This window comes from Cherax quadricarinatus, unplaced genomic scaffold (genome assembly GCF_038502225.1).
Source record: "Cherax quadricarinatus isolate ZL_2023a unplaced genomic scaffold, ASM3850222v1 Contig37, whole genome shotgun sequence".
Classification (NCBI taxonomy): domain Eukaryota; kingdom Metazoa; phylum Arthropoda; class Malacostraca; order Decapoda; family Parastacidae; genus Cherax; species Cherax quadricarinatus.
Genome location: NW_027195063.1, coordinates 353,442 through 414,389, shown reverse-complemented (window position 1 = coordinate 414,389; position 60,948 = coordinate 353,442). Strand labels below are relative to the sequence as shown.

Here is a 60,948-nt window from a genome sequence, read left to right as displayed (position 1 = left end):
CATTCAATGCTGCAAACACACCGTTCGCCATGACGTTGCCACTGTTAATGCCACGTCAAGTGTTTCTCTGAGTCTGTGTTGTCTCTGCTAAGTGTTCTCACGTGTTTACAGAGTTTTGTAATATCCTGTATATTTTACCTTGTACAGTTGTTGTTGCATCTTTAAAAAACTAAAAATTAAAATATAATGTGTTTTTAACTTTCCTCAGCATCATTAATTATTATTACTACTGTTACTACTACTACTGATAACAATAACAGTAAGTAAACATAACATGTGGCTGTGCATGTACTCACCTAATTGAGGTTGCAGGGGTCAAGTCCGAGCTCCTGTGTAGGTATGTGTATGCTCGCTCATTTGCATACCCTAATTTCTTAATGATTCATGTCCTTGTAATGCTGCCTTTCATCTCCATGGGGAAAGTGGGCTCAAATTCTTCCTCCATAAGCATGTGTGTTGTAAAAGATGAACAAGGGGGCTTTAGGAAGGATTAGGGATGTGTAGACCAACTGTTGATATTGAAACATTAAGTAAACAGTATTTATGTAAGATAAGGAACCTTTTGTTGCATTTATGCCTTTAGAAAAGGCATATGACAGGGTAGATGGGGGAGCAATGTTGCAAATGTATAGAATAGGCAGTAGGTTATTCTTCTTTTAACACACCGGCCGTATCCCACCGAGGCGGGGTGGCCCAAAAGGAAAAACAAAAGTTTCTCCTTTTACATTTAGTAATATATACAGAAGAGGTAGTAGGTTGGTAGACAGCAACCACCCAGGGAAGTACTACCGTCCTGCCAGATGACTGTGAAACAAAAACCTGTAATTGTTTTGCATGATGGTAGGATTGCTGGTTTCTTTTTCTGTCTCATAAACACGCTAAGATAACAGGGATATCTTGCTACTCCTACTAACACTTTGGTCACACTTCACAGACACGCACATGCATATATATATATACATACATCTAGGTTTTTCTCCTTTTTCTAAATAGCTCTTGTTCTTTTTTATTTCTTCTATTGTCCATGGGGAAGTGGAAAAGAATCTTTCCTCCGTAAGCCATGCGTGTCGTATGAGGCGACTAAAATGCCGGGAGCAATGGGCTAGTAACCCCTTCTCCTGTATACAATTACTAAAAAAGAGAAGAAGAAAAACTTTATAAAACTGGGTTGCTTAAATGTGCGTGGATGTAGTGCGGATGACAAGAAACAGATGATTGCTGATGTTATGAATGAAAAGAAGTTGGATGTCCTGGCCCTAAGCGAAACAAAGCTGAAGGGGGTAGGAGAGTTTCAGTGGGGGGAAATAAATGGGATTAAATCTGGAGTATCTGAGAGAGTTAGAGCAAAGGAAGGGGTAGCAGTAATGTTAAATGATCAGTTATGGAAGGAGAAAAGAGAATATGAATGTGTAAATTCAAGAACTATGTGGATTAAAGTAAAGGTTGGATGCGAGAAGTGGGTCATAATAAGCGTGTATGCACCTGGAGAAGAGAGGAATGCAGAGGAGAGAGAGAGATTTTGGGAGATGTTAAGTGAATGTATAGGAGGCTTTGAACCAAGTGAGAGAGTAATTGTGGTAGGGGACCTGAATGCTAAAGTAGGAGAAACTTTTAGAGAGGGTGTGGTAGGTAAGTTTGGGGTGCCAGGTGTAAATGATAATGGGAGCCCTTTGATTGAACTTTGTATAGAAAGGGGTTTAGTTATAGGTAATACATATTTTAAGAAAAAGAGGATAAATAAGTATACACGATATGATGTAGGGCGAAATGACAGTAGTTTGTTGGATTATGTATTGGTAGATAAAAGACTGTTGAGTAGACTTCAGGATGTACATGTTTATAGAGGGGCCACAGATATATCAGATCACTTTCTAGTTGTAGCTACACTGAGAGTAAAAGGTAGATGGGATACAAGGAGAATAGAAGCATCAGGGAAGAGAGAGGTGAAGGTTTATAAACTAAAAGAGGAGGCAGTTAGGGTAAGATATAAACAGCTATTGGAGGATAGATGGGCTAATGAGAGCATAGGCAATGGGGTCGAAGAGGTATGGGGTAGGTTTAAAAATGTAGTGTTAGAGTCTTCAGCAGAAGTTTGTGGTTACAGGAAAGTGGGTGCAGGAGGGAAGAGGAGCGATTGGTGGAATGATGATGTAAAGAGAGTAGTAAGGGAGAAAAAGTTAGCATATGAGAAGTTTTTACAAAGTAGAAGTGATGCAAGGAGGGAAGAGTATATGGAGAAAAAGAGAGAGGTTAAGAGAGTGGTGAAGCAATGTAAAAAGAGAGCAAATGAGAGAGTGGGTGAGATGTTATCAACAAATTTTGTTGAAAATAAGAAAAAGTTTTGGAGTGAGATTAACAAGTTAAGAAAGCCTAGAGAACAAATGGATTTGTCAGTTAAAAATAGGAGAGGAGAGTTATTAAATGGAGAGTTAGAGGTATTGGGAAGATGGAAGGAATATTTTGAGGAATTGTTAAATGTTGATGAAGATAGGGAAGCTGTGATTTCGTGTATAGGGCAAGGAGGAATAACATCTTGTAGGAGTGAGGAAGAGCCAGTTGTGAGTGTGGGGGAAGTTCGTGAGGCAGTAGGTAAAATGAAAGGGGGTAAGGCAGCCGGGATTGATGGGATAAAGATAGAAATGTTAAAAGCAGGTGGGGATATAGTTTTGGAGTGGTTGGTGCAATTGTTTAATAAATGTATGGAAGAGGGTAAGGTACCTAGGGATTGGCAGAGAGCATGCATAGTTCCTTTGTATAAAGGCAAAGGGGATAAAAGAGAGTGCAAAAATTATAGGGGGATAAGTCTGTTGAGTGTACCTGGTAAAGTGTATGGTAGAGTTATAATTGAAAGAATTAAGAGTAAGACGGAGAATAGGATAGCAGATGAACAAGGAGGCTTTAGGAAAGGTAGGGGGTGTGTGGACCAGGTGTTTACAGTGAAACATATAAGTGAACAGTATTTAGATAAGGCTAAAGAGGTCTTTGTGGCATTTATGGATTTGGAAAAGGCGTATGACAGGGTGGATAGGGGGGCAATGTGGCAGATGTTGCAAGTGTATGGTGTAGGAGGTAGGTTACTGAAAGCAGTGAAGAGTTTTTACGAGGATAGTGAGGCTCAAGTTAGAGTATGTAGGAAAGAGGGAAATTTTTTCCCAGTAAAAGTAGGCCTTAGACAAGGATGTGTGATGTCACCGTGGTTGTTTAATATATTTATAGATGGGGTTGTAAGAGAAGTAAATGCGAGGGTCTTGGCAAGAGGCGTGGAGTTAAAAGATAAAGAATCACACACAAAGTGGGAGTTGTCACAGCTGCTCTTTGCTGATGACACTGTGCTCTTGGGAGATTCTGAAGAGAAGTTGCAGAGATTGGTGGATGAATTTGGTAGGGTGTGCAAAAGAAGAAAATTAAAGGTGAATACAGGAAAGAGTAAGGTTATGAGGATAACAAAAAGATTAGGTGATGAAAGATTGAATATCAGATTGGAGGGAGAGAGTATGGAGGAGGTGAACGTATTCAGATATTTGGGAGTGGACGTGTCAGCGGATGGGTCTATGAAAGATGAGGTGAATCATAGAATTGATGAGGGAAAAAGAGTGAGTGGTGCACTTAGGAGTCTGTGGAGACAAAGAACTTTGTCCTTGGAGGCAAAGAGGGGAATGTATGAGAGTATAGTTTTACCAACGCTCTTATATGGGTGTGAAGCGTGGGTGATGAATGTTGCAGCGAGGAGAAGGCTGGAGGCAGTGGAGATGTCATGTCTGAGGGCAATGTGTGGTGTGAATATAATGCAGAGAATTCGTAGTTTGGAAGTTAGGAGGAGGTGCGGGATTACCAAAACTGTTGTCCAGAGGGCTGAGGAAGGGTTGTTGAGGTGGTTCGGACATGTAGAGAGAATGGAGCGAAACAGAATGACTTCAAGAGTGTATCAGTCTGTAGTGGAAGGAAGGCGGGGTAGGGGTCGGCCAAGGAAGGGTTGGAGGGAGGGGGTAAAGGAGGTTTTGTGTGCGAGGGGCTTGGACTTCCAGCAGGCATGCTTGAGCGTGTTTGATAGGAGTGAATGGAGACAAATGGTTTTTAATACTTGACGTGCTGTTGGAGTGTGAGCAAAGTAACATTTATGAAGGGGTTCAGGGAAACCGGCAGGCCGGACTTGAGTCCTGGAGATGGGAAGTACAGTGCCTGCACTCTGAAGGAGGGGTGTTAATGTTGCAGTTTAAAAACTGTAGTGTAAAGCACCCTTCTGGCAAGACAGTGATGGAGTGAATGATGGTGAAAGTTTTTCTTTTTCGGGCCACCCTGCCTTGGTGGGAATCGGCCGGTGTGATAAAAAAAAAAAAAAAATACAGAAGAGGTTACTAGCCCCTTGCTACCGGCATTTTAGTCGCCTCTTACAACACGCATGGCTTACGGAGGAAGAATTATGTTCCACTTCCCCATGGACGTAAGAGGAAATAAACAAGAACAAGAACTAGTAAGAAAATAGAAGAAAACCCAGAGGGGTGTGTATATATATGCTTGTACATGTATGTGTAGTGTGACCTAAGTGTGAGTAGAAGTAGCAAGATATACCTGAAATCTTGGATGTTTATGAGACAGACAAAAGGACACCAGCAATCCTACCATCATGTAAAACAATTATAGGCTTTTGTTTTACACTCACTTGGCAGGACGGTAGTACCTTCCTGGGTGGTTGCTGTCTACCAACCTACTAAAGTAAGTTATTATAAGCAGTAAAGTTTTTATAAGGATAGTGAAGCTTAGGTTAGGGTGTGGAGGAGTGATGGAGATTATGTTCCAGCAATAGCAGGCCTTAGTAATATGTGATATCACCATGGTTCTTTAATATATTCATAGATGGAGTTGGGTGTTGGGGGAGGTGTGGGATTAAAATATAAAGAATCTAACACAAAGTGGAAGTTGTCACAGTTGCTATTTTGCCAATGACAATACTTTTGGGAGATTCTGAAGAGAAGTTACAGAGCTTGAGAGAATATGTAAAAGAAGGAAATTAAAAGTGAATATAAGAAAGAGAAAGATGATGAGAGGAACAAAAAATATTGGTAGTGAAAGACTGGATATCATATTAGAGGGAGGGAGTATGAAGCAGGTGAATGTTTTCAGATATTTGAGAGTGGACGTGTCAGCGGATGAAATAAATCATAGAACTGATGACGGGAAAAAAGGTAAGTAATGCGTTGAGGAGTCAGTGGACACTAAGAACCTCATCAATGGAGACAAAAAAAAGGAATGTACCATGGTATAGTGGTACTAACACTCATGTATGGGTGTGAATCATGAGTTTTAATCTAAGGTGGAGGGAAAGAAGGGTAGGGGTCATCCCAGGAAGGGTTGGAGGGAGGGGATAAAAGAGGTTTGATTCATATAAGCATGTTACACCTAGGTAGTAGGTTGGTAGACAGCAACCACCCAGGGAGGTACTACCGTCCTGCCAAGTGAGTGTAAAACGAAAACCTGTGATTGTTTTACATGATGGTAGGATTGCTGGTGTCTTTTGTTTGTCTCATAATCATGCAAGATTTCAGGTACATCTTGCTACTTCTACTTACACTTAGGTCACACTACACATACATGTACAAGCATATATATACACACCCCTCTGGGTATTCTTCTATTTTCTTCCTAGTTCTTGTTCTTGTTTATTTCCTCTTATCTCCATGGGGAAGTGGAACAGAATTCTTCCTCCGTAAGCCATGCGTGTTGTAAGAGGCGACTAAAATGCTGGGAGCAAGGAGCTAGTAACCCCTTCTCCTGTATAAATTACTAAATTTAAAAGAAAAACTTTCGTTTTTCTTTTTGGGCCACCCTGCCTTGGTGGGATACGGCCGGTGTGTTGAAAGAAAGAAGAACCATGTTACATGGGCATGACTGAGGCAAGTGGTTTTTATGACTTGATGTGCTGTTGGAGTGTGAGCAATGTAACATTTATGAAGGAACTCAGGGAAACCTGCTAGCTGGACTTGAGTCCTGGAGGTGGGAAATACAGTGGCAGTACTCTGAAGAAAGGGCAAGGATACTACAATTTGTAAGGTTATCTGAAGTGTGATGTTTATGCACTCGTGGCAAGAAAGCTATTGAAAGAGAGATGGTAAATGTATTTCATTTTCCAAGTCACCCTTCCTCTGAGGGAGATTGTCGGTGTGTTTAAAAACAAAGAAAGTGAATCCGTCCACTCTGCTGCTGGAGGATGGAGTGATAACGGAATGGAGGATGGAGTGAAAATGGAAAATAACAAATGAATGACAGTTAAATCTGTACATTTTACAAAACCAAGGAGGAAAAAAAAACAGCCAATCTAGAGAAACTAGGAAACAGTACATAAACAAGATCAACTAAATATGTGAAGCAAACATGCTGCCTCCCCTCCCCCCCACACACCGACCTTCCTCAACCACTGACCCGACACGGTTTTCCCTCAAGTTACCACATATCTCTGAGAATTTCTGATGGATATAGTACAAAACTGTGGTATAAACCTTGGTAATAGATAGCGATACCTCTCTGCGTTTTCTTCTATTTTCTTACTAGTTCTTGTTCTTGTTTATTTCCTCTTATCACCATGGGGAAATGGAACAAATTCTTTCTCCGTAAGCCATGCGTGAGGTGACTAAAATGCCGGGAGCAAGGGGCTAGTGACCCCCTTCTCCTGGATACATTACTAAACTTAAAAAGAAACTTTTGTTTTTCTTTTTGGGCCACCCCGCCTTGGTGGGATACTGCCGGTTTGTTGAAAGAAGAAGTACTGAACTATAAAATAATGCAAACTTTAGTCACAAGATAGACACCAGCCAAGGCATAACTGTGATAATTCCTGCATACATGGCAATAGCTGACAGATGCCACAAAATCAACACAGCTAAAAAAACTATAACTCTGCTCCTAGACTTTCAATATACAACATGTACACATGTACATATATAGGACAATATAGTCTACATAGGAAAGAGTGTCAAATTAAATGATAAAGAAATATGTCTAGAAGACAGCAACATTGATAACTCCTCGAACAGGGACTGGGTCCTGTACTTTGCATTTGTTAAAAGACAAATCCATTATAACAGTAGTACAGTGGAACCTGGGTTTTCGTATGCCCTAGTCTGTATATAAAACTATACTTATTGCTTATAAAATGTATTTTTAGGTAATATTTCCCATAAGAAATAATGTAAATCCAATTAATCCATTCCAGACACCCAAAAATATAAACAAAAAATGCATTTTATAGAGAATAAGTATAGTTTTACATACAAACTAGGGTATACAAAAACCCAGGTTCCACTGTATATACAAAGAGACCAAGTAGGTTTATTTAGCCACAGGTACACTTAAATACAATTATCGTACTGCAAATTACCTAGAATAACCCAAAAAAGTTTGACAAAGTGACTGTGGAAATTGCACATGGGTATTTAGAGGTGCCACTGAAGTTGCAAATGAGATATACAAAAACTATGCCATCCTTCTGTTTATTCACCGAGTGCCATATTACAAGATGGTGCAGTGCCAGACGTACAAACAAAACCCACTAACACAAAAATTCCAAATGGTAAATCCTCCCTTGTTTTTTGCTAACATTCTGGGTTTAAAAAGAAATTAAAATAACAAAGGGAACTAGCATGTACTCTACAGGGAGGTAGAAAAGAATCCTTCCTCCATAAGTCATGCGTGTCATAAGAGGAGACTAAAATGCCGGCAACAAGCGGCTAGTAACACCCGTATAAATTACTAAATGCTGACAGCAAGGTGCTAGTAACACCTTCTGTAAAAATTGCTAAATGTAAAAAGAAAAACTTTCGTTCTTGTTTTTAGGTCACCCAGCCTTGGTGGGAGATGGCCAGTGTGTTAAGAAAAAATTAGTACAGTGGACCCCCGCTTAACGATCACCTCCAAATGCGACCAATTATGTAAGTGTATTTATGTAAGTGCGTTTGTACGTGTATGTTTGGGGGTCTGAAATGGACTAATCTACTTCACAATATTCCTTATGGGAAAAAATTCGGTCAGTACTGGCACCTGAACATACTTCTGGAATGAAAAAAGTTCGTTAACCGGGGGTCCACTGTATATACAAGTGTGGTTCTCAGAGAAGCAAATGCTGTGTTTGGAGGACACAGGAACACATACAGGATACAAGGGATGTTTCTGTCAGTGAGATATGAGTACAAAGCTACAATTTATTAAAATGTGAGAGAGTAAATACATCACAGGGAGAAACAGAGTATATATAAACACAATTAATGAAACATAGGTGACCTGAAACCTTTCCTAATGTACAGGGTGTTCACGTTTCATGTGATATCCGCATCTGAAGCGTCTAACTGTGAAAGATTATTACAATCAAGTTTCATATTATACCTGTTTGAAATCAGGGAGTGTTTTTGTGGCCACCTTGTGCAATAAATAAAAATGTCTGATGACTCACTGGTCTCATGTGAACATAAGAATTTATTTTTTCATCACGTTGGCCGTTACCCACCGAGGCACGGTGACTCTAAAAGGAAGAAAAACCCAAAAAGAAATAACTTTCATCATCATTCAACACTTTCACCATCACTCATACATAATCACTGTCTTTGCAGAGGCGTTCAGATACAATAGCTTAGACGTCCCTCCAAACTGCCAATATACCAAACCCCTCCTTTAAAGTGCAGGCACTGTACTTCCCATTTCTAGGACTCAAGTCCGGCTAACCAGCTTCCCTGAATCCCTTCACAAAATATTACCCTGCTTACACTCCAACAGCTCGTCAGGTCTCAAAAATCGTTTGTCTCCATTCACTGCTAACACGCTCATGCACACTTGCTGGAAGAATATAAGAAGGAATTAGTATTGCAGCAGGCCTACTGGCCCATGCTAGGCAGGTCCAGATTACACCTATCCACACCCACTCATGTACAGTGGTAACTCGAATTTTGGCCTTAATTCGTTCCAAAAGGCTGTTCCAGTGCCGTTACTGTACAAATTTGTTCCCATAAGGAATAACGTAAATTAGATTAGTCCATTTCAGACCCCCAAAAATACACTTACAAAAGCACTTACAAAAATACACTTACATAATTGTTTGAGTTGGGAGCTGTGCAAAATTTGAGGTACCACTGTACTTGTCTAACCTATTTTTAAAGCTACACAAGGTTTGAGCTTCAATGACACTACTCGGGAGTTTGTTCCACTCATCCACAACTCTATTACTAAACCAGTGCTTTCCTATATCCTTTCTAAATCTAAATTTATCCAACTTGAACTCATTACCGAGTCTCAGAGATTTTTCTGGTCAGTACATCTGGAATTGGATATAAAAATCATTATAAAATCAAAATTTTCTTTTATTATTAACATCAATAAAAAAAAATCTACATCATAATACACTATATTTTATATCTGAGACTTTTTACATGCAGCAAACTCTCGTAAAACCATTCTATACAGTGATATTTTGTGTAAATATAATTGGAAGAAATGGTTCCAAAAATGAATAGAATATAGTACATACTATGAAGGCCTTTTAACATGCAATTAAATTCTGATTGTATTTTTAATTGCATTTACAAAAAAATTCATTACTGTATATAGAGGGGCTTTATAAGGGAGGTGACTCACATTTACAGAAAGCCATTATTTAACCCTTAACTGTCCAAACATAGATCTACATTTGTGCGTGTAGTGCTCCGAACGTAGATCTACGTTTTTTTTTTACATAAGAATGTAAAATCGAACGTGGATCTACATTCGGAGCGCTACACACGCGATCACAGATGTACATTTGGACAATTTAAGAGTTAAGAAAGATAAAGAACCAGCAATGTTGCACTCACGTTGCATAACCTCTGCACCTCGAGCACAAATTTTCTTAATATTTCACATATTTAAAAAAAATATATATGAAGAGTGTAATAAAATCTAATAGATTAGGAATTTTGCCTCTATTATGATGGATTTTAGTCAAAACATTTTAATTTTAGAGGTAAGCAGGAAATAGTCCAAAAAATCGTCACTGTGCAACCGAGCCTCGCTTGACTCTGCTAAATTGTCTAGTGAAGTTCTTTAAGTAGGTGTTTTGGTGCTTCCTCTAAACTTATAGCTATTTTAGGTTAGGCTTGTACAGAGACTCCCCTACATACAAACATTCGTGTTGCGAACTCTTGATAATGCGAACAATTTGTGGGAAGCACCGAGATGTAAACAGTACACAGTAGGTTACTCTAGCAGCATCGTTCATATGTATGCCTGCGCTCTCTCCACAAATTCAGTGTTATTTGTGATGATTATATCCCCAATATGTCTGGTGTTAAGCACAAAGGCAGTGGTGATACAGGTGGTGGTGCTAAGAAGCACCAGGCCATCACAAGAGAAATACCAAGGCAAGATACTGGTTCTCTTTGCACTACAAATCATTGTAAACCCTCAATGTAAACTACCTATGTAAATATAGTTCCTAAAATATGTCAACCACATTGTAAACCTGCAAGGAAATAAAGGAATTTGAATCTGAATTTGAAACAAGAATAGACATGATAATATATTTTTGTATTTTTATTTTTCCTGTGTTCATGTATATGTTTAAACTATGTATACTTCTAGGTTACTCACTATTCATACATACATGTACATACACTACACTACTGTACAATACTGTATACGTACATATGTTGGACTGATGAACAAATGGGTTTACGAACGACTGCTCGGAACCAAACCTGTTCATAAGTAGAGAGTATCTGTATAACAATGGCGCTCAATACCAAGATGAAGATGAATTTAACACATGTACAATACCTGGGTATCTTTACACTGTAGATGTTTGGCTACACAAATACATACATGTATATGAAAAACATGTGCTGCGGTAAGTTGTTTTATAAAGCCAGAATATACAGCGCAATTTTTTTTTTTTTGTAAATACGACTGAAAGGTACATCGAAAATTGAATAGCACGTGGAAAGGCCATCGTAGTCAGGGCCTATGGGGGAGGGAGGGGGGGTTCAGTTGGTACACTGGCCCGGGGCCCAACTGTGAATCTCTAACGGGGCCCCACAGCCACAGATGTTTTATTTTGATGTTTTCATTTGATATTTTTGGGTAATTTCAACTATTTTTAGTTTATTTAGAAAAATAATTATGTAAAATGCACTTAGATTGGGGCCCTCAGCCTGCTCCCAGGAGCCCCGACGCAGTGTTGCTCCACCTTGCAAAATTCTCTTGGAGACCCTGATTATAGTACACATTATTTAATTTAGGTTGCACTTTTTTCAATCAGATTAAAACATCACACTACACAAAGGAGCCTTTGTGTGGGTCCCTAATATTTCCTTTTTACAATATTGTGAAACCGGAAAAAAAACACAATTTTACTTATGTAAAGAGACTAAACACGACTGAAGGAGGCTTCCGACTTACAAACGAATTGCATTCCAATTTTTTCAATGTAAAAACAATTATTCTCCACGGGGAAGTGGAACAGAATTCTTCCTCCGTAAGCCATGCGTGTCGTAAGAGGCGACTAAAATGCCGGGAGCAAGGGGCTAGTAACCTCTTCTCCTGTATATATTACTAAATGTAAAAGGAGAAACTTTTGTTTTTCCTTTTGGGCCACCCCGCCTCGGTGGGATACGGCCGGTGTGTTGAAAGAAAGAAAAACAATTATACACAATAACCCTTGCATAGGAGAATGCGCTTATGAAGGCATTTGAGTCCAACCTGGACCTTTAATGAGTCAATGGGCCAAGTCAAACCAAAACATCGTTGTAAGTTTATCTCCTATGTGTAGCTTATTTGTGTATTGTTCCAAGAGGCAACCAAAATGCTGGCAGCAAGGGGCTAGTAACCCCTTTTCCTGTATAAATTACCAAATGTAAAAGGAAAAATTTTTGTTTTTCGTTTTAGGTGTTAATGTTGCAGTTTAAAAACTGTAGTGTAAAGCACCCTTCTGGCAAGACAGTGATGGAGTGAACGATGGTAAAAGTTTTTCTTTTTTGGGCCACCCTGCCTTGGTGGGAATTGGCCAGTATGATAATAATAAAAAATGTAGTACAAACAATGGGTGTTTGATGTGTTCAAACTGTGAGTTGACAGGTGCAAAACATTAACTGGTTTAAAAAAAGACATGTGAACCAATGCTAGGGCACTTTTTTCTTTTTACTCAACAAACAGACCATATCCCACAAAGGCAGGATGACCTATAAACAAAAATAACTCTTTCCTTTAACACTTAATATTTTGTGCAAGAATGGTATATAATACCGACAAGATGAAATTAAGACACATGTGCAACATCTGGGTATCTTCATTGTAGACGTTTCGCCATCCAGTGGCTTTATCAATACAAATTCCAGGACAGTATATAGTCCTACTGTCTTCAAGTTATGTCCTGGAATTTGTATTGATAAAGCCACTGGATGGGAAAACGTCTATAATAAAGATACCCAGATGTTGCACATGTGTCTTAATTTTACTTAATATTTTATACTAGAAAAGAGGTTACTAGCTCCTTGCTCCCGGCATTTTAGTCGCCTCTTATGACACACATGCCTTACGGAGGAAGGATTTTGTTCCACTTCCCCGTGGAGATTCTAGGACATATTAATTAAAATGTTTCACTCCTAAGACCTAATTAAGGTCCCAGGACCGAACCTTTTTCTAATAAATATGTCCTGGTACTTGCTCAAGGCTACTTTTAAACCACTTGACAGTATTAATTACTAAGGTTTGCACCAAAACCTTTAAACTGGTTCCACAGTTCATAATTTGGATGAACTTGTGGTTTTTGTAAGTTGGAGACCTGGACATATATAATACATTAGGGTACACTACTGCTTGGCTGATTCGGTTTTCTTTGGCGGATGAATCAAACCCAGGAGTGTTGCATCTGCCTCGAGTAACGTCATGTCTGTAGACGACCCCAGGAAACGGGTGGAGAGCTCCAGTTCATGGAGACGTAGCCGGACCCGAGCACCTCTCACATAACTCCTAAATAAAAGGAGTAAGGTTAGATTTCTTCCACTTAAATTATGTTCATAGGGAAAGAGTTAAGCCAGTAGGGGTCATAGAGCACCTGCAGAAGACAAGACCAGACAAGACCAGACCAAACAAGATTTTTTTCAGCATGATACAACATTTGTACAAAGATCGGTTACTTTTAGGTGTGCATGCAGAAAGCCCATGGTTATGAAAATCATTTCTGGCAAACTCAACACTTTCAGCGTCGGGACCCATGATCCTAACTCTGTCAAAAAATTTAAAAAAAAAAAAAAAAAAAAAGTTCTTATGAAATGATAGAGGATCTTTTCCCGATGGTAATGACACCAAAAGTATGAAATTTGATGGAAAACTTACAAAATTACACACTCGTGAAGTTAGCGATCACTGCGATATTTACACATTGGCGATTTCGCCCAATTTTTGGCCAATTCCATTGTTGCAGTCGACTAAAATCATAGCTATTTCACTAGAACTCCATATGTTCTATTGACTGAGTACAAGAAACCCCCATTTACTGATTTCAACTACTCAATAAAGTGGTCAGAAATTAGCAATTTGGCCAATTTCACACAAATTTCAAAAGATGCCAGTTTCAAAATAGGGCCCAGAATAAACAAGGCAGACATTCCTGGCACTAAAATAAAATTTTCTCTGTTCATTAGTCATGTCTCCAGGCCCTCTTATATCACTCTTGCTTTCCATTGTGAATTTTTATCTCACAAAAAATAGAAGATTTACTGTTATGCAGACTACTGCATTATTATAATAATTGTATAAATACTGTTAACCTGTTCGTAACTGCGTATTAGACTGGCCAGTTGGACACGTAACGGTTGGTGACGTCATTCGTTTACTCGAACATCGGCAAAAATCGAACATTTCTGCTAATTTGAGCTCAATTTCAATTTCATCATAAAACCAATCAAAATTATCTCAATTTCTGTAATATATCTTCCATTCTATCAAATGAGACCAAGAAAACGAGAATACAACCATATATACCATACGAAAATACGCTGCAAAGTCGCTGTTTTAAACCAAAAACACGGTCATTTTTTTTCTCATTATGCACTGCGTGCTGCTGGATTTTTTTATGCTGCGCACACTAACCATGCAGCCCCATTCTTTCATATGTAGGTCGACCAGCTTTCTTCCACCAGATTTGAAGGAGCTAGAATTTTGGCGTAGTATTACGGGACCGGCACTGGCTCTCAAGCTGTAAAATTATGGGACTGACACTGAAAGGGTTAAACCTAAGACTACAATGGCAATAATTATTATCTGCTAAATATATAAATACACAAAATTATTTTATGATACACTGTTTACACAGAAATGAGCGACACTTTACATCAGGGGTCCCCAACCTGTGGCTCTTCTATGAAATGAATGCGGCCCAGGCATGATATTATGAATTCACTTTTATGTAGGTTCCACACTGCACAATACAGTGGACCCCTGGTTAACGATATTTTTTCATTCCAGCAGTATGTTCGGGTGCCAGTACTGACCGAATTTGTTCCCATAAGGAATATTGTGAAGTAGATTAGTCCATTTCAGACCCCCAAACATACACGTACAAACGCACTTACATAAATACGCTTACATAATTGGTCACATTGGGAGGTGATCGTTAAGCAGGGGTCCACTGTATTAAGAAAAGTGTATGGCTCTCATCACACACATGACCATAAAATGTAGCTCACTTGTGAAGGCAGGTTAAGGAAGACTGATTTTGAGCATGCTAAAAGCACATTGTTACTCAGAGCATTTAGACTAAGGTTAAGCCTAACTTAAGACTGCAATGGCAGAGTAATTATATATAATGATATTGAAGGTATATAAATATAAATTTAGGGGGGGACAGTGTAATTTGATTTGACTTCAAGGAAGGGAAAGGTCAGCTCAAATTCCTTAAATCAAAAGCCTTTCTCATGCATCAAAGTAACTCTTCCTTGCAGAATGTGAATTATAGTCCATTATTTACGTAGTAGTTTAAACAGATACAGTGAAAAATCATTCCTCTGAGAGCCATGTGTGTCACATGAGGCGACTAAAATGCCGGCAGCAAGGGGCTAGAAACCCCTTCTCCTGTATACATTACTAAATGTAAAAAACATTTTTCTTTTTTACGTTACCTTGTCTGGGTGGGATGTGCCCAGTGCTCAAAAAAAAAAAAAAATACAGTGAAGCTTCTATATTTGCTAACTTTGCTCTTTTACCGAGTCATCCCACAATACACACACTACACCCATAACCTGTATGTAGGAGAGAGAAGCTTACGATGATGCTTCACTCTGACAGATATGATTTTGTTCGGATTTTTAACCCCGGAGGGTTAGCCACCCAGGATAACCCAAGAAAGTCAGCGCGTCATCGAGGACTGCATAACTTATTTCCAATGGGGTCCTCAATCTTGTCCCCCAGGATGCGACCCACACCAGTCGACTAACACCCAGGTACTTATTTGCTGCTAGGTGAACAGGACAACAGGTGTAAGGAAACGTGTCGAAATGTTTCCACCCGCCAGGAATTAAACCCGGGCCCTCCGTGTGTGAAGCGGGAGCTTTAGCCACCAGGCCACTGGGCCACCTGACTTAGACCATTTACAAAGTCACACTAACACACGAGAGGGAGCCAGTATATACAGCCTCTCCTCACTTAACGACAGAGTTCCGTTCCTAAGACCACGTCGGTAAACAAATTTATCGCCAAGTGAGGAACATACTATAATTATAGTGAATTTGTCCCCCCATCTTTGATATTGTTTTAATGTCACCTCTGCGGCATTTATAACATTTCTAGTATATTTTTAAATGTTTATACAGGAGTGTACTGTATATTGTAATAAACAGAATAGAGGAAATCAGCTCTAATATACATTATTTAGGTATGAATACTGGTCAGAGAGCCCGTCATAAGTCCGAGTCGACAATAAACAAGTACAGTGGACCCCCAGTTAACGATATTTTTTCATTCCAGAAGTATGTTCAGGTGCCAGTACTGACCGAATTTGTTCCCATAAGGAATATTGTGAAGTAGATTAGTCCATTTCAGACCCCCAAACATACACGTACAAACGCACTTACATAAATACACTTACATAATTGGTCGCATTGGGAGGTGATCGTTATGTGGGGGTCCACTGTACATTGCTAAGTGAGGAGAAGCTGTATAGGCGAGCTGGACAAGGCCAGAGGATGACAACTTCCTGGACCTGCCCTCACTCTGCTAAACATTACATCATCAACCTCGTGCATAGAATTAACACAACATTACACAGACAATTCAGATGTGTGAAGTGTTAGAGATAAATGTAACATAATTCCTAAATTTATCTTTATACACTTTCAATATTCTTATATATAAACAAATAACTATTGCCATTACAGTTCTAACTTAGGCTTAAGACTGCCTGAAATACTCTTCATAACAATAGGCTTTCTACATGCTCTGAAACGTTACCCATTTCTGTATAATTAATGTGCAGTCTTTCCCCTACTTACGAACATGTTCAGTTCGCAACGGTCGTTCATAAGTCCAACATATGTACATATACAATACAGTGGACCCCCGCTTAACGATCACCTCCAAATGCGACCAATTATGTAAGTGTATTTATGTAAGTGCGTTTGTACGTGTATGTTTGGTGGTCTGAAATAGACTAATCTATTTCACAATATTCCTTATGGGAACAAATTCGGTCAGTACTGGCACCTGAACATACTTCTGGAATGAAAAAAGATCGTTAATCGGGGGTCCACTGTATATGTGAGTAAACATGTTATAAGTGAAATCAGTTTATAATGTTTATAATAAAGTTTGTAAATTTTTTTTTTTTTTTTTTTTTTCAACAAGTCGGCCGTCTCCCACCGGGGCAGGGTGACCCAAAAAAGAAAGAAAATCCCCAAAAAGAAAATACTTTCATCATCATTCAACACTTTCACCACACTCGCACATTATCACTGTTTTTGCAGAGGTGCCCAGAATACAACAGTCTAGAAGCATAAACATATAAAGATACACAACATATCCCTCCAAACTGCCAATATCCCAAACCCCTCCTTTAAAGTGCAGGCATTGTACTTCCCATTTCCAGGACTCAAGTCCGACTATATGAAAATAACCGGTTTCCCTGAATCCCTTCACTAAATATTACCCTGCTCACACTCCAACAGATCGTCAGGTCCCAAGTACCATTCGTCTCCATTCACTCCTATCTAACACGCTCACGCACGCTTGCTGGAAGTCCAAGCCCCTTACCCACAAAACCTCCTTTACCCCCTCTCTCCAACCCTTTCGAGGACGACCCCTACCCCGCCTTCCTTCCCCTATAGATTTATATGCTTTCCATGTCATTCTACTGTGATCCATTCTCTCTAAATGACCAAACCACCTCAACAACCCCTCTTCTGCCCTCTGACTAATACTTTTATTAACTCCACACCTTCTCCTAATTTCCACACTCCGAATTTTCTGCATAATATTTACACCACACATTGCCCTTAAACAGGACATCTCCGCTGCCTCCAACCGTCTCCTCGCTGCTGCATTTACCACCCAAGCTTCACACCCATATAAGAGTGTTGGTACTACTATACTTTCATACATTCCCTTCTTTGCCTCCATAGATAACGTTTTTTGACTCCACATATACCTCAACGCACCACTCACCTTTTTTCCCTCATCAATTCTATGATTAACCTCATCCTTCATAAATCCATCCGCCGACACGTCAACTCCCAAGTATCTGAAAACATTCACTTCTTCCATACTCCTCCTCCCCAATTTGATATCCAATTTTTCTTTATCTAAATCATTTGACACCCTCATCACCTTACTCTTTTCTATGTTCACTTTCAACTTTCTACCTTTACACACATTCCCAAACTCATCCACTAACCTTTGCAATTTTTCTTTAGAATCTCCCATAAGCACAGTATCATCAGCAAAAAGTAACTGTGTCAATTCCCATTTTGAATTTGATTCCCCATAATTTAATCCCACCCCTCTCCCAAACACCCTAGCATTTACTTCCTTTACAACCCCATCTATAAATATATTAAACAACCATGGTGACATTACACATCCCTGTCTAAGACCTACTTTTACCGGGAAGTAGTCTCCCTCTCTTCTACACACCCTAACCTGAGCCTCACTATCCTCATAAAAACTCTTTACAGCATTTAATAACTTACCACCTATTCCATATACTTGCAACATCTGCCACATTGCTCCTCTATCCACTCTATCATATGCCTTTTCTAAATCCATAAATGCAATAAAAACTTCCCTATCTTTATCTAAATACTGTTCACATATATGCTTCAATGTAAACACCTGATCTACACATCCCCTACCCACTCTAAAACCTCCTTGCTCATCCGCAATCCTACATTCTGTCTTACCTCTAATTCTTTCAATTATAACCCTACCGTACACTTTTCCTGGTATACTCAGTAAGCTTATTCCTCTATAATTTTTACAGTCTCTTTTGTCCCCTTTCCCTTTATATAAAGGGACTATACATGCTCTCTGCCAATCCCTAGGTACCTTCCCCTCTTTCATACATTTATTAAACAAAAGTACCAACCACTCCAACACTATATCCCCCCCTGCTTTTAACATTTCTGTCATGATCCCATCAGTTCCAGCTGCTTTACCCCCTTTCATTTTACGTAATGCCTCACGTACCTCCCCCACACTTACATTCTGCTCTTCTTCACTCCTAAAAGATGGTATACCTCCCTGACCAGTGCATGAAATTACTGCCTCTGTTTCTTCCTTAACATTTAAAAGTTCCTCAAAATATTCTCGCCATCTTCCCAATACCTCCATCTCCCCATCTACTAACTCCCCTACTCTGTTTTTAACTGACAAATCCATATTTTCCCTAGGCTTTCTTAACTTGTTTAACTCACTCCAAAATTTTTTCTTATTTTCATTAAAATTTCTTGACAGTGCCTCTCCCACTCTATCATCTGCTCTCCTTTTGCACTCTCTCACCACTCTCTTTACCTTTCTTTTACTCTCCATATACTCTGCTCTTCTTATAACACTTCTGCTTTGTAAAAACCTCTCATAAGCTACCTTTTTCTCTTTTATCACACCCTTTACTTCATCATTCCACCAATCACTCCTCTTTCCTCCTGCCCCCACCCTCCTATAACCACAAACTTCTGCCCCACATTCTAATACTGCATTTTTAAAACTATTCCAACCCTCTTCAACCCCCCCACTACTCATCTTTGCACTAGCCCACCTTTCTGCCAATAGTCGCTTATATCTCACCCGAACTTCCTCCTCCCTTAGTTTATACACTTTCACCTCCCTCTTACTTGTTGTTGCCACCTTCCTCTTTTCCCATCTACCTCTTACTCTAACTGTAGCTACAACTAAATAATGATCCGATATATCAGTTGCCCCTCTATAAACATGTACATCCTGGAGCCTACCCATCAACCTTTTATCCACCAATACATAATCTAATAAACTACTTTCATTACGTGCTACATCATACCTTGTATATTTATTTATCCTCTTTTTCATAAAATATGTATTACTTATTACCAAATTTCTTTCTACACATAGCTCAATTAAAGGCTCCCCATTTACATTTACCCCTGGCACCCCAAATTTACCTACTACTCCCTCCATAACATTTTTACCCACTTTAGCATTAAAATCCCCAACCACCATTACTCTCACACTTGATTCAAAACTCCCCACGCATTCACTCAACATTTCCCAAAATCTCTCTCTCTCCTCTACACTTCTCTCTTCTCCAGGTGCATACACGCTTATTATAACCCACTTTTCACATCCAATCTTTATTTTACTCCACATAATCCTTGAATTAATACATTTATAGTCCCTCTTTTCCTGCCATAGCTTATCCTTCAACATTATTGCTACTCCTTCTTTAGCTCTAACTCTATTTGAAACCCCTGACCTAATCCCATTTATTCCTCTCCACTGAAACTCTCCTACCCCCTTCAGCTTTGTTTCACTTAAAGCCAGGACATCCAGCTTCTTCTCATTCATAACATCCACAATCATCTCTTTCTTATCATCTGCACAACATCCACGCACATTCAGACTTCCCACTTTGACAATTTTCTTCTTCTTATTCTTTTTAGTAATCTTTACAGGAAAAGGGGTTACTAGCCCATTGTTCCCGGCATTTTAGTTGACTTTTACAACACGCATGGCTTACGGAGGAAAGATTCTTATTCCACTTCCCCATGGATATAAAAGGAAAATTAATAAGACCAAGAACTATTAAGATAAAATCAAAGAAAACTCAGATGAGTGTGTATAAATAAATGTGTACATGTATGTGTAGTGTGACCTAAGTGTAAGTAGAAGTAGCAAGACATGCCTGTAATCTTGCATATTTATGAGACAGACAAAAGACATCAGCAATCCTACCATCATGTAAAACAATCACAGGCTTCGTTTTACACTCACTTGGCAGGACGGTAGTACCTCCCTGGGTGGTTGCTGTCTACCAACAGATGGAGATATAATACAAATTCAATAAAACAGACGGTGTTCGTATGTAGGAGTCTCAGTATCGTGTTAAAATAAATTTGTATTTTACATTAATGTAAATAAACAAAATTATACATGAAAAAAAGTACTATTAGTTAAAAAGTCCATAAGACATTATTTCAGCCAAACTAAAATAATGCAGAGTGGTACCTCAGGATATGAAATTATTTCATTCCAGAAGGCTGTTCGAGTGCCGTTACCGAACGAATTTGTTCCCGTAAGGAATAATGTAAATTAGATTAATCCATTTCAGACCCCCAAAAATATACTTACAAAAGCACGTACAAAAATACACTTACATAATTATTCGAGTTTTGAGCTGTTCGTATCTTGAGGCGCCACTGTATTTTGAGAGAATACGTTACAGTAAACATTCCTAAATCTTTAGATTTTAATCAATTTTTCATATATTAAAAATTGTGAAATACTTCCATATTACCCAAGTGTTAAATAGGTGTCTTATTCCTCAGCAGTTTATCAGAACTAGGCCTATTATGTGCCTCTGTAATCATATGCCTATTGCCCACAGGATGGCCAAGGGCCGGGGTGTATAATAAACCTATTGAACCAACTAAATTACATCACATAACTTTTTTTAACACATTGGCTGGTTCCCACCTAGGCAGGGCGACCCGAGAAAGAAGAAACACTTTCACCATCACTTGCTCCACCACTGTCTTCCTTCAGAGTGTAGGCACTGTACTTCCCACCTCATGGCTGGTTAACTGGTTTCCCTGAAATTGGTTACAGCAAATTCCACCATAGTAGAAAAAAGCTTACTTACTGAGCGTTCCTCTGAGGTCTATGACAGACACAATAAAATTTGCTCCCAAAGTCGATGTACAGATCGTTCTCAACAACGTGGAAGACGGTGCCCTCCACTACCTTGCCTTCAGGATCACCCAACTGAAAATTAATCATTTAATTAAATACACGTGGCCTGGTCTCAGGCCAGGCTGTGGGGGCCTTGACCCCCTGAAGCCCTCTCCAGGTAAACAGTAAATCCTCGACTTGCAAACACATTGAGAATTTTCTGTATCGTGTATATCCTTATTTTATCATTATTGTATATAATATCATTGTTATATATTATTATACACAACACAGGAGGTCCTTAATGTGTTCAGAAGTCAAGAACTTACTGTACTGTGACTTTTTATTCTTCAGGGAGTAGTGTTCAAGTGTCTTTAGGTTGGGTTAGGTTGGGTTGAGTTAGGTTAGGTAAAGTTTGTCAGGGAACAGGACAAGTGTTTCCTGACGTGGGTCTTAAGTCTAATGATGGTACAGTAGACTGTCGTTTAACATGGTTTTGTTTAGCACATTTTGGTTATAGCACTATTGAAGACTTGCGGCTTATTTTTGTATAACACTTCACAAAATTAACTTAACACGGTTCGGTTTGCGGGAGGGGAAAAAAATTGGAGTGTTGCCCATGGGATACACTCTGCCTGGCTGTGGGTTAGACCACTGACTCAACGGGGGAAACCTATCACCATCCCCCGCCACCCGCACCACCCTCCACACCACTTCCACCACCCTTGTCCCAGCCTTGAGTTCGTACGTCTGTAGGACCATCCTCTGCTAGGTAAATGAGTAAATACGAGTTTGTGTGATGACTGACTAATTTACTGACTTACTGACTGACTTACTGGCTGATTGACTGACTTACTGACTGACTGACTGTATTACTGACCTGACTGACTTACTGACTTGACTAGGCTGACTGACTTACTGACTTGACTGCCCTGACTGACTTACTGACTTGACTTACTGACTTGACTGATTTATGCACACTCCAGTACAACCATCAACTTCAGTACCAGAACCTCTACCATCCACCTCAGCCCAGTAGGACCACAACATAACTCTCCACTCTCTTCACAATCATCCACAAACACCAGCACCCACAATTTAAGGTAATAAATACTATTATTTCTGTTGTATTTGTAATCTTAAGCAGTAAAAACAAGATAATACATCACGACAATAAACAATAAACTACAATTACACATTCACTTTTATTTTTGTAAGATCTGTTGGTCTGAAAGTTTTTTTGGCTTTTTGGGAACTCCCAGGAACGTAACCCTATTTTTCCCTTAAGCTCTTCAGTTTGTCTAACACAGTTTTAATTACCATGGCATTTTCAGGAACGTAACTACCGTGTTAAACAACGGTCTACTGTAGGTATAATGTTCGCTAGGAACAGGACAAGTGTTTCCTGATGCGGGTTTAGTGAAAATAAAAATGGAAATGCTTATTTCCTTCCAAAGCTTACGATGTGTGGTTTACATATTATAAAATATTAATTACAAAGGCCACTAGCATGCCTAGGCATTTCGAGCTAACTAGTCAAATGATGACCCACAGATAAAGCTTTTGGTCCCCTGACTGAGCCCTTCTGCTGGCTTACCCCTCCGCAACTTTAAAAATTGTGGTCATGATTATAACCCATAGTTTCCAAGTGTCTGTTAAACCATGATGCTAAAGAACAGCAGGAAAAAACACTATAATACTCTATTATAAACCTAACACAGAACTGCATAATTATCATCATTCATATTTATAATTATCATTATTATTGTATTATTATTATTATTACTATTATCATCATTATCATTATCAATAATGGAAGAGTTAACTCCACTTCCCTGGATCAAAAGTCCTCCAGCATTATCATCCTGAAAGATTACTTAAATAGGTTAATAACTGGGAGTCTGGTGTCCCATGGCCTGGTTGACAACACTCTTGCCTCGGAGTGTTCGGGCTCAATCCCTGGCACGGGTGGAAATATTGGCTGAGTTTCCTGACACCTGCTGTCAGTGTTCACCTAGCAGTAAGCAGGTACCTGGGTGTTAGCTACCTTACACCTAGGAAGCAGGTGCACCCAGGTACCTACAAACTGCTAGGTGAACAACAGGTGTCAGGAAACCCGGCCATTATTTCACCCATTGGGGGATTGAACCCGGATGACATTTCCACCTGTGCTGGGAATTGATCCCAGCCAATATTTCCACCCATGCCGGGGATTGATCCCGGTCAATATTTCCACCCGTGCCGGATACTGAACCCGGCCAATATTTCCACCCATGCCGGGGATTGATCCCAGCCAATATTTCCACCCGTGCCGGGGATTGATCCCAGCCAATATTTCCACCCGTGCCGGGGATTGATCCCAGCCAATATTTCCACCCGTGCCGAGGATTGATCCCGGCCAATATTTCCACCCGTGCCGGGGATTGATCCCAGCCAATATTTCCACCCATGCCGGGGATTGATCCCGGCCAATATTTCCACCCGTGCCGGATATTGAACCCGGCCAATATTTCCACCCGTGCCGGGGATTGATCCCAGCCAATATTTCCACCCGTGCCGGGGATTGATCCCAGCCAATATTTCCACCCGTGCCGGGGATTGATCCCGGCCAATATTTCCACCCGTGCCGGAGATTGATCCCCGCCAATATTTCCACCCGTGCCGGTTATTGATCCCGGCCAATATTTCCACCCGTGCCGCGGATTGATCCCAGCCAATATTTCCACCCGCGCCGAGGATTGATCCCAGCCAATATTTCCACCCATGCCGGGGATTGATCCCAGCCAATATTTCCACCCGTGCCGGATATTGAACCCGGCCAATATTTCCACCCGTGCCGGGGATTGATCCCGGCCAATATTTCCACCCGTGCCGGAGATTGATCCCAGCCAATATTTCCACCCGTGCTGGATATTGAACCCGGCCAATATTTCCACCCGTGCCGAGGATTGATCCCAGCCAATATTTCCACCCATGCCGGGGATTGATCCCGGCCAATATTTCCACCCGTGCCGGATATTGAACCCGGCCAATATTTCCACCCGTGCCGGGGATTGATCCCAGCCAATATTTCCACCCGTGCCGGGGATTGATCCCAGCCAATATTTCCACCCGTGCCGGGGATTGATCCCGGCCAATATTTCCACCCGTGCCGGAGATTGATCCCAGCCAATATTTCCACCCGTGCCGGATATTGAACCCGGCCAATATTTCCACCCGTGCCGAGGATTGATCCCAGCCAATATTTCCACCCGAGCCGAGGATTGATCCCAGCCAATATTTCCACCCGTGCCGAGGATTGATCCCAGCCAATATTTCCACCCGTGCCGGGGATTGATCCCAGCCAATATTTCCACCTGTGCCGGGGATTGATCCCGGCCAATATTTCCACCCGTGCCGAGGATTGATCCCAGCCAATATTTCCATCCGTGCCGGGGATTGATCCCAGCCAATATTTCCACCCGTGCCGAGGATTGATCCCAGCCAATATTTCCACCCGCGCAGAGGATTGATCCCAGCCAATATTTCCACCCGTGCCGAGGATTGATCCCAGCCAATATTTCCACCCCTGCCGAGGATTGATCCCAGCCAATATTTCCACCCGCGCCGAGGATTGATCCCAGCCAATATTTCCACCAGTGCCGAGGATTGATACCAGCCAATATTTCCACCCGTGCCGAGGATTGATCCCAGCCAATATTTCCACCCGTGCCGAGGATTGATCCCAGCCAATATTTCCACCCGTGCCGAGGATTGATCCCAGCCAATATTTCCACCCGTGCCGGGGATTGATCCCAGCCAATATTTCCACCCGTGCCGGGGATTGATCCCAGCCAATATTTCCACCCGTGCCGAGGATTGAACCCAGCCAATATTTCCACCCATGCCGAGGATTGAACCCAGCCAATATTTCCACCCATGCCGGGGATTGATCCCAGCCAATATTTCCACCCGTGCCGAGAATTGATCCCAGCCAATATTTCCACCCGCGCCAAGGATTGATCCCAGCCAATATTTCCACCCGTGCCGAGGATTGATACCAGCCAATATTTCCACCCGTGCCGGGGATTGATCCCAGCCAATATTTCCACCCGTGCCGGGGATTGATCCCAGCCAATATTTCCACCCGTGCCGGGGATTGATCCCAGCCAATATTTCCACCCGTGCCGGGGATTGAACCCAGCCAATATTTCCACCCGTGCCGGGGATTGAACCCGGCCAATATTTCCACCCGTGCCGGGGATTGAACCCGGCCAATATTTCCACCCGTGCCGGGGATTGAACCCAGCCAATATTTCCACCCGTGCCGGGGATTGATCCCAGCCAATATTTCCACCCGTGCCGGGGATTGAACCCAGCCAATATTTCCACCCGTGCCGGGGATTGAACCCAGCCAATATTTCCACCCGTGCCGGGGATTGATCCCAGCCAATATTTCCACCCGTGCCGGGGATTGAACCCAGCCAATATTTCCACCCGTGCCAGGGATTGAACCCAGCCAATATTTCCACCCGTGCCAGGGATTGAACCCAGCCAATATTTCCACCCGTGCCGGGGATTGAACCCAGCCAATATTTCCACCCGTGCCAGGGATTGAACCCAGCCAATATTTCCACCCGTGCCAGGGATTGAACCCAGCCAATATTTCCACCCGTGCCAGGGATTGAACCCAGCCAATATTTCCACCCGTGCCAGGGATTGAACCCAGCCAATATTTCCACCCGTGCCAGGGATTGAACCCAGCCAATATTTCCACCCGTGCCAGGGATTGAACCCAGCCAATATTTCCACCCGTGCCAGGGATTGAACCCAGCCAATATTTCCACCCGTGCCAGGGATTGAACCCAGCCAATATTTCCACCCGTGCCAGGGATTGAACCCAGCCAATATTTCCACCCGTGCCAGGGATTGAACCCAGCCAATATTTCCACCCGTGCCAGGGATTGAACCCAGCCAATATTTCCACCCGTGCCAGGGATTGAACCCAGCCAATATTTCCACCCGTGCCAGGGATTGAACCCAGCCAATATTTCCACCCGTGCCAGGGATTGAACCCAGCCAATATTTCCACCCGTGCCAGGGATTGAACCCAGCCAATATTTCCACCCGTGCCGGGGATTGAACCCAGCCAATATTTCCACCCGTGCCGGGGATTGAACCCAGCCAATATTTCCACCCGTGCCGGGGATTGAACCCAGCCAATATTTCCACCCGTGCCGGGGATTGAACCCAGCCAATATTTCCACCCGTGCCGGGGATTGAACCCAGCCAATATTTCCACCCGTGCCAGGGATTGAACCCAGCCAATATTTCCACCCGTGCCAGGGATTGAACCCAGCCAATATTTCCACCCGTGCCAGGGATTGAACCCAGCCAATATTTCCACCCGTGCCAGGGATTGAACCCAGCCAATATTTCCACCCGTGCCAGGGATTGAACCCAGCCAATATTTCCACCCGTGCCAGGGATTGAACCCAGCCAATATTTCCACCCGTGCCAGGGATTGAACCCAGCCAATATTTCCACCCGTGCCAGGGATTGAACCCAGCCAATATTTCCACCCGTGCCAGGGATTGAACCCAGCCAATATTTCCACCCGTGCCAGGGATTGAACCCAGCCAATATTTCCACCCGTGCCAGGGATTGAACCCAGCCAATATTTCCACCCGTGCCAGGGATTGAACCCAGCCAATATTTCCACCCGTGCCAGGGATTGAACCCAGCCAATATTTCCACCCGTGCCAGGGATTGAACCCAGCCAATATTTCCACCCGTGCCAGGGATTGAACCCAGCCAATATTTCCACCCGTGCCAGGGATTGAACCCAGCCAATATTTCCACCCGTGCCAGGGATTGAACCCAGCCAATATTTCCACCCATGCCAGGGATTGAACCCAGCCAATATTTCCACCCGTGCCAGGGATTGAACCCAGCCAATATTTCCACCCGTGCCAGGGATTGAACCCAGCCAATATTTCCACCCGTGCCAGGGATTGAACCCAGCCAATATTTCCACCCGTGCCAGGGATTGAACCCAGCCAATATTTCCACCCGTGCCAGGGATTGAACCCAGCCAATATTTCCACCCGTGCCGGGGATTGAACCCAGCCAATATTTCCACCCGTGCCAGGGATTGAACCCAGCCAATATTTCCACCCGTGCCAGGGATTGAACCCAGCCAATATTTCCACCCATGCCAGGGATTGATCCCAGCCAATATTTCCACCCGTGCTGGGGATTGAACCCAGCCAATATTTCCACCCGTGCCGGGGATTGAACCCGGACAAGTGGAGTCCAGGTAACAAGGTCACATAGTGACCCCAGTGGCTCCTAATTCCCCCCGATGCATCAACTCCTGTAAATTAACAATTATTTCAAAAATATTAGAGCTAACATGGGTTAAATGGGTCAAATTAATTAAAAAAATTGTATTTTTTAAAAAAAAATTGGGGGGGGCGTAATTTTTCAAAAAAAAAAATCGAAATTTTGTCTTTTATCTGACCTGGATCAGTTTTGAGTTCCTGAGTAGTGAAGAAAATGTCCTGGAAGGCTTAGGAGCCTCCTCCGACACCTTGGAACTAGAGCTCTGAGTGTACTTGATGAAGGACTTGGCAAACCCACCCGGCTCGACCTTCTTTATTTGACTTCCGTCTTGACCTGACTCTTGGTTGACCTTCTTGACCTGGCTGGCACCTTCACCTGCCTCCTGACCTGACCCCGAGGCACAAAAACGGCTGAAAAACGGCTTAATTAAGACATTTGTGGATAAAAATTTGGTCTGGGCTCTGACGGCCGCCATTGTCAGTGTTGCCAACTCTAGGAAAATTTCCGCTAGATTCGTGCTAAAAATACTAAAAAAACCGCTATTTTCTGCCATTAAAAACCTATCATCAAACTTTAAGTTTATTTAGGCCTAGGTACACATAATTATAATTATTTTATATAGTGTAGATGGCCCAGGATAACATAAAATAATGACTGTCCATTAAGCTTCTTAATGACCTTGGCAAACTTGTAATAATTATTATTAATAATAATTATTATAATATTAATTATTATCATAATTATTAATAATAATTATAATAATAATAATAATAATAATAATAATAATAATTATAATAATAATAATAATAATAATAATAATAATAATAATAATAATAATTATAATAATAATAATGATAATAATAATAATAATAATAATTATAATAATAATAATAATAATAATAATAATAATAATAATAATAATAATAATAATAATAATAATAATAATAATAATGATAATAATAATAATAATAATAATAATAATAATAATAATAATAATAATAATAATAATAATAATAATAATAATAATAATAATAATAATAATAATAATAATAATAATAATAATAATGTGGAAATTTTTCTAGGGTTGATTACCTTCATGTACCCCAACATTACATACATACAAGTAATCACCTTGGGAGACAACAACTATATTGTTCACCGTAGTCACCCCGTGGTGACATGTGAGAAAACTTAACCACCTCTGGTCACTGCAGGTGGCCACTCGACCCTCACTATCTTATCCATATCTATCCCAGACCAGACTCAAGAAATCTTAATGACACGATTGCAAACAAACCATACCCCGGCCGGGATTGAACCCGCGGTCATAGAGTCGCTAACGCGACGGGCTGGAGTTTTGAGACTCTATGACCGCGGGTTCAATCCCGGCCGGGGGTATGGTTTATCCCAGACCAGTATAGATCGGATAGCACCCTCAAGTACGGCGCTACTAATTAATTGTGGACTGTATAGATTATATTAGTTTAACTTAATGAAGGGGGAGGGGTAGGTTACACATGGATATATCCATCAAGGAAAAACACTTGTACATAATCCCACCACTTACCAGATATTCTCTGGTGGTCACTTGATGTAGCTGGATCACCCATAACCTATCCAATTACAACATACCTAACTGGCCAGTATCAGTCTGTTATAACTAGAAGGGTTACTTAACTGTGGGTGATTGATACTCCTTATTTCCTCCATTCACCATCTCATTTCGATGTCCTGCTACACCGACACGGTTCTTATTCCAGCAGGACGAGGTATCCGTCGGTTTGTCCCGGTTTAGAAGTCGTGACTCAATAAACTTCACTTTCCTGGTAATAAATAATAAATTTGTTGAGTTAGGCATAAGAATTAACAACTGGGCGTCTACACTGCAAACTGAATTGTTTGCAATCCTAATGGCGCTAAAGCTAACCTATGACACTGAGCTTGACTCTGTCATCATTACTGATTCTATGTCATCATTGAAGGCTCTTGGCTCATATAATGACTCCAACAACATGCTCATTGGGGAAGCCAGGTATAGATACTCAAAAATTAGGGACAAAGGATTTAATGTACAATTGCTATGGATCCCATCACACATTGGATTACTCCTTCATGATAAAGTTGATATGTTAGCCAAGAAGAGTACCCAGAAGGAGAATGTAGAATATAACTTTGGTATAACTGTGTCTAGCATTAGGAATAATATTAGGAGAGAAGTAAATAATGAAAATGATTGTTATAGGAATGCAGTTAGAAGCCTGAGTAGATCTATAACCCACTATGATAACATGAACGTAGATAAGTATGTTTATGGAGCAACTTGCAATGTGAACAGACTGACTGATGTTGTAGTGGCCAGGCTTAGGCTTGGTTACAAGTACTTCTGGCAGTTTGGGAGACACACAGATGATGATCAAACTAAATGTAAATTATGTGATCAGGCATATGGTCACTCTCTTGAACACTATGTGCTTAATTGTCCACTTATTGAGGAATACAGAGACAGACAGTATAATAACCTATGTGACATGTCAAGATATCTTATTAATGAAAATAAGATACCAGATATACTAAGTAAATTTCCTAAATTTGCTTGTAACAGATAAGTGAACTATAGATATGTAGATATAAATTCATATGTATTCCTGTTAACCCTTTGGGGCCTAGTTCCTAGGCCTTTTGTGTATCCATATGCTCTCGCGCTACCGTCCACAGGATGGATATGGGGTGCACAATAAACTAGCCACTTCGGTGGCAAAATCTAATCTAAAAAATCTTAACTTAGCGTTATTATCATTAATTACATTACAATTCACAAGACGATTTAATGTCTCATAATTATTATACACATTAGAGATCACTCCATTAAGATCTGAGACCGATGAGTGATGATTAAACCAAGGGTAATTTTCCCCGGGACACAGTCCATGGTGACGCGCCAGTCACCCAGTCCTACCATTATTCACTCATTTTACCACTCTATTACCGTGGTCCCGTCAATCACGTTCCCTCACTCTCCACCAGGAACAGTTACGACACTTCCTACAGTCAGTGGCCAGGCGTCAAACACCTTTTATTGTACAGCAATAAAGGAATGGAACAGACTGCCCTCACATGTCAAAGCCAGTCATAACATGAACCAGTTCAAGAAGAGTGCCAAAAAGTGTTTGATGAATGTAGCTACAGAAAGGGAGGGGAATGATTTTCTATTTTTTTAGCTAACATACGTGTAAATTTTACCTTATTCCTAGTAATGACCCTCGTATTGTAGATAGTCTTAATGACCTTGGTGTAGTAGATAGTCTTAATGACCCTCGTGTAGTAGATAGTCTTAATGACCCTCGTATTGTAGATAGTCTTAATGACCCTCGTGTAGTAAATAGTCTTAATGACCCTCGTGTAGTAGATAGTCTTAATGACCCTCGTATTGTAGATAGTCTTAATGACCCTCGTGTAGTAGACAGTCTTTTTAGTATGATAATAAGATGTTATCTTCATTGTAGAATAATAAGAAAATATTACTGGGTAATATATTGGATTTGGGTAGCATTGAAAATTGGATTGGTCAAATTTTTGTTAGTGGGATGAATTGTAAAGGACCTGCCTAGTATGGGCCAACAGGCCTGCTGCAGTGTTCCTCCTTTCTTATGTTCTTATGTTCTTATATTATAATAATAAGGTAAAAGGACCCCAATGGAAATAAGTCACTCTGTCTGACTTTTTTGGGTTATCCCAGGTTCTCTACACATATGCTGCTATGTATGATAATTCTATGTAACTGTATTTGTGTATACCTGAATAAATTTACTTACTTACTTACTTAGGCCGCCGTGAACGCCAATTTCCTGGTTCCATGCTTTCCCAGCCTCCTCACTACATTCAAAACACTCGGCCTCCTCCATGCCCCAGTTCGACCTCTACCCCCGCACATCCGTGCATGCGCAAAGGGAACTCTTGGTTCTATCCTATTTTCAAATACATTTTTGACTCATATCGACACATTAAACACCTATTATGCACTATAGTTTGGGAAAATTAAAATATTTTCCACAAATAATAATAATAATAATAATAATAATAATAATAATAATAATAATAATAATAATAATAATAATAACAATAATAATAATAATAATAATAATAACAATAATAATAATAATAATAATAATAATAATAATAATAATAATAATAATAATAATAATAATAATAATATTTATTACTACCAGTACCTGACACAACTTATACAGACCATAGCTGACACCTATGACATACTACTATATAGAAAGTTCCTTGTTATGTACAGCATTTCCTGCATATTAGGTCAGTTTTGTCCCAGGATGCCACCCACACCAGTCACCTAACACCCAGGATGTGACCCACACCAGTCCACTAACACCCAGGATGCCACCCACACCAGTCACCTAACACCCAGGATGTGACCCACACCAGTCCACTAACACCCAGGATGCCACCCACACCAGTCCACTAACACCCAGGATGTGACCCACACCAGTCCACTAACACCCAGGATGTAACCCACACCAGTCCACTAACACCCAGGATGCCACCCACACCAGTCCACTAACACCCAGGATGTGACCCACACCAGTCCACTAACACCGAGGATGCCAACCACACCAGTCACCTAACACCCAGATACCTATTTTACCTCAGACTGCAGCATTTTACTCCTTAAACTAGATAATTAGGGTATCATAGGTCATGCACTTTCATACATAAAATCTTGATTTACGGGCAACAATGTGTCTATCAAGGTCACAGCCTCGTCATGATGACCTGTGGACACTGGTGTTCCACAGGGAAGCATCTTTGCCCCTCTGTTTTTTCTTCTATTAGTAGTCACAGCTAGGAGCTGTGACTCGGGGCCAGGAGCTGTGACTCGACTCCTGTAACCATAACTAGGTGATTAAGGTATCACAGCAGTTTAGACCTGCTCTCCTTGACCCAACTTTTGTCATCTCCCACTCTAATCTAAAGTCCCTCAACAACATTGTTAATGAGGTACAGTTCCTGGACCCATTGTGCACCTCTGTAATGTTGAGGTACAGTTCCTGGACCCATTATATGCCTCTGTAATGTCGAGGTACAATCCCTGGACCCATTATATACCTCTGTAATGTTGAGGTACAGTTCCTGGACCCATTATGTACCTCTGTAATGTTGAGGTACAGTTCCTGGACCCATTATGTGCTGTCTCCTAAATGCATATTATATGTTTCCTGTGCCTCGATTGGTAACTCACTCGGTTCGATCCCCGGTGCGGGTGAAAACATTGGGAGGGAATTAATGATCTTGATGAAGGAATTACAAGTGATATGAGTAAATTCGCCGATGACACAAAGATATGTAGGATAATTGATTCAAACGTAGTTATCAGGGAACTTCAGGAGGATTTAGACAAATTCAATAGGGTACTTAATGTAGTTCCTATATTCAAATCAGGGGATAAGTCCGTTCCTTCAAACTACCGTCCAATAAGTCTGACGTCTATAGTTGGTAAATTATTAGAATCAAATATAGATATCATTAGAAGTCACGTTGAAGAGCATAATTTGATTAATGAATCTGAGCATGGGTTCACGAGAGGTGGTTCCTGCCTGACAAACTTACTGACGTTCTTCGGTAGAACATTTGTGGCAGTTGACAGTCATAAGGAATATGATATTGTTTATTTGGATTTTAGTAAAGCCTTCGATAGAGTACCTCACAGGAGACTCTTAAGTGGCAGCTCATGGTATAGGAGGTCAAGTTCCAGCATGGATAGAAGCTTACCAATAGAAAGCAGAGAGTTACCATTAATGGGGTGAAATCTGAATTCAATTCAATTCAATTCAAAGTTTATTCTCTATAAGGATCACTAATGGCGTTCCACAAGGATCAGTTTTAGGCCCTCTCTTGTTCATAATTTACATTAATGACCTTGATGAAGGAATTACGAGTGACATGAGCAAAGATAGGCCGTATAATTCACTCATAGGAGGATACCAGTGAACTCCAGGAGGATTTGGGCAAATTAATGTCTGCAAAAATGGCAGATGAAGTTCAATGTGGATAAGTGTAAGGTACTTTGTCCTTGGTAATGATAATAACCCTCGAAGCTATAATCTAGGTGAAGTAGAGCTTGATCATTCAGACTGTGAAAAAGACTTGGGAGTCATGGTAAGCAGAAATCTAAAGCCAAGACAGCAGTGCCTTAGTGTGCACAACAAGGCCAACAGATTACTTGGATTTATCTCAAGAAGTATAAGTAACAGAAGTCCAAAAGTTATTTTACAGCTCTATATATCACTAGTGAGGCCTCATTTATATTATGCTGCTCAGTTTTGGTCCCCTTACTACAGGATGGACATAGACTCATTAGAGAACATACAGAGAAGAATGACTAAAATGATTTACTGTGTAAGGAACCTCCCGTATGAAGATAGACTTAAAGCCTTAAATCTCCACTCTCTGGAGAGGCGTAGAATGAGGGGAGATATCATTGAAGTGTATAAGTGGATGACGGGCATAAACAAGGGAGATATTAATAAAGTACTGAGGGTGTCGAACCAGGTAAGAACCAGGAATAATGGATTTAAGTTGGATAAATTTAGATTTAGAAAGGACATAGGTAAGTACTGGTTTTCTAACAGAGTTGTGGATGTGTGGAACAGTCTTCCCAGTGGGGTGATAGAGGCTAGGACCTTGGGTAGCTTTAAGAAGAGATTGGGAGGGGTTGGGTTTAATTGGTGCCATTGGGTACTGAAGTTAATTCTTGGGTAGCTTTAGCTAGAGGTCGTTTTTATGACGACCTGCCTTGTATGGGCCAGTAGGCCTTTTGCAGTGTTCCTCCATTTTTATGTTCTTAGGTTAACCTACACTTAGGAGACTGACATTTATTTCGACATTTCGATTCGACTCGGACCCGTCTTCTGTCTACTAACTAGAAGACGGGAATCATCACGGGAGCTGTGACTCGACCCCTGCAAACACATTTAAGTGAGTACAGTTATTATAGATTTCCTGTTTTCGCTCTTCTTAATTACATATATACTCAGATTTCAATTTTTTTTATTATTAAATTTGGTAATGAGAAAATAAAGCGCTAAAACAGCACCACCACGCAATGTAAATAGGTTCTGAAGATTGGCGAAAAGTGCTAAATCTATGAGGTTAAGCGCTGAGTTGGACATACTGCTTAGTGTTGTTGGAGTTGTAAAGGGTCACCAAAGTTTAGGTCTTATTGAACCCGGGAGTCCGGGTAACTGCAAAATAAATGGAAATTCAAGTTTATTTCAACATTATAACCCCTCAAGGAAGGTTCCTTGATGTTGGTGAGGGGCTCTTGATTTAGGGAATTGGATCTGTGCTCCAGTTCCCCGAATTAAGCCTGAATGCCTTCCACATCCCCCCACCCAGGCGCTGTATAATCCTCCGGGTTTAGCGCTTCCCCCTTGATTATAATAATAATTCAACATTATAAACTATTTACACAGAGATTGGTGACATATTGAAGCTCATAGTTATGCAGAGTAGTTCTTATAAGTAGTTTCTGGCAGAGCCAGATACCAACTGAGGTCTGGTAACCAGCGAATGTATTCCTGGTATTTAAAAAAAAATGGACAGACAGGTAGTATTAAACTACATGTCAGAGTCACTGAGATGTATACAATGTAAGGTGTCCCGTAGCTGGGTTGGTAGCGCATTCAACTTACACTGTGAGATTCGCGGTTCGATCCCCGGTACGGGTAAGTAAGTTTATTCAGGTATACACAAATACAGTTACATAGCCTGGAGTTTACCTGGAGAGAGTTCCGGGGGTCACCGCCCCCGCGGCCCGGTCTGTGACCAGGCCTCCTGGTGGATCAGAGCCTGATCAACCAGGCTGTTGCTGCTAGCTGCACGCAAACCAACGTACGAGCCACAGCCCGGCTGGTCAGGAACCGACTTTAGGTGCTTGTCCAGTGCCAGCTTGAAGACTGCCAGGGGTCTGTTGGTAATCCCCCTTATGTATGCTGGGAGGCAGTTGAACAGTCTCGGGCCCCTGACACTTATTGTATGGTCTCTTAACGTGCTAGTGACACCCCTGCTTTTCATTGGGGGGATGTTGCATTATCATATATAGCAGCATATGTATAGAGAAACTGGGATAACCAAAAAAAGTCGGACAAAGTGACTTATTTCCATTGGAGTCCTTTATAGAAACATTAGGATATGTTTCCTTAAGACACTTGCTGTCAGTAGGTAAGACACATAGGCAACATTTAGGCAACTTTATTCTGAAACGTTTCGCCTACACAGTAGGCTTCTTCAGTCGAGTACAGAAAGTAGGCAGGAACAGTAGAGATGTGAAGACGATGTAATCAGTCCATCACCCTTGAAGTCGTAAATTTGAGGTTGTCAGTCCCTCAGCTTGGAGAAGTTCAGTTCCAAAGTCAGGAACTTACTGAAGGTCAAGTGACAGTGTTGAGACTTAAATACTGTGGGAAGGAGAGGTGCAGAGTAGTAGTAGTGAGAATGTAGCCACTGAGAGGGACATGACCTCTCAGTGGCTACCATTGTATACCATTTTGATATTCACACCTGTTGTCCCTGTTCATCTAGCAGTAAGTACGTAGCTGGGTGTTAGTGGACTGGTGTGGGTGGCATCCTGGGTGTTAGTGGACTGGTGTGGGTGGCATCCTGGGTGTTAGTCGACTGGTGTGGGTGGCATCCTGGGTGTTAGTGGACTGGTGTGGGTGGTATCCTGGGTGTTAGTGGACTGGTGTGGGTGGTATCCTGGGTGTTAGTGGACTGGTGTGGGTGGTATCCTGGGTGTTAGTGGACTGGTGTGGGTGGCATCCTGGGGACTAAAAGTGTCCATTACATCCAGTGACCGTGGAAGACAAGCGACCATGGAGGACACTTGTCCTCCACGTACACGTGTCCTCTAATGGAACGGCCTGGTGGCCTGGTGGCTAAAGCACCCGCTTCACACACGGAGGGCCCGGGTTCGATTCCCGGCGGGTGGAAACATTTCGACACGTTTCCTTACACCTGTTGTCCTGTTCACCTAGCAGCAAATAGGTACCTGGGTGTTAGTCGACTGGTGTGGGTCGCATCCTGGGGGACAAGATTAAGGACCCCAATGGAAATAAGTTAGACAGTCCTCGATGACGCACTGACTTTCTTGGGTTATCCTGGGTGGCTAACCCTCCGGGGTTAAAAATCCGAACGAAATCTTATCTTATCTTATCTATCTTACCACTTATTGAACCCGGACTCACGGACAAGTGTCCGAAATTCCGGGTTCAATAAGAGATAAGTTTTAGTGACCCTTAACAACCACAAACAACAACAATGGCGTCACTTTCTTCAAGAAGTTAACAATACTTTCCATTTATTGCCAAAAAAGAGACAATAATAAGGTATAAGTGTCGTAAATAAGAAGAGAAGAAGACAATAAGCTTCAAGTTGTCGTATTATCAAGAAAATAAGAAATTATGGCTTCTTATACTGCTAAAAATTGTCTGGAATTTTTGAAAGAAATGGGTCGATTAAAGGCAAGAAATTTATATTAATTTATCCCCTCAAGGAAGGTTCCTTGATGTTGGTGAGGGGCTCTTGTTTTAGGGAATTGGATCTGTGCTCCAGTTCCCCGAATTAAGCCTGAATGCCTTCCACATCCCCCCCCCCAGGCGCTGTATAATCTTCCGGGTTTAGCGCTTCCCCCTTGATTATAATAATAATAATAATAATATATTAATTTATATATATATATATATATGTTCATGTATATATATAAATACACATACCTACATTAGTTTATTTATCTATATTTTAGTTATTATTATTATTATTATTATTATTATTATTATTTTTATTATTATTATTATTATTATTATTGCTATTATTATTATTATTATTATTATTATTATTATTGCTATTATTATTATTATTATTATTATTATTATTGCTATTTTTATTATTATTATTATTATTGTTGCTATTATTATTATTATTATTATTATTATTGCTAGTATTATTATTATTATTATTGCTATTATTATTATTATTATTATTATTATTATTATTATTATTATTGCTATTATTATTATTATTATTATTATTATTATTATTATTATTGTTGTTGTTGCTAGTATTATTATTATTATTATTATTATTATTATTATTGCTATTATTATTATTATTATTATTATTATTATTATTATTATTGCTATTATTATTATTATTATTATTATTATTATTATTATTATTATTATTATTATTGTTGTTGCTAGTATTATTATTATTATTATTATTATTATTATTATTATTGCTATTATTATTATTATTATTATTATTATTATTATTATTTGTCCAGTCAAATTTCTAGATTGTATTAAACAAATAATTTTTTATTATTATTCAATTAATAATAATTATAGCATCATCAGTAACTGGCGAACAACCAATTATTTCCCTCAGATTCCATTTTTATGTCAATTATTATAATAATTGAAAGTAAGCACTAAACCCACCAGAGTCATTACACCATTACTAACAGGCGGGATTTATCAAGCAGTTTCAAACCGACTCGATGTCGGGAATGAAAATACCACTAGCGTAATGTATCGCACGAGTAATTTGTCGTTTGGACGGAAAATTAACCGTGTGATTGGTAATCGAAGTTTTATTTCCAGCACATGAAGAGAACGGGATGGGTTCTCCGTAACGTCAGTGACCCGGAGACCATATCAGGTCACATGTACCGGATGGCCGTTATGTCGTTCCTTCTCGACGACGACGACAATGTCAATAGGGACAGGTGAGATTTTTGTCGTATAGTCGACTCTCTTTTATCAAACTCTCTTATGTAGCCCCCTTATAAAACTCTTATGTAGCCCCCTTATAAAACTCTTATGTAGCCCCCTTATAAAACTCTTATGTAGCCCCCTTATAAAACTCTTATGTAGCCCCCTTATAAAACTCTCTTATGTAGCCCCCTTATAAAACTCTTATGTAGCCCCCTTATAAAACTCTCTTATGTAGCCCCCTTATAAAACTCTTATGTAGCCCCCTTATAAAACTCTCTTATGTAGCCCCCTTATAAAACTCTTATGTAGCCCCCTTATAAAACTCTTATGTAGCCCCCTTATAAAACTCTTATGTAGCCCCCTTATAAAACTCTCTTATGTAGCCCCCTTATAAAACTCTTATGTAGCCCCCTTATAAAACTCTTATGTAGCCCCCTTATAAAACTCTCTTATGTAGCCCCCTTATCAAACTCTCTTATGTAGCCCCCTTATAAAACTCTTATGTAGCCCCCTTATAAAACTCTCTTATGTAGCCCCCTTATAAAACTCTTATGTAGCCCCCTTATAAAACTCTTATGTAGCCCCCTTATAAAACTCTTATGTAGCCCCCTTATAAAACTCTTATGTAGCCCCCTTATAAAACTCTCTTATGTAGCCCCCTTATAAAACTCTCTTATGTAGCCCCCTTATAAAACTCTTATGTAGCCCCCTTATAAAACTCTCTTATGTAGCCCCCTTATAAAACTCTCTTATGTAGCCCCCTTATAAAACTCTTATGTAGCCCCCTTATAAAACTCTCTTATGTAGCCCCCTTATAAAACTCTCGTATGTAGCCCCCTTATAAAACTCTCTTATGTAGCCCCTTATAAAACTCTCTTATGTAGCCCCCTTATAAAACTCTTATGTAGCCCCCTTATAAAACTCTCTTATGTAGCCCCCTTATAAAACTCTCTTATGTAGCCCCCTTATAAAACTCTCTTATGTAGCCCCCTTATAAAACTCTCTTTTGTAGCCCCCTTATAAAACTCTCTTATGTAGCCCCCTTATAAAACTCTCTTATGTAGCCCCCTTATAAAACTCTCTTTTGTAGCCCCCTTATAAAACTCTCTTATGTAGCCCCCTTATAAAACTCTCTTATGTAGCCCCCTTATAAAACTCTCTTATAAAACTCTGGTCAATTCACCTCTTGTTAAATATTGTATCATTTGGAAATAAGTTATTATTATCATTATTATTATTATTATTATTATTATTATTATTATTATTATATGTGGGAAGATTGTTTATCCAATGTTTTCTGTACCCAACATACAGGCAGTGCCATGCAGAGGGGGGGAGGGGAGGGGGTGGTGGCCCCAGGCATCCAAATGAGGGGGTATCCAATTAGAGAGGATAATAAGATAGTGATTTGGGGCATACAATCAAGGAGACTTTGGGGCATACAATCAAGGAGACTTTGGGGCATACAATCAAGGAGTCTTTGGGGCATACAATCAAGGAGTCTTTGGGGCATACGATCAAGGAGACTTGGGGCATACAATCAAGGAGACTTGGGGCATACAATCAAGGAGACTTTGGGGCATACAATCAAGGAGTCATTGGGGCATACAATCAAGGAGTCTTTGGGGCATACAATCAAGGAGTCTTTGGGGCATACAATCAATGAGTCTTTGGGGCATACAATCAAGGAGACTTGGGGCATACAATCAAGAGACTGTGGGGCATACAATCAAGGAGACTTGGGGCATACAATCAAGGAGACTTTGGGGCATACAATCAAGGAGACTTTGGGGCATACAATCAAGGAGTCTTTGGGGCATATAATCAAGGAGACTTTGGGGTATACAATCAAGGAGACTTTGGGGCATACAATCAAGGAGACTTTGGGGTATACAATCAAGGAGACTTTGGGGCATACAATCAAGGAGTCAGCCCCGGGCATCACCAGACCTCTTCACGCCACTATATACAAGTTAACTGAAATACACTGTAAAAGCATTTAAATATATTTTTTTCAGAGTGATGAAGATATCATTGGTTCACGACATGGCAGAAAGCGTTGTGGGCGACCTGACCCCACACTGTGGAGTCTCCGACGAGGACAAACATAAAAAGGAGGTCGCAGCCATGGAACACTTCATAACTCTGGTCGGAGAAAAGGCCGGAAATGAAATGTATAATCTGTTTTTGGTATGTTCGATTACAGTTGTGGTGTTCTGTAGCTGGGCTGGTAGCACACACACTCACACACACTGAGATCCGTGGTTCGATCCCCGGTACAGGTGGAAACATTTGGACATGTTTCCTTAGGGCACCTGCTGTCCATGTTCACCTAGCAGTAAAATGGGTACCTAGGTGTTCGGTGACTGGTGTGGGTTGCATCCTGAGACAAAATTGACCTAATTTGTGGGAAATGCTCAGCACAACAAGCGGTTATCTATATAGTAGTATGTCACTGACGCCAGCTATGGTCTGTATACCTTGTACATGTACAGTGGACCCCCGCTTAACGATCACCTCCCAATGCGACCAATTATGTAAGTGTATTTATGTAAGTGCGTTTGTACGTGTATGTTTGGGGGTCTGAAATGGACTAATCTACTTCACAATATTTCTTATGGGAACAAATTCGGTCAGTACTGGCACCTGAACATACTTCTGGAGTGAAAAAATATCGTTAATCGGGGGTCCACTGTACTTGTAGAAATAAAATTATTATTATGTGTGGAATATATAACAGATAGGTCTTTCTTTCTGGGTCACCGCCTCGGTAGGAAACAACCGATGTGTTAAAAAAAAAGTCAGTGCCTGCGGTGATTGAATAAATGATGGCGAATGTGTTTCCTTGTTTTACGAGTCACTCTGTTTTGGATGGAGATGGTCGCTAAGGTAAAAAATAACAAAGAACACTACAGTGTATATTTCTGCCTACCATAAGGCCCTCTTCACTCTGCTGAAGTTATGCCATTTACCACTATTGTATAAAATGTATTTTTTATTTAGCAAAGCCTTAGTCTGCCCGAAATGCCCAGGCATGCTGATGGCCTTCTTTGTAATTAATATTTTATAACGTAAACCACACACTGTAAGATTTACAAGAAAATAAGCATTTTCATTTTCATTATTTACTCGCTAATTTCTATTCAGAGAATGCATAATTTTTATTTAACGAGGCTACCATTTTAGGATTAGTATTCACTTAAAATTTTATCCTCCAAGAATGTATAATTTAACCCTTAAAATATATACATATTCTTGGAGGGTTAAATTATACATTTTTTAACCCTCCAAGAATGTATAATTTAATAATGTTGACATCTTTCAGGAATACGAAGAACAAAAGACACCTGAAGCCAAACTTGTCAAAGATTTAGACAAGTTTGACATGATCTTGCAAGCCTTTGAGTACGAGACAAGTCAGGACCGTGCGGGCTCGCTTGACGAATTCTTCAAGTCGACGGAAGGAGTGTTTACGCACCCCAAGGTCAAGAAGTGGGTCGAAGAATTGTATGTACAGAGAAACCGAGTGCTGAACGATCCAGCAGAACATTCTTAAATTAACCATCGACTGAATGTTTTGATTAAAGTCAAATATTTATTTTGTTCTGTGACTTTATTGATTAAAGTCAAATATTTACTTTGTTTTCTGACTTTATTGATTAAAATCAGATAACTATTTATTCTGTATGTAGTGGCAGGAGTCGGGTGGTAACCTGCGAGAGGATAGAACTGGTAGTAGTTAAGTGTGGTGAGATGGGATGGGTTTGAGAAGTACAGGTCAGCATTGTTACAGTGGTCTCCAGAGTGGGTAATATCCTTTTGATCAACAATTTGGATATAGAAGAAGGCCCCACTTATACAGCAGGTTAGCTTCTGGGCTACTGTAGGGCCCCACTTATACAGCAGGTTAGCTTCTGGGCTACTGTAGGGCCCCACTTATACAGCAGGTTAGCTTCTGGGCTACTGTAGGCCCCACTTATACAGCAGGTTAGCTTCTGGGCTACTGTAGGGCCCCACTTATACAGTAGGTTAGCTTCTGGGCTACTGTAGGGCCCACTTATACAGCAGGTTAGCTTCTGGGCTACTGTAGGGCCCCACTTATACAGCAGGTTAGCTTCTGGGCTACTGTAGGGCCCACTTATACAGCAGGTTAGCTTCTGGGCTACTGTAGGGCCCCACTTATACAGCAGGTTAGCTTCTGGGCTACTGTAGGGCCCCACTTATACAGCAGGTTAGCTTCTGGGCTACTGTAGGGCCCACTTATACAGCAGGTTAGCTTCTGGGCTACTGTAGGGCCCCACTTATACAGCAGGTTAGGTTCTGGGCTACTGTAGGGCCCTGCTTATACAGCAGGTTAGGTTCCTGGCTGCTGCTGTAAAGTGAAACAGCCTTTTTTTTTTCCACTTTCAAATGCATATAAAAGCTTGATTAAATGTTTACACTATCATATATTAAGTGGGAATGGGAAGTACAATGCCTGCACTCTAAAGGAGGGGTTCAGGATATTGGCAGTTTGGAGGGATATGTTGTGTATATAGGTATATGCTTCTAAACTGTTGTGTTCTGGGCGCCTCTGCGAAAACAGTGATTATGTGTGAGTGTGGTGAAAGTGTTGAATGATGATGAAAGTATTTTCTTTTTGGGGATTTTCTTTCTTTTTTGGGTCACCCTGCCTCGGTGGGAGACGGCCGACTTGTTGAAAAAAAAAAAAAAAGTGAGCACTAGAGCTAGGCCTAAAAAGCGCATATACACTACATACGTTACCTTAAGATATTTTCGTCCTTAGCGGATAGTGAGTGGTGAATATATTTATTGTAGGAAGTCTGAATAAATGAAGACTGGCTAGAATTGAAAACCGCTGCATTAGCAAGCCACCATTAAGTGAAGCGGGGGCTACATGACCAGTAGGTTTAGTGCTTGTTTGTATTATAATAATGTAAAGCGGGGTCTCCTCTAGTGAAGCCTAGTGTTACCACCTGACTAGCCAGTAATTTGCTATTAGTTATCTTTGTATCATGACTGAAAAAAACCACTCATTGCAAAACATTTCCTCAAATAAATGTCCTGAACTGTACAAGACTTTTAACACATCTTGTTGGTATCACCAGACCATTTTTCATCTTTCTTAGGGATGGTTCAGTTATAGGGGATTATATAGCCCTGGGAGAGGACGGAATGATACACATGGACATAAATAATGGAGTTATAAATACAGTGGACCCCCGGATAACGATATTTTTTCATTCCAGAAGTATGTTCAGGTGCCAGTACTGACCGAATTTGTTCCCATAAGGAATATTGTGAAGTAGATTAGTCCATTTCAGACCCCCAAACATACACGTACAAACGCACTTACATAACTGGTCGCATTGGGAGATGATCGTAAACCGGGGGTCCACTGTAGAAGGTTTTGAGGATATCCCTTCAGGAAAGAACTCAAAATATGTAATGGACTCAAATTGGATAAATTTACATTTAGGAAGGATATGGGGAAGTACTGGTTTAGTGGACGGTTCTGTGCAGGTGTTTCATACCACTCGTCACGTTAAACCAGACAGTTACAATTTACGTCAGCGCTCTATGACCCTTATGGGTTTAGCACTTCCTTTTGTATAGAAAGGGGTTTAGTTATAGGTAATACATATTTTAAGAAAAAGAGGATAAATAAGTATACACGATATGATGTAGGGCGAAATGACAGTAGTTTGTTGGATTATGTATTGGTAGATAAAAGACTGTTGAGTAGACTTCAGGATGTACATGTTTATAGAGGGGCCACAGATATATCAGATCACTTTCTAGTTGTAGCTACACTGAGAGTAAAAGGTAGATGGGATACAAGGAGAATAGAAGCATCAGGGAAGAGAGAGGTGAAGGTTTATAAACTAAAAGAGGAGGCAGTTAGGGTAAGATATAAACAGCTATTGGAGGATAGATGGGCTAATGAGAGCATAGGCAATGGGGTCGAAGAGGTATGGGGTAGGTTTAAAAATGTAGTGTTAGAGTGTTCAGCAGAAGTTTGTGGTTACAGGAAAGTGGGTGCAGGAGGGAAGAGGAGCGATTGGTGGAATGATGATGTAAAGAGAGTAGTAAGGGAGAAAAAGTTAGCATATGAGAAGTTTTTACAAAGTAGAAGTGATGCAAGGAGGGAAGAGTATATGGAGAAAAAGAGAGAGGTTAAGAGAGTGGTGAAGCAATGTAAAAAGAGAGCAAATGAGAGAGTGGGTGAGATGTTATCAACAAATTTTGTTGAAAATAAGAAAAAGTTTTGGAGTGAGATTAACAAGTTAAGAAAGCCTAGAGAACAAATGGATTTGTCAGTTAAAAATAGGAGAGGAGAGTTATTAAATGGAGAGTTAGAGGTATTGGGAAGATGGAAGGAATATTTTGAGGAATTGTTAAATGTTGATGAAGATAGGGAAGCTGTGATTTCGTGTATAGGGCAAGGAGGAATAACATCTTGTAGGAGTGAGGAAGAGCCAGTTGTGAGTGTGGGGGAAGTTCGTGAGGCAGTAGGTAAAATGAAAGGGGGTAAGGCAGCCGGGATTGATGGGATAAAGATAGAAATGTTAAAAGCAGGTGGGGATATAGTTTTGGAGTGGTTGGTGCAATTGTTTAATAAATGTATGGAAGAGGGTAAGGTACCTAGGGATTGGCAGAGAGCATGCATAGTTCCTTTGTATAAAGGCAAAGGGGATAAAAGAGAGTGCAAAAATTATAGGGGGATAAGTCTGTTGAGTGTACCTGGTAAAGTGTATGGTAGAGTTATAATTGAAAGAATTAAGAGTAAGACGGAGAATAGGATAGCAGATGAACAAGGAGGCTTTAGGAAAGGTAGGGGGTGTGTGGACCAGGTGTTTACAGTGAAACATATAAGTGAACAGTATTTAGATAAGGCTAAAGAGGTCTTTGTGGCATTTATGGATTTGGAAAAGGCGTATGACAGGGTGGATAGGGGGGCAATGTGGCAGATGTTGCAAGTGTATGGTGTAGGAGGTAGGTTACTGAAAGCAGTGAAGAGTTTTTACGAGGATAGTGAGGCTCAAGTTAGAGTATGTAGGAAAGAGGGAAATTTTTTCCCAGTAAAAGTAGGCCTTAGACAAGGATGTGTGATGTCACCGTGGTTGTTTAATATATTTATAGATGGGGTTGTAAGAGAAGTAAATGCGAGGGTCTTGGCAAGAGGCGTGGAGTTAAAAGATAAAGAATCACACACAAAGTGGGAGTTGTCACAGCTGCTCTTTGCTGATGACACTGTGCTCTTGGGAGATTCTGAAGAGAAGTTGCAGAGATTGGTGGATGAATTTGGTAGGGTGTGCAAAAGAAGAAAATTAAAGGTGAATACAGGAAAGAGTAAGGTTATGAGGATAACAAAAAGATTAGGTGATGAAAGATTGAATATCAGATTGGAGGGAGAGAGTATGGAGGAGGTGAACGTATTCAGATATTTGGGAGTGGACGTGTCAGCGGATGGGTCTATGAAAGATGAGGTGAATCATAGAATTGATGAGGGAAAAAGAGTGAGTGGTGCACTTAGGAGTCTGTGGAGACAAAGAACTTTGTCCTTGGAGGCAAAGAGGGGAATGTATGAGAGTATAGTTTTACCAACGCTCTTATATGGGTGTGAAGCGTGGGTGATGAATGTTGCAGCGAGGAGAAGGCTGGAGGCAGTGGAGATGTCATGTCTGAGGGCAATGTGTGGTGTGAATATAATGCAGAGAATTCGTAGTTTGGAAGTTAGGAGGAGGTGCGGGATTACCAAAACTGTTGTCCAGAGGGCTGAGGAAGGGTTGTTGAGGTGGTTCGGACATGTAGAGAGAATGGAGCGAAACAGAATGACTTCAAGAGTGTATCAGTCTGTAGTGGAAGGAAGGCGGGGTAGGGGTCGGCCTAGGAAGGGTTGGAGGGAGGGGGTAAAGGAGGTTTTGTGTGCGAGGGGCTTGGACTTCCAGCAGGCATGCTTGAGCGTGTTTGATAGGAGTGAATGGAGACAAATGGTTTTTAATACTTGACGTGCTGTTGGAGTGTGAGCAAAGTAACATTTATGAAGGGATTCAGGGAAACCGGCAGGCCGGACTTGAGTCCTGGAGATGGGAAGTACAGTGCCTGCACTCTGAAGGAGGGGTGTTAATGTTGCAGTTTAAAAACTGTAGTGTAAAGCACCCTTCTGGCAAGACAGTGATGGAGTGAATGATGGTGAAAGTTTTTCTTTTTCGGGCCACCCTGCCTTGGTGGGAATCGGCCGGTGTGATAATAATAAAAAAAATAATGATTATAATAAGTGTTAATGAAGAACATGTATATTGCACTTGCCATGTCAGTTTGTGATAAATCTCCACTGGCATCACAGCAGTTAACTGATACACAATTGTAATATTTTTTCTGCCTCTCTTTTTTGTAATAATACATAATTAACCTTCAAATTGTCCAAACGTTGATCTATGTTCACTCGCGTAGCACTCCGAACATAGATCTATGTTTTATTTTACATGCTTTCAAATGCAAAAAGAGATGTAGATCTACCTTCGGAGCGCAACGAGTGAACGTGGATCTACGTTTGGACAGTTTAGGGGTTAAAATTTACCACTCAATACATCACTTCTAGCCTTAAGTAGTGTAAGCACGAGTATTAGTCTATCCAAAATGTACCGCATGCTAGTGGACCCCCGCTTAACGATCACCTCCGAATGCGACCAGTTATGTAAGTGTATTTATGTAAGTGCATTTGTACGTGTATGTTTGGGGGTCTGAAATGGACTAATCTACTTCACAATATTCCTTATGGGAACAAATTCGGTCAGTACTGGCACCTGAACATACTTCCGGAGTGAAAAAATATCGTTGTTCGGGGGTCCACTGTATTTATTACATATAAACTATTTTGTATAGTACATAAAAAACATTTGTTTATATATATCATAGCACTAAATGCAAGTGGTACACATATACAGTATTATTATTATTATAATTAAAGTGGAGCACTAATTATTATTATAATTAACGGGGAGTGCTAAACCCATAGGATTATGCAGTGCCTGTGGGGGAAGCACTAAACCCATAGGATTATGTAGCACCTGTGGGGGGAGTGTTAAACACATAGGATTATGTAGCACCTGTGGGGGGACTGCTAAACCCATAGGATTATGTAGCACCTGTGGGGGTGCTAAACCCATAGGATTATGTAGCACCTGTGGGGGGACTGCTAAACCCATAGGATTATGTAGCACCTGTGGGGGGACTGCTAAACCCATAGGATTATGTAGCACCTGTGGGGGTGCTAAACCCATAGGATTATGTAGCACCTGTGGGGGGGGGGGATGTGGAAGGAATTCAGACTTAATTCAGGGAACTGGAGTAGAGATCCATTCCCCTAGATCAAGAGCCCCTCACTAGCGTCAAGGAACCTCCCCGAGGGGAGTGTCCATGTAGTGCCTGGGGAATGGAAGGCATTCAGATAAGGGAAGGTTAAGTTCAATTCCTTGGATCAAGAGCTTACCGACTGAAAGACAGTTTTGAATCCATAAATTTTTAGCGCTCCTTTGTTAAACATTTTAACGATTACTTTTTTAAATATAATTTATGTTTCATTAAACACCAGCTGTAGCACTTTCTAGATGCAATATTAATGGGGAATGGGGGAGGGGGGCTAAACCTATAGGGGTCATACGGTGCCTGGGGAAACAGAAGAGGGGTCTTGTTAAATTCATGGAAAAAGTGGTCACAATTCCTTGGATTAAAAGGCATTCATTTGCACTGATGCAACCCCTAAGTGCTAAACCCACACGGGTCATACAGCACTGCAGTCTGGTGGACAAGAACCATTTTAAATGAGGTTATTTAAATAAAATAATAAGGCAAGTGAAATTATTTTATTTAAAAATCAAATATAGTAACTGATAAAGGACAAGTGGATAATGTACGACACAATGGTCATTAAGGCTGCACGTCACCTATGTACCACCAGTCAAGAATACTCTTAATATTTTAATCTCACCACCTTGGTGAGAACAGGTCGTTATTATTCCATTTTTGATGCATGTTCATTACTCAACAAGTATTCACCCATATGTACTACCTCCACCATTCATTCCTATGCTTCTGGTCTTTATCAATAAAAAAAGCAATGATTTTAAACCAGAACTTGCTCGGTATTTCAGTGAACGTACATATTCGTTGTCAGCGTAGCCCTGAAAATATAAACAATATCTGGTATTAATTTTAAAATGTAGAATTTATAAATTACAAGTTGTTAATATTTCTTCAGAAATAAGTTGGCTTCAGGTATCGATCAGCCGGCAATTCCTATCAAAACAGGTTCATCACATGACGGTACAGTCAGTCACAGTAACATAGAAAATGTGCAAGCATAACCCCTGTATTCTCCTATTTTTACCAGCGAAACTAAAGATATCATCTAGGTGTGAATTTCATGCCCATATCTTAAAAGCATGATTATTATTATAATCAAAACGAAGAGAGCTATCTTGAAAACTATCCTTGGATATGACACAACTTCATTATGAAAGCAGTTAACTACATGATAAATTGACCAATTGCAACACAGCATGATGGAGTGGTTATCTTACAACTTGGTTTCCACAAATCTTTTATTGCCATGCTCACACAATAGCAGCACATTATCAAAACCACTTGCCTCCACTCCAATCCAAGACACTCACACACGCTCGTTGGATATTCAAGCCCCGCACGTACAAAACCACCTTTACCCCCTCCCTCCCTTTCTTAAGATGACCTCTACCCTTACTTCCCCGACAGATTTATACACCTAAGTCCATCCTCTTTAAATGTCCAAACCATTTCAACTATCCTTCCTCAACACTCTGGATAATTCTTTTAATAACCCCCAGATAATACTTTTAAAAAACCCCTTACCTTCTACTCTCCAAACTACAAATTCTTTGCCTAATGTTCATACCACACATTGTCCTCAGACACAACATCTCCACTGCCTTCAGCTTCATCCTGGCTGCAACATTTAAAACTCATGCTTCATACCCATACAAGTGTGGGTACCACTCATGCTTCATACCCATACAAGTGTGGGTACCACTCATGCTTCATACCCATACAAGTGTGGGTACTACTCATGCTTCATACAAGTGTGGGTACCACTCATGCTTCATACGCATACAAGTGTGGGTACCACTCATGCTTCATACCCATACAAGTGTGGGTACCACTCATGCTTCATACCCATACAAGTGTGGGTACCACTCATGCTTCATACCCATACAAGTGTGGGTACCACTCATGCTTCATACCCATACAAGTGTGGGTACCACTCATGCTTCATACCCATACAAGTGTGGGTACCACTCATGCTTCATACCCATACAAGTGTGGGTACCCCTCATGCTTCATACCCATACAAGTGTGGGTACCACTCATGCTTCATACCCATACAAGTGTGGGTACCACTCATGCTTCATACCCATACAAGTGTGGGTACCACTCATGCTTCATACCCATACAAGTGTGGGTACCACTCATGCTTCATACCCATACAAGTCTGGGTACCACTCATGCTTCATACCCATACAAGTGTGGGTACCACTCATGCTTCATACCCATACAAGTGTGGGTACCACTCATGCTTCATACCCATACAAGTGTGGGTACCACTCATGCTTCATACCCATACAAGTGTGGGTACCACTCATGCTTCATACCCATACAAGTGTGGGTACTACTCATGCTTCATACCCATACAAGTGTAGGTACCACTCATGCGTCATACCCATACAAGTGTGGGTACCACTCATGCTTCATACCCATACAAGTGTGGGTACCACTCATGCTTCATACCCATACAAGTGTGGGTACCACTCATGCTTCATACCCATACAAGTGTGGGTACCACTCATGCTTCATACCCATACAAGTGTGGGTACTACTCATGCTTCATACCCATACAAGTGTGGGTACCACTCATGCTTCATACCCATACAAGTGTGGGTACCACTCATGCTTCATACCCATACAAGTGTGGGTACCACTCATGCTTCATACCCATACAAGTGTGGGTACTACTCATGCTTCATACCCATACAAGTGTGGGTACCACTCATGCTTCATACCCATACAAGTGTGGGTACCACTCATGCTTCATACCCATACAAGTGTGGGTACCACTCATGCTTCATACCCATACAAGTGTGGGTACCACTCATGCTTCATACCCATACAAGTGTGGGTACCACTCATGCTTCATACCCATACAAGTGTGGGTACTACTCATGCTTCATACCCATACAAGTGTGGGTACCACTCATGCTTCATACCCATACAAGTGTGGGTACCACTCATGCTTCATACCCATACAAGTGTGGGTACCACTCATGCTTCATACCCATACAAGTGTGGGTACCACTCATGCTTCATACCCATACAAGTGTGGGTACCACTCATGCTTCATACCCATACAAGTGTGGGTACCACTCATGCTTCATACCCATACAAGTGTGGGTACCACTCATGCTTCATACCCATACAAGTGTGGGTACCACTCATGCTTCATACCCATACAAGTGTGGGTACCACTCATGCTTCATACCCATACAAGTGTGGGTACCACTCATGCTTCATACCCATACAAGTGTGGGTACCACTCATGCTTCATACCCATACAAGTGTGGGTACCACTCATGCTTCATACCCATACAAGTGTGGGTACCACTCATGCTTCATACCCATACAAGTGTGGGTACCACTCATGCTTCATACCCATACAAGTGTGGGTACCACTCATGCTTCATACCCATACAAGTGTGGGTACCACTCATGCTTCATACCCATACAAGTGTGGGTACCACTCATGCTTCATACCCATACAAGTGTGGGTACCACTCATGCTTCATACCCATACAAGTGTGGGTACCACTCATGCTTCATACCCATACAAGTGTGGGTACCACTCATGCTTCATACCCATACAAGTGTGGGTACCACTCATGCTTCATACCCATACAAGTGTGGGTACCACTCATGCTTCATACCCATACAAGTGTGGGTACCACTATACTCTGATAGATTTTTGTCTGAAGTTTCCTGTAACTTTAATATATGGCTATTATATACAAAAAGGTACACGTACTTACCTACATGGAGATAATAGAAGTGCAGAGTATTAAATATAGCGGCTTCCAAGTGAGTCTTGTGCTGAGAAGGGTTTCAGCTCGATGCAGAAAAACATTGCTCACCGGAGAGCAGATGGGAAGGTGTCAAGTTTGATCCAAGGAAGAACAGTGGTTCGAAGTTTTTAGACGAAACACAATTCACCAGCGTCCAGACATCCACCGCTCTCCCTTCAATAAGCAGAACTCGCTCTTTTGACCTTGAAATTCTTGGAAACATGTACCACTCAGACCGAGCTCTGATAATAAGAAAAATATATTAATGTTTGTATTCCTAAAATACAGCTAGTGTACAGTATTAGATATGTATCAGCATTAACTTGGCTTCAGGTATCGGTCAGCCGGCAATTCCTATCAAAATAGGTTCATCACATGACAGCAGACAGTCACATTAACACATAATTCATCTCAAAACATTAAAAAATGTGCAAACGTAACTATGTATTGTCCCTTTTTCCCAGCAGAAACTAAAGATCACATCAACCAGGTATAACCCTCATGCCATTATCTTGAAAACACATCCTTGGATGTGACAGACTTTTCCGTCATCAAAGTTTATGACAATTAACTACATGGCACATTAACCTATTTTAACATAGCATGGTTGAAGAATGGTTATCATACAGGCCCAGAAAATTAATAATACCACTTAGGAGTCTGTGGAGACAGAGAACTTTGTCCTTGGAGGCAAAGAGGGGAATGTATGAGAGTATAGTTTTTACCAACGCTCTTATATGGGTGTGAAGCATGGGTGATGAATGTTGCAGCGAGGAGAAGGCTGGAGGCAGTGGAGATGTCATGTCTGAGGGCAATGTGTGGTGTGAATATAATGCAGAGAATTCGTAGTTTGGAAGTTAGGAGGAGGTGCGGGATTACCAAAACTGTTGTCCAGAGGGCTGAGGAAGGGTTGTTGAGGTGGTTCGGACATGTAGAGAGAATGGAGCGAAACAGAATAACTTCAAGAGTGTATCAGTCTGTAGTGGAAGGAAGGCGGGGTAGGGGTCGGCCTAGGAAGGGTTGGAGGGAGGGGGTAAAGGAGGTTTTGTGTGCGAGGGGCTTGGACTTCCAGCAGGCATGCGTGAGCGTGTTTGATAGGAGTGAATGGAGACAAATGGTTTTTAATACTTGACGTGCTGTTGGAGTGTGAGCAAAGTAACATTTATGAAGGGATTCAGGGAAACCGGCAGGCCGGACTTGAGTCCTGGAGATGGGAAGTACAGTGCCTGCACTCTGAAGGAGGGGTGTTAATGTTGCAGTTTAAAAACTGTAGTGTAAAGCACCCTTCTGGCAAGACAGTGATGGAGTGAATGATGGTGAAAGTTTTTCTTTTTCGGGCCACCCTGCCTTGGTGGGAATCGGCCAGTGTGATAATAAAAAAAAAAAAAAATAAATAATTTACCAAAAACCTGCAATCTGGAGGAACATGACAAATTAACCTATTTTTACATAGCATAATACCAATTTGCCAAAAACTCGCACTAAGGAGAGTAACCATACAATAACATTGTGGTTCACCCTGAACCATTGTCAAGTCACAACTGAGGAAAGACAAGCAGAGATGGCCAGAAGACAATACAGTAAGAATAGGAGGGAAGGGCATGGCAGTATTTATAGTGCAGTTTTTTGATAAACTGTTCCAGCCATGGCATTGTGGCTTTCAATTCTTCAATGATCCCAAGTTTGATTATCCTCTTGTAGTAGTATACCTCAGACCTTCTTCATGCTATCACTGACTTACAAAAGTTTACGCAAATAACCCGCACATAGGAGAGAGAGGAGCTCATAATGCTGTTTCGGTATGACTTGGACCATTTACAGTCACACTTGTCTTTTACATACATTACAGAGGCTCATCCTGGTGCATTATTATTTTATTATAATCAAAAAGAAGCACTAAGCCACAAGGGCTATACAGCGCTGCAGGGCAGGAAGGAAGCGAGGGCATCAGGTGGCAAAAGGGAGATGGATGAGTAATAGGTTACGGATAACAGCGGGGTAGTGGATGGTGAAAGGGTAAAGGGCAGCAAGAGACTGAACTAGAAAGGGCTGAGGGGAGTGCGAAAAGTATCATCAGAGTTTGTGGAGTAAATCAGTCGTTGTCAAGAAGTCAATGAGAGAGTCAGGATTAAAGGAGGGTCCATCAGCAAGAAGGGAAGGTAAAGAGAGAGTAGTAGAACGAAGACGACGTTGGAGGTAAATTCTGCGTGCTCATTGATAGAGAGGGCAGTCTAACAGAATGTGGCTAATCGATACTGGAACTTGACACTGCTCACAGAGAGGAACAGGGTGCCTCCCCATGAGATACCCATGAGTAAGACGAGTGTGGCCAATGCGAAGGCGGGAGAGAGTGGTCTCCCAACCTCAGCACTGATGACAAGAAGACGGCCAGTAACCTATGCTCGGTTTAATAGAATGAAGTTTGTTACCGAGCAGAGTTGACCAACGGGTGCGAAGGTGGGTAGCTATTGCAGCAAAATAGTCCAGAAATGGAACACCTCGATAGGAAATTGGTAGGTCATGCACTGCTGACCGTGCAGCAGTCTCTGCCTGTTCATTGCCCTGTACGTCGACATGACCAGGGACCCAACAAAAAACAATATCTTTATGTTTGGTAGAGATACGGCGTAGCCAAAGTTGGATACGGTGCAAAAATGTACTGCTCACAGGGGAGCAGAAGGGCAATCATCAGGCTTGATCCTAGGAAGAAGAGTGGCTACAATTCTTTAGAATAAATACTAGTGATTCCATTAGGAGAGTGGAGAAGACTTCTTCCTCCATAAGCCGTGTGTGTTGTAAGAAGTGACTAAAATGCCGGGAGCAATGGGCTAGTAACCCCTTCTCCTGTATACATTACGAAATTTAAAAAGAAAAACCATCCACATTCCACCCTGCCTCGGTGGAATGTGCATGGTTCATCGAGATAAAAAAAAAAAAATCACCTCCAACACTCCCTCAAACACTCACTCACTCTCAGGACGTTGATGTTTTCGACAACACGCATCACTCAGGTCAATCTCTGAAAATGAGAAAACCGTATTAATGATTATATTTGTAAAATACAATTAATGTAAAGTCTTAGAAATGTATCAGCATTAACTTGGCTTCAAGTATCGGTCAGCCGGCAATTCCTATCAAGATAGGTTCATCATATACATCATAAAACAGGGTCACCCACCACCTTGTTTTACCCCTTTCACTGTCCACCACATTCAACTCTTGTTACTGAAGTCAGAGTTCCTGACTTAGTTCTACGTCATGAGCTCAGCTCACCCAGATGAGCTGTGAGCGGTAAATTGTAGCCTAGATATGAGAGAATGGTTTAGTGTGGCTAGTGTACCTGGAGTTTACCTGGAGAGAGTTCCGGGAGTCAATGCTCCTGCGGCCCGGTCTGTGACCAGGCCTCATGGTGGATCAGAGCCTCATCAACCAATTTTTTTATGTTAATGCCCAGGGTTTATTACCTGGACCTCAGCAATGAGAGTCGCTACTTTCACCGCTGGGCAACAGCGACCAGTGCACACAATGTGTACACCAGTGTACACATTATAAAAAATCCTGCCCATCGTGCATGATGGGAATAGCGATTTTGAGGTGAAAACACCTCAAAATAGTTATTTTAAACTATAGAAACAATCATGGTTTTGTTATTCCCATCATGCACCATGTAGAGCAGGATTTTTTTTTTATACTGTGTACACTCACCACACAAAAGCATTCTCTCATTTTCTCAGATGTTTTTTTATGGATTTATTGATACTTTTTTGATATCATTTGACAGAAAGACACTACTGAGATAAGAGAATTTTGATTGATTTTAGGACTTGAAGTAGCTTAAAAATTGAGCTTTTCAGGACTTGAAGTAGCTTGAAAATTGAGCTCAAATTAGTAAAACTGATTCTTGCCAATATTCCTGAGGATGGGTAAGGTCCCTTAAACCCTGCCAAGCTGTTTTATGGGTTTTTAACGAGCCTTGATTCAATTACTGAGATGCTTTAAACCAAGTGTAATATTAGGTGGACCGTAGCTCGATTGCTAGTGCACTCAGCTCACACACTGAGGTCTGGAGTTTGAATCTCCTCTGGTACAGCTGGAAAACATTAGGGAAGTATTTCCATAAGACACCTGCTGTCCCTGTTCACCCATCAGCAAAATGGGTACCTGGGTGTTAGTGGACTGATGTGGGTGGCATCCTGGGACAAAACTGACCTAATTTGCCCGAAATGCTCTGCAAAATCAAGCGGCTTTCTATATACAGTGGAACCTCAAAAATTGAACTGCTCCCAACTCAACCAAGTATGTAAGTGTATTTTTGTAAGTGCTTTTATAAGTGTATTTTTGAGGGTCTGAAATTGACTAATCTAATTTACATTATTCCTGATGGGAATAAATTCGTTCGGTAGCGACACTTGAGCAGCCTTCTGGACCGAAGAAAGTTCTATATTTGAGGTTCCACTGTAGTAGTATGTCACTGATGTCAACTAGGCCTATATATCATGTACATGTACTGGTAGTAAATAAAGATATTTTTATATTATTATTATTAAGAGAGGCATAGGGACATGACCAATGAACAGACAAAATGTTTATTTTGGACTATTTTTAAATTAGCATTTTCCTAATTTTGTATAAAATTGGACAAATAACTAAATTCTGCACACTTTATAGGGTTGTTGGAATTACCGACTTGAGTGGTTTGTGCTCAACAGTAGAATGGAAGACAGAGAAATAGCTAAGGACTTGGTCAAATGAAACAAAGGAATTGGCTTAAACAGATCTCAAAAAGGGTGAAATCACCGGTGGGTAGATTTCACCAAGATTGCTAATTTTGCACCTGCATAATTCTGTGAGTTTTCCATCAAAATTTGTACTTTTGGTGTTATTACCTCCAGTAAGAGTGTTAATATATAATAAAAACTCAATATAATGAACTAATAGAGATGGGGGACTGTCCTAGTTTCTGTTAGCCCCTTAACCATAAAATTAAAATTCCCCATGTGTGGGGGACAAAAACTTTATTTTCTCCTCTCTTACTGACTGAAAGATTATTATGTAAAGATTAAGTACTCACTCTTAGGACCTGAAATTCTTAAAAACATGCGTCACTCACGTCGAGCTCTGAAAATAAGAAAAACACATTAATGTTTGTATTCCTAAAATACAGTTAGCGTAAAGTATTAGAAATACGTCAGTATTAACTTAGCTTCAGGTATCGGTCAGCCGGCAATTCCTATCAAGAAAGGTTCATCATACAGATCGTCAAGCAAGGTCACTCACCACGTTGCTTTAATTTACAGTAAACAATCAATATAACAGAGTAATGGAAATGGTGGATTTCGTCTTCTGTTATTATCTTCTATGGAAAACTTATTACATCTGTTTCAAGATAACTTTACTGAAACATGGAAATAAGTTTGACTATTAAATGTGTCCTATATCTTTATAGTGTGACACACCACTGTTAACCTCCCCACATACATGACAACCTCCCCCACATATATGGCAACCTCCCCTACATACATAACAACCTCCCCACATACATGACAACCTCCCCCACATACATGACAACCTCCCCACATACATGACAACCTCCCCAACATACATGACAACCTCCCCCACATACATGACAACCTCCCCAACATACATGACAACCTCCCCTACATACATAACAACCTCCCCACATACATGACAACCTCCCCACATACATGACAACCTCCCCAACATACATGACAACCTCCCCAACATACATGACAACCTCCCCCACATACATGACAACCTCCCCACATACATGACAACCTTCCCACATACACGACAATATCCCCACATACATGTCAACCTCCCCACATACATGACAACCTCCCCACATACATGACAACCTACCCACATACATGACAACCTTCCCACATACACAACAATATCCCCACATACATGACAACCTCCCCACATACATGACAACCTCCCCACATACATGACAACCTCCCCACATACATGACAACCTCCCCACATACATGACAACCTCCCCACATACATGGCAACCTCCCCACATACCTGTCAACCTCCCCACATACATGTCAACCTCCCGACATACATGACAACCTCCCCACATACCTGTCAACCTCCCCACATACCTACTAACTCCCTTTATAACCGATTATTAAAAATATAATGGGAACGAACAAGGTATATCCCTGGCAGTTCCACATCAAGGAAACTAGGGGGTTGAGCAACAGCTCCTGGTTTCACTGTTTACTTATGCTAACACACACTTCATGAACAAATTAGGTTGACTAAGGTGAATGATCTAATTGCATAATACAGCATTTGCGTTTTGTGTCAGTGTTAATCACTGCCCATTATCCAACTACTCGTCTTGGGGTAAATAATGTATGGTCACTAAAATTTACTGTGTTAAGTGGCTGCATCATGCTATATGTTAAGTCTTGCACAATTTCACAATAAAGATTAACAATTCTGTGCAATATGAGTCATAATAAAGCTCCACATAAATCACCTGGGCTCAGAGTCCCATAATAAAGTGCTGCAGCTTAACTCTTGTAGTTTTGATCCTCCTCCTGCCTGCACTACAATGTCTCAATTACACACCAACATTATACATGTACAGGAAGTCTTTAACTTATACATTGGGGAACTTCCTGAATTGCGTATAATGATATAATGATGATATACACAATAATGTACGTATATAATAATATATACAATACAGTACAATAAGTCGAAGACTTGCTGTACTCTATATGACAATGGTTATTTTTATAACAATTCACAAGTTCATTCAAATGTGGAAAGTCTCTTACGGGGACGTCCTTGTTCAAGTTTCGGTTCCACTTGGACTCGGCAAACTGTTGGTCAATGTTGGCAGTTTCTCAGGTGAGTCTTATGTATTGTACTTGGTCTTCCGACTGCGATTTATTTTTATCTGAAAATACAGTGGACCCCCCCATAACGATCACCTCCGAATGCGACCAATTATGTAAGTGTATTTATGTAAGTGCGTTTGTACATGTATGTTTGGGGGTCTGAAATGGACTAATCTAATTCACAATATTCCTTATGGGAACAAATTCGGTCAGTACTGGCACCTGAACATACTTCTGGAGTGAAAAAATATCGTTAACCAGGGGTCCACTGTATAAGTGGTGCCCTCCTGTATATATATACAGTGGACCCCCGGCTTACAATATTATTTCATTCCAGAAGTATGTTCAGGTGCCAGTACTGAACGAATTTGTTCCCATAAGGAATATTGTGAATTAGATTAGTCCATTTCAGACCCCCAAACATACACGTACAAACGCACTTACATAATTGGTCACATTGGGAGCTGATCGTAAAGCGGGGGTCCACTGCACTAGATTTAACACTCGTTCATTCACAAATCATGATGAAGCGTTTCTTCTTTTTTTGGGTCATCGTACCTTAGTGAGAAATGGCCGTTGTGTAATAAAAAAAAAATTAACTTATTATAAACACAATACTGCACAAATACTCACCGAATACTACGTCGTAAGAACCATTTCAGAGTATACTTGAATCCCTTTCGAGGGGCACCAGCGCAGGGGCCATCCATCAGAGCCTGGAAAAATAAAATATATTTGTAATGAAGGTATTGCGAGTGTCTTATTCCTCAACTGGTTTGCCTAAATCATTTAAAAAATTTTACTGTGCTGGTTGTCTTCAAGGAGGAGCTGGACGGCACCTAATGTCAGTACCTGACCAGCCAGGCTGTGGTTCCAACGTTGGTTTACGTGCAGCCAGCAGTAATAACCTGGTTGATCAGGTCCTGATCCACCACCAGTCTTGGTCATGGACTGTCATGTGGGGGGGGGGGTGAGGGAAGGAAGATGCTTGGGGAGAGATTCTAGGAGATACTAGGGGAGAGATTCTAGGAGATACTAGGGGAGAGATGCTAGGAGATACTAGGGGAGAGATTCTAGGAGATACTAGGGGAGAGATGCTAGGAGATACTAGGGGAGAGATTCTAGGAGATACTAGGGGAGAGATACTAGGGGAGAGATTCTAGGAGATACTAGGGGAGAGATGCTAGGAGATACTAGGGGAGAGATTCTAGGAGATACTAGGGGAGAGATGCTAGGAGATACTAGGGGAGAGATGCTAGGAGATACTAGGGGAGAGATTCTAGGAGATACTAGGGGAGAGATTCTAGGAGATACTAGGGGAGAGATACTAGGGGAGAGATGCTAGGAGATACTAGGGGAGAGATTCTAGGAGATACTAGGGGAGAGATTCTAGGAGATACTAGGGGAGAGATGCTAGGAGATACTAGGGGAGAGATACTAGGGGAGAGATTCTAGGAGATACTAGGGGAGAGATGCTAGGAGATACTAGGGGAGAGATTCTAGGAGATACTAGGGGAGAGATTCTAGGAGATACTAGGGGAGAGATACTAGGGGAGAGATTCTAGGAGATACTAGGGGAGATACTAGGGGAGTGATACTAGGAGATACTAGGGGAGAGATGCTAGGAGATACTAGGGGAGAGATGCTAGGAGATACTAGGAGAGAGATTCTAGGAGATACTAGGGGAGAGATACTAGGAGATACTAGGGGAGAGATGCTAGGAGATACTAGGGGAGAGATGCTAGGAGATACTAGGGGAGAGATACTAGGAGATACTAGGGGAGAGATGCTAGGAGATACTAGGGGAGAGATGCTAGGAGATACTAGGGGAGAGATACTAGAAGATACTAGGGGAGAGATGCTAGGAGATACTAGGGGAGAGATGCTAGGAGATACTAGGGGAGGGATACTAGGGGAGAGATTCTAGGAGATACTAGGGGAGGGATGCTAGGAGATACTAGGGGAGTGATACTAGGAGATACTAGGGGAGTGATACTAGGAGATACTAGGGGAGAGATGCTAGGAGATACTTCGGGAGGGAAGCTAGGAGATACTAGGGGAGACTCTAGGAGATACTAGGGGAGAGATGCTAGGAGATACTAGGGGAGGGATGCTAGGAGATACTAGGGGAGTGATACTAGGAGATACTAGGGGAGTGATACTAGGAGATACTAGGGGAGAGATGCTAGGAGATACTAGGGGAGGGATGCTAGGAGATACTAGGGGAGTGATACTAGGAGATACTAGGGGAGAGATTCTAGGAGATACTAGGGGAGAGATTCTAGGAGATACTAGGGGAGGGATGCTAGGAGATGCTAGGGGAGTGATACTAGGAGATACTAGGGGAGTGATACTAGGAGATGCTAGAAGATACTTCGGGAGGGAAGCTAGGAGATACTAGGGGAGAGATGCTAGGAGATACTAGGGGAGAGATGCTAG

At 41.1% G+C, this 60,948-nt stretch overlaps 2 protein-coding genes across 7 annotated transcripts; one reads left to right on the top strand and one right to left on the bottom strand.

The window, feature by feature from the left end:
* Window positions 1-465: 465 nt before the first annotated feature.
* mRpS28 (mitochondrial ribosomal protein S28) lies at window positions 466-28,172 on the bottom strand. 3 transcript variants are annotated; one of them, XM_053794495.2, is made up of 5 exons: window positions 27,863-28,172; window positions 21,332-21,453; window positions 12,826-12,981; window positions 10,660-10,712; window positions 466-509 (listed from the first exon to the last, which is right to left on the bottom strand). In XM_053794495.2, the coding sequence occupies exons 1-5, from the start codon at window positions 28,157-28,159 to the stop codon at window positions 481-483; spliced, it is 657 nt and encodes a 218-aa protein (XP_053650470.2). In that variant the 5' UTR covers window positions 28,160-28,172; the 3' UTR covers window positions 466-480. The 3 variants fall into 3 exon arrangements, with proteins under 3 accessions (XP_053650470.2, XP_053650471.2, XP_053650469.2); XM_053794496.2 differs by lacking the exon at window positions 466-509 and adding an exon at window positions 9,321-10,477; XM_053794494.2 differs by lacking the exon at window positions 466-509 and having other exon boundaries at window positions 9,321-10,712.
* An 8,821-nt stretch (window positions 28,173-36,993) lies between these two features.
* LOC128700975 (5'-deoxynucleotidase HDDC2) lies at window positions 36,994-43,557 on the top strand. 4 transcript variants are annotated; one of them, XR_011391034.1, is made up of 5 exons: window positions 36,994-37,226; window positions 38,367-38,491; window positions 40,499-40,670; window positions 41,806-42,467; window positions 42,834-43,557. XR_011391034.1 is itself a non-coding variant. In XM_053794493.2 (4 exons), exons 1-4 carry the CDS (start codon window positions 37,167-37,169, stop codon window positions 42,034-42,036), a joined length of 588 nt encoding a protein of 195 aa, XP_053650468.1. In that variant the 5' UTR covers window positions 36,994-37,166; the 3' UTR covers window positions 42,037-43,557. The 4 variants fall into 4 exon arrangements, 1 of the variants encoding a protein (XP_053650468.1); XR_008408830.2 differs by having other exon boundaries at window positions 41,806-42,589; window positions 42,630-43,557; XR_008408831.2 differs by having other exon boundaries at window positions 41,806-42,670; window positions 42,712-43,557.
* The last annotated feature ends 17,391 nt before the right edge of the window (window positions 43,558-60,948 follow it).

Coding starts and splice junctions, on each gene's coding strand:
- mRpS28 (XM_053794494.2), bottom strand. CDS start 28,159: ATGGCGGCCGTCAGAGCCCAGACCAAATTTTTATCCACAAATGTCTTA. Junction 21,454..27,862: donor GGAACTCAAAACTGATCCAG/GTCAGATAAAAG, acceptor ATTAATTTTCAG/TTGGGTGATCCTGAAGGCAA. Junction 12,982..21,331: donor AGACCTCAGAGGAACGCTCA/GTAAGTAAGCTT, acceptor CCTTTTATTTAG/GAGTTATGTGAGAGGTGCTC.
- LOC128700975 (XM_053794493.2), top strand. CDS start 37,167: ATGGCTTCTTATACTGCTAAAAATTGTCTGGAATTTTTGAAAGAAATG. Junction 38,492..40,498: donor GACAATGTCAATAGGGACAG/GTGAGATTTTTG, acceptor TATTTTTTTCAG/AGTGATGAAGATATCATTGG. Junction 40,671..41,805: donor AAATGTATAATCTGTTTTTG/GTATGTTCGATT, acceptor GACATCTTTCAG/GAATACGAAGAACAAAAGAC.